The sequence below is a fragment of the Planococcus citri genome, chromosome 1 (assembly GCF_950023065.1).
Source record: "Planococcus citri chromosome 1, ihPlaCitr1.1, whole genome shotgun sequence".
Classification (NCBI taxonomy): Eukaryota; Metazoa; Arthropoda; class Insecta; order Hemiptera; family Pseudococcidae; genus Planococcus; species Planococcus citri.
Window position 1 is genome coordinate 13582941 of NC_088677.1, and position 72089 is coordinate 13655029.

The following is a 72089-nucleotide window of genomic DNA, read 5'->3' on the forward strand; positions in this document are numbered from 1 at the left end:
CACTAGTCTGCATAATTTCAAACTTCCTGATCCTGTCATACTCAATGTTTTTTAATAATTTTCATTGATTTTCGAGTTTTAAAAAATTGAAAAAATGACTTTATCAATCTATTTTTCCAGTTCAACAAATTGAAAAAATTGTTAATTGAAAAATTGAAAACAATTACTCACTCGAAATTTGAATACTTTATAAAATATATGTATTAAGAGTTCTTTGGTATTTTTGCAAAATATGTAAATATAAAATTAGCGTTCGAAGCGTTTAAATTTCTATATGCGTGGATAAATATTTAAAAGTGCGAATCAAAAAGACGCATTTATCTTTCATTTGTTGAAAATCGGTTTGAAAATTCAACAAATTGAGAAGAAGTTAGGAAATTAAATTAGAAAAAATATGAATTTACATAAGAAATCAATTTTTTTTTTCAAAATCAACAAATTGAAAAAAAATATATTCTAGGTACATTATTATTTTTGTGTAGAAGACCTGACCTAAGTATCGTTCAGTCCCGTCTTCTACATAGCTCTTATGAAAATGAAATTTGATCGAAAAAGTGATAATCACAACACTTTCTTATCGAGTACCTACCTACCGATTTTTGTACTTACCTTACTTACTAAATATACTTTTATAAAAATATAATTAATATCGACTGCAACATCTTTTATTTCTGACCAATTGGGCTGCTTCATATTTTAGTTTTTCAAGTGACTCTTTCTTTACTGCTCCTTTTTCTTTGGCTACGTTGTTATAGCTAAACGCTTTCAGATAATCTTTCGCCACAGTCTTCTTGTATTTATATCAAGTCACAAATGAACTTCTCTTGTGTCATTTTTTGATTTGCTTCGCAAACTCATAGCACAAAACATCTCACAGGTTGTAGTAATCCCAGTGTTTTGGAAAACTCTACGATAAAAAAAATGACACCAGACACGACTTCAAATATCATTCAAGAAACACTTATTGTAGCAGGTTTGAGAACACAGGTTTAAACATTTTTTTAAAAAATCAAAAGACAAATAATTGAAAAAAAAATACTTACTTACTTCGGTGATAACGAAAAGAATGCATCCAAGTTCACGTATATTATTGTATTTTTGTTTTTCTCTTGTGTACATCAGGTAGTGAAAGTAGTGAAAAGGTAGTGATTTTGAAAGTCGGTATAGTGAAAGTACTGAAAATGTAGTGATTTTCAGCAATTTTGCTTAAAAGGTACTTGGTACTTGGTGAAAAATTAAAAAAGTGGAAAATCTGATTTTCCACATGAAAAATATAAAATAAATGTACCTAGCGATGGTTTTTGTAATCTTTGAATTGATTTCTAATTGATGAAAACTATACTCTAATGTAATTGAAAAATTGATCATTGGGACTGGGGAGGGGTAAAAATATTTTGAAAGTTGTGCATCAATTTTTTTTTTGAAAGGTGAAAAAGTAGTGATTTTCGGTCAACAAATGCCTGTAGAGTAAGTACCTAGACTTATCATATCACATCATATCATAAATTTTTTTCATAGTCGAGAAATTCAGCCAAATCACCTTTGAAAATTTGTTTCCAAGTTACTTACCATGTAGGTAAATCAAATTGAAAAAAATTCAACTAAACTGAAAAAAAAATGTACTTGGCTATTCTAATAGATAATGAAGATCGATGATCAGATACTGGCACTATAACCAAACAAGAAGAAGAAAAATGATGTCTTAGTCTTAGTCTTACCGAATGACCAGATGGCAGAAAAATTTAACAGTCATTCGAATATTCTTTCACGAGGATTAAACGATTGAATTTCCAATTCCACGAATCTGATGTAGTCCAGTCAAATTAGCTGATCGACGAAATGGCGACGAAAAACTTCGCTATACTCCCCTATTCTGGAGCAATTGTTCGGTATTTCTTTATCTATGAGCTCTATTGAGTAATTTCTTAAGCAGAAATTCTACATTGAAGCTTTGGGAATATTTTTAATCTTTAGAAAATTTTAATCTGAGCCTTCCTTCTTCCTCTAATTTGAAAAAATACTTACGAAAAAGAACCCCTCAGATTCAGTATATTCAAAAAATGTATACCTCCTTGAGGTGATTGACAATGGCACGAGAACATTTTAATTTTAGTTCGTCGAAAGTGTTAAATTCTACACGAGTATGTATAATGGATTTTTAAATGAGTTTTTTCAAAAACCAGGAATTCTTAAAATCTTTCAACAGATTGACAAGTAGTCTTAAATTGACTTTTATCTACCCATGTAGTAGTCGAAAATAGAAAAGCAGCCCAATTTTAACTTTCTAGTTCTGTCATTTAGATACCTATGTCAAATTTTAATGAATTTCATTGATTTTCAAGTTTCCAAAATAGGTATATTTTTTTCAATTAACAAATTGAAAAAATTGAAAAAAATTGAGAATTGAAAAATTGAAAACATTACTTACGTACTCAAAATTTTAATACTTGACAAAGTATATTAATACACACGTGAAATCTTCTGCCAAATAAGTAGGTACTGTGGCAGTTTTGAGAACACAGATTTAAAAATTTAAAAAAAAATCAAAAGACAAATTGAAAAAAAAATACTTACTTTCTAAGTATGTGATATGTACCTACCTATCTCTATTGAAGCTTTTTCTGTGTGTTTCTATTGTGTATTGTATAGGTAGTGAAAGTCGTAAAAAGGTAGTGATTTTGAAAGTCGGTAGTGAAAGTACTGAAAAAGTAGTGATTTTCAGCTATTTTGCTTGAAAGGTGCTTAGTGAAAAATGAACCACATGAAAAATATGAAATAAATGTAGCGATGGTTTTGTAATCTTTAAATTGATTTCAAGTTACCCCCAATGTAAAATTTAAGAAGTCCAATCCAAAAAATGAAAAATCGATCAGTTAGAGGAGTAAAAATACGGTATTTTGGAAAGTACATAGATATTAATTTTCATATTTCAGAGGTGAAAAAGTGGTGATTTTCGTCAGCAAATTCCTGTACCCAGACATAGGATTTATCATATCATTTTCATATCACCCATTTTTCTCACTTTTAAAAAATTCAACTTGAAAGTTTTCTTTAAAAAATTCAACTAATTAAAAGTTGAAAAAAAATAGGAAAATTGAGATGTGCTTTATTGAAAATCACCTTTAAAACTTCTATTTTCAAATTACTTACTGTAGGTAGTGAATTGAATTGAAAAAAATTTAACGAAATTGAAAAAAAAAAAATGTATTTGGCAATTTTAATGGATAGATCGATGATCAATTGATCAGATACTGACTCATGGTTAGAAGAGAAACACACGAATCTACAACCAAACAAAAAGAAGAAAATTAATGTCCTTACCGAATGACCGGAAAAATTGAAAATCAGATTCATGCATACGAATTGAAAACAATTTTTTTTTGGATTCGGAGTGAGATGGACTCTCTGAAAACAAAAAATTAACTCGAGAGTTATGGGTTTTTTGCGGTGGGGGAAGGAAGGGGAGAAGTGGATTCAGTTGTATCAGTCATAAATTTGATTAGATCAAACTTTTAGTCAATAGGATACTATAGAAGAAAATTTGATTGGATTTTATCAGAGCTAAATGCATCTGATCTCAGACGTTTTTAATTAGATCTGATATGATTAGATCAGTTGAGATCCGGACATCCTCCTAAACTGATTCGATTTGATCAGATGAAATTTTTCAGCCAAATTAGATCTGTGTTTAGACCTGGTAAAATACAATAGGAGAAAATCTGATTGGGTCTGATCGGATCTGAATACATCTGATCAGACTTTTTTGATTAAATGTAATCAGATCACAGCTGATGAGATCCGAACATCTTCCTAAAACAATTCGATCTGATCAGATTAAATGTTTTAGTCAAATCACATCTGTTCAGACGGGGTTAAATTCAATCAGGAGAAAATTTGAGTGGATCTGATCAGATCTGTATACAACTTTTCTGATTGAATGTATAATCAGATCAGATCAAATGAGATTCGAACATTCTCCTAAACCAATTCGATCTGATCAGATGAAATGTTTTAGTCAAATTAGATCTGTTCAGACCTGGTCAAATCCAATAGGAGAAAGTCTGATTGGATCTGATCGGATCTGTATGCAACCTTTTTGATTGAATGTAAGTAATCAGTTTAGATCAGATGAGATCCGGACATCCTCCTAAACTAATTCGATCTGATCAGATGAAATTTTTCAGTCATATTAGATCTGTTCAGACCTGCTAAAATCCAATAGGATAAAATCTGATTGGATCTGATCAGATCTGAATATATGTAATCAGACTTTTTTTTATTGAATGTAATCAAGTCAGATCAGATATGATGATACAACCTCCTGATTCAATTTTACCTGATCAGATTAATCTTTTCTCATAGGCGGACCCCATGAAGAGATAGAGCATCGTTTAAGTAAGTTAGAGCACCCAGTCTGGACGTTATCGTTCGAGCACTTGCCTCCGAAGGTCACTGACCTGTCTGTCTAGCTTCCCAAGGTCGTCTAACCGTCGTCTGTCTGTCTGTCTGTCTGTCTGCATATCTGGTTTCCCAAACCTCTGATCAAATCTGAATACATCAGATCAGACTTTTTTGATTAGATTTGATCTGATTAGACCTGATCTAATTAAATCAGATAATCTAATTCAATATTACTCTCCTTGGGAGGTTTTTTACACACCTAGTTCTTGAAATAAGGCAAAGAGGAAGGCTGGGTTTTGATGTTTTTTTTTTTTGTTTTTTTTTTTTTAAATAAGAGTTGAAAATTCTTGCAAGGTTTCAACGACTTTTCTTACTTCCAATCCTGGTCGTTTGAGAACTTCTTCAGAAGAGATGATTTACAACATAGAGTAGGTACGTGTTTCGTTTGATGGTTATGAATCTGTCATTTACAGACTTATTATTTTATTGAGTCAGAAAAAAAAAACACTGAACAAGATTATAAATAACTTACTTGATGAGGGTGGAATAAGATTTTGTAAGATTGAATACGATTTTGTAATACCTCCTCGTTTTTTTAGGGTGTTTTGTTGGACTAAAGCTACGGTGACGGCGGTTCGTGTATTTTTTGTTCGGTGAGCGAGAAGATCGACGAAATTGTGACGAAAAACTTCGCTTTACTCCCCTATTCTGGAGCAATTGTTCGGTATTTCTTTATCTAATGAGCTCTATTGAGTAATTTCTTAAGCAAAAGTTCTACATTGAAGCTTTGGGAATATTTTTAGTGTTTGGAAAATTTTAATCTGAGCCTTCTATCTCCTCTACTTTCAAAGAATACTTACGCAAATAACCATCAGATTCAGTGTATTCAAAAAATGTATACCTCCTTGAGTTGATTGATAATGGCACGAGAACATTTTAATCTTAGTTCGACGAGTGTTAGTTCTATAATACCTATGTATATACCTAATGGAATTTTTCATGAGTTTTTCAAAAACCAGAAATTCCTAAAATCTTTCAACAGATTGAGAAGTAGTCTTAAACTGACTTTTATCTACTTACCCATAGAAGTCGAAAACAGAAAAGCAGCCCAATTTTAACTTTCTAATTCTGTCATTTAGGTACCTATGCCAAATTTTAATGAATTTCATTGATTTTCAAGTCTCCAAAATAGGTATATTTTTTTCAATTAACAAATTGAAAAAAATTGAAAAAAATTGAAAAAAATTGAGAATTGAAAAATTGAAAACATTACTTACCTACTCAAAATATGTACTTGACAAAATATGTATTCATGCACACGGTGGAATCTTCTGCAAAATAAGTGTATAAAGTTTTATACCTATGGGTGGGTATGGGTAAGTATTTAAAAAGTGCGAATCAAAAATACGCATTTTTCTTTTATTTGTTGAAAATCGGTTTGAAAATTCAACGAATTGAAAAGAAATTAGAAAATTTATTAGAAAAAAATGTGAATTCAATCAATTATTTTTTTGAATCAACAAATTGAAAAAAAATATTCTGTATTATTTTAGTGAAGAATATAAGTAAGTATCATCCAATCTTATCTTTTGGATATTATAACAATCTAACTTGAGAAAAGTGTTGATCATAACATTTTCTTATCATGTAGGTACCGATTTTTGTACTTATCTACCTACTATAGGTACTTTTAGTAATCCCAGTGTTTTGAAAAACTCTAGGATAAAAAAAAAGACACTAAACACGACTTGAAATATCATTCAAGAAACACTTACCGTCGCAGGTTTAAGAACACACACCTATTGTTTAAAATTTTTTTAGAAAAATCGAAAAACAAATTGAAAAAAAATACTTACTTTAATGATAACGAAAAGAATGTACTTAACTAACTTTTCGAATTTTTTTGGATGCGGCATGATGGACTCTCTGAAAACGGAAAATAAACTTGAGAGTAATGATGGTTTTTTTATGGGGGGAGGGGGTTATTCTGAAAAGCGGACCCAATTGCATCAGTCACATCTGATAAGATCACACTTTTAGTCAAATTAGATAAATCCAGATATGGTTAGATCCTATAGAAGAAAATCTGATTAGACTTGATCAGATCAGACTTTTTTGATTAGATCTGATCAAATTAGATCAGATGAGATCCGGACATCCTCCTGAACCGATTCGATCTGATCAGATGAAATTTTTTAGTCAAATTAGATCTGTTCAGAGCTGGCCAAGTTCAATACGAGAAATTCTAATTGGGTCTGATCAGATCTGTATACCTACATCTGATCAGACTTTTTTGATTAAATGCAATCAGATCACAGCAGATGAGATCCGAACATTTTCCGAGAATAATTAGATCTGATCAGATGAAATGTTTTAGTAAAATTAGATCTGTTCAGACTTGGTGAAGTTCCATAGGAGAAAATTTGATTGGATCTGATCAGATCTGTATGCAAACTTTTTGATTAAATGTAAGTAATCAGATCAGATCACATGAGATCCGGGCATCCTCTCAAACCAATTTAATCAGATCAGATGAAATTTTTTAGCCTTATTGGATCTGTTCAGCTCTAGTCAAATCCAATAGGAGAACATCTGATTGGATTTGATCACATCAGAATACCTCTGATCAGGCCTTTTTGATTGAATATTATCAGATCAGATCAGGTGAGATCGGGACATCCTCCTATACCAATTCGATCTGATCAAATGAAATTTTTCAGTCGTATTAGATCTATTCACACCTGGTCAAATACAATAGGAGAAAATCTGATTGGATCTGATCAGATCTGAATACATCTGATCAGACTTCTTTGATTGAATGTAATCAGATCAGATCAGATCAGATAAATGATGATACTATTTCCTGATTGAATTTTACCTGATCAGATTAAACTTTTCTCACATTAGATTTGTAGATCATTTAATAGAATCTGATCATATCTGAATACATCTGATCCGACTTTTTTGATTGGATTTGATCTGATTAGACATGATCTGATCAAATCAGATCAGATCTGGACATCTTTCTGAACCAATTTGATCTGATCAGATCTAATCAGATCACAGTATTGATCGAATCAGATCTCTTCAGACCTGATTTAATGCAACATTACTCTCCTTGGAAGGCTTTTTACGCAGGCACCTAAAAAAAATGACACCAAACACGACTTGAAATATCATTCAAGAAACTCTTATTGTGGCAGGTTTGAGAACACAGATTTAAAAAATTTTGAAAAAATCAGAAGACAAATTGAAAAAAAAAAACACTTACTTACTTCCGTGATAACGAAAATTATGTAATATCTCAGCTGTTTGAGTTTCTATTTTGTGCAGGCAGTGAAAGTAGTGAAAAGGTGGTGATTTTGAAAGTCTGAGTAAAAGTACTTAAAAAGTACCTAGTGATTTTCAGCAATTTTGTTTAAAAGGTGGTGCAAAATGAAATGAAGTGGAAAATCTGATTTCCCGCATGAAAAATATTAAAAAAATAAATGTAGCGATGGTTTTGTAATCATTGAATTGATTTCAAATTGATGAAAACGTATACTCCAATGTAAAAAATTATTACAAAGTCCAAGCCCAAAAAGAATTGAAAAATTGATCATGAGGAGGGGTAAAAATATTTTGGAAGGTATGCATTAATTTTTTTGAAAGGTGAAAAAGTAGTGATTTTCGGTGAACGAATTTCTGTACCTAGGCCTACTTAGACATACGATTTATCACATTTTCATTTCAACCATTTTTTTCACTTTTAAAAAATTCAACTTGAAAGTTTTCTTTAAAAAATTCAACAAATTAAAAGTTGAAAAAAATTGGAAAATCAAGATGTGCTTTATTGAAAATCACGTTTAAAACTTTTTTTCAAATTAGTTAAGTTACTGTAGTAAATTGAATTGAGAAAAATTCAACGAAATTGAAAAAAAAATGTATTCGGCAATTTTAATAGATAATGCAGATCAATGATCAGATACTGGCACTATTGTTAGAAAAGAAACACACGAATCTTCAACCAAACAAAATGAAGAAAAATAATGTCTTACCGAATGACCGGATGACAGAAAAATTAAAAAATCACTAGCATGAAATGATTTGATTTCCAATCTCCACGAATCTGATGAGACGTTTGTATGTAAAGTTAGAGGGAAAAGGAGGAGTCAAATCAACATTTCTATACTTAATACTTACCTTCATTTTTTTTTGGATTCGGAGTATGATGCAATCTCTGAAAACGGAAAATAAACTCGAGAGTTGTGACGACATTTTATTTGGGAGGAGGGGGGGGGGGGGTATTCTGAAAAGCGAATCTAATTGTATCAGTCATATTTGATCAGATCGATCTTTTAGTCAGATTAGATAGAAAATCTGATTGGACTTGATCAGATCTGAATACATCTGATCAGACCTTTTTGATTAGATCTGTTCAGATTAGATCAGATGAGATCCGGACATCCTCCTAAACCGATTCGATCTGATCAGATGAAATTTTTTAGCCAAATTAGATCTGTTCAAAGTTGGTCAAGTCCAATAGGAGGAAATCTAATTGGGTCTGATCAGATCTGCATACACTTTATTGATTAGGTCTGATCAGATTAGATCAGATGAGGTGAGATCCGAACGTTTTCCTAAACCAATTTGATCTGATCAGATGATGATGAAATGTTTCAATCAAATTAGATCTGCTCAGACTTTGGTCAAATTCAATCGGAGAAAATTTGAGTGGATCTGATCAGATCTGTATACAACCTTTTTGATGGAATGTAATCAGATCAGATCGGATGAGTTCCGAACATCCTCCTAAACCAATTCGATCTGATCAGATGAAATGTTTTAGTCAAATTAGATCTGTTCAGACCTGGTGAAATTCAATAGGAGAAAATTTGAGTGGATCTGATCAGATCTGTATGCAACCTTTTTGATTAAATGTGAGTAATCAGATCAGATCCATACATCCTCCCAAACCAGTTTGATCTGATCAGATGAAATTTCTTAGTCTTATTGGGTCAAATCAAAAAGGAGACAATCTGATTGGATTTGATCAGATCTGAATACTTCTGATCTACCTTTTTGACTAAATGTTATCAGATCAGATCAGATGAGATCCGGACATCTTCCTGAAACAATTAGATCTGATCAGATGAAATTTTTCAGTCAAGTCATATTAGATCTGTTCAGAGATGGTCAAATACAATAGGAGCCAATCTGATTGGATCTGATCAGTTCTGAGTAGGTACATCTGATCAGACTTCTTTGATTGAATGTAATCAGATCAGATGAGATAAATGATGATACTATTTCCTGATTGAATTTTACCTGATCAGATTAAACTTTTCTCACATTAGATTTGTAGATCATTTAATAGAATCTGATCAAATCTGAATACATTTGATCAGACTTTTTTTTATTAGATTTGATTAGATTAGATCTGATTAGATCGAATCAGATCGATCTCTTCATGACTTTATCCAATTCAACATTACTCCCCTTGAAAGGATTTTTACACACCTATTTTTGAAATAAGCAAGAGGGAAAGGCTTGTGATTGATGTTATCTCAATACGAGTTGAAAATGCTTGCAAGGTTTCAATGCACAGTTTCTGTTTGAAAAATATGCGTAGATTTCAAGATGAAAGTGACTTTTCTTACTTAAAATCCTGGTTTTTTGAGAACTTCTTCAGAAAAGATGCTTTAGTTACAACATAGAGTAGGTACGTGTTTCGTTTGATGAATATGAAATCTGTAATTTACAGGCTTATTATTTTATTGTTTAAAAAAAAAACACGTTACAAGATTAAAAAATAACTTACTTGATGAGGATGGAATAAGATTTTGTAATTACGAAATCTTCACTCTCTTTGATCACATTTCTCTCGAAATAATGATACAAACAAAAAAAATCGATGCCTACACTAAATTATCACATCGACGTGAAATAAATAGGTATATAACCTATTAAGGTCAAAAATTATCATACTTTTCGTTATGAAATTTTCAGCAACGAACGTTACGACAGCTATGACAGAATTTCCTATAATACATATAAAGCCTTTGGTGAATTTTGACAGCAGCACGCAATATCTTATATAACTTCATGATACGAATAGGCTACAGCAGCGTGACTATAGGTAAAAATTAATGATAACTCGGCCGGGTATAGCTATTTTTCTGTCAATTTTTTTTTGTTTCGTCGAATGCCCTATTTATGTATTTTTAATCGAACTTCTCGCTACGTGTGGTGTGTTGGTGAATTTTTCCCAAGTTGAAATAAACGTCGCGTCGTCGTCGTGCTTTCGATAGGTACACGAAAGCTATATATAGGGCGAAGGGCGAACTAATACATCAATCGACGATTTTTTTTTATTTCGTTCATTAAAAAGATCCTAGGGTTTGAGTTTTTAGGGGAGGAAATTGGACGCAATCAAATTAATCCAGCGAGTTACAAAGACGAGAGTGGCAATCGAATGATTTTCGTCGTCTGTGCCCATTAACTTTAAATGTAGGTACATGATTCGTTAGATAGGTACTAAAATACGAGATACACGTTCATCGATTGACATTCGTGTAATCGAGCACGTTTGCATTCTCATCTTTCAACTCACCAAATTGTGCTTTTTAGAGAGTTAAAACGTGGTTAAAAACCTCGCAGTTTTATTCCAGATACGCTCATTTTGAGCACATGGTTTATTTCCGGTGTAAATACTCGTACAATCCACTGACAGCATTTATAAAGTTGTGGTGCTGTTCCAGCTCGCTGCCATCCATCTGTCGCTAAAAGCTTTGCGAAAATACTGCCAAAAAATTAATTTATCGAAGCTTTCAAATTTGAAATTAATCCTCGTATCGCTCGTTTCCGTCCGTCGGCAGTTGTGTTTACCACCTACAGCCAGGCTGTGCGGTATCCTTAGTTGATCATATTTCTTTAGATATGGCCGGCATTTAAAACCGATTAAAAACTTTAATCCGACGGTGTTAAATTAGAGGAAAAATTCGTTAAAAGCTGATCCATTTTTTTTTCAGAGTGTGTGACGTGTCAATGTGATGGGTTATATTGGGTATGGTCTACTTATACTTACTTGCGAAAAGTTAGTCCTTGATTAAGAATAAAATTGATGTTCGCAATCGTCTAAAACGTTTTTAAATCGAAAAATATTAGTATGGGTATCTAAATTAAAGCGGAAAAAAATATTGAAGGCTTTCGACTAAATTCTGTGGAGATCTTCATATTATTGAGTTGAAATTCACTCAAAAAAAAATTAGGTTCTGGAGATGCCCCTGGACAAGAAGTGAGGGTCGTCAAAGAGTAGGAATTTTCACAAAAAAAAAAACGTGATTTTTTCGCTCTAGCCTCTAACCAACCTATTTTGGGGCAATTGCCCCAGTTTCAAAAGATAGTATTTTGGAATTCTCGTCGATATGGGCCAATTCCGTCTAAATTCAAAAACTAGGGTCCTACTCAAAGGTTGAAAATTAGCGAATCGTTTGTTTAGAGGTAAACTCGTGTTTTGAAAATTTTTTCTCATCTCTAATATTTCGTATTTATTGTGTTAACATATCAAAATGTAGGTATATAATTTCTAAAACTGGGGATATATTTTAGAATAAGTGGTTCCAATTTTTTAGTCATTATTGCCAATTTTCAAAATTCTAAAATTACCTTACCAAAAAATCATTATAATTTTAATTTTTTGAAATTGGAAATGAAGACCAATAAATTGGCACAGCATTGTCTTAAAATATTTCCACAGTTTTAGAAATTATATTTAATGATGTTTTGACATTTTGATAATGCAATTTTTTCAGAACACAGATTTACTCAAAGAGATAAGCAATTTGCAAATTATCAGCCTCACAGTAGGACCCCAAAAGAATGACGTAGGTCGACGCAAAATCTCAAATACCATCTCTTAAAAATATACCATTTTTTCCAAAACAAGTTGGGTATGGGCTAGAGTGAAAAAAAACACGAATTTTCGAAAGTTCCTCTTTTTTTAGGAATCATATCTCTCTTTCTAGGGGCAACTCCGAAACAAAAAAATTGTCTGAGGGACTTTCAACTCAAATGAAGGTCTTATTTGAATTTTATTAAAAACCTCCAAATATTTTTTTTCAGGTTATAGTTGAAATTTTAATTAGAAATTTTATTGATTACCCATCTTACGTATACTCAGTTCTACCTTATGTATTTTCATGTTTTTCAAAACCAACAAACAGTACGGTCTCAGAAGGAATTTGAGGAAAATATTGCCACATATTTTTTTATGTGACCCCAAAATACACACTTGATAAATGTTTAAGTAAATGAAAACAAGCTATGATTTTTTCTTCGATTGAAATTTGAGTTTTACAGGTTGCATTTTGAGTCTTTTCCTTGAATATTCTGACGCCCTCCAAGTCTCAGAAATCAGAACCAACAGCTGCCTTCTGCAATTTTATACTCAATATGCGGAAGAAATTTGGGGGAAAAATGTGGCAATTTTTCGCAAAATCGTGAAAGTTACACATCCGAAAACATTTTTAAATAATAACTTACTCGTTTCTTGATGCATCGTTTGTGGATATAGGGATAAGTGTAGATTTTCGTAGCACGGTGATGAGTATGGGTCTGCAAAATTCTTGTCTTCTCGTGAAAAATGACTTTTTCTGAAGGGCCAGATTCTTTTTTCAGATTTATACTTGTGTAAAATTCGTTGTGAAAATTCTGAATTACTTACTCATTCTTTCCCAGTTTTGAAGCTTCCATGGGAATAATTCAGGAAATCGTAGTGATTGTTGCCCCTCTACCCTGAGTACATGGTCTTCCAAAATTGAACAAAAATTAAATGAAGGAGACGTCGTTGAAAATGATTCAGTCTTCAGAATACCTCTCAATAGAGGAGCCCTCCTCAGCACCGGTCCTCTTCTCAAAATACGGCTATGGGCTCTAGAACGGCTTGAAAATACCTCTCCAATGGACTCATATCAGCACGTTACAATATTATTACGGTATAGAGTAAATTCTATGGCTTTTTAATTTCAATGAACGAATTTTTATGGAAATTTCAATTTTGAAAAATCTTCTGTTGGCTTCAGGACTGCTGAAAATGGTTCGAACCCGTTTTCAACCTACATTTTTGTTTTTTTTTTTAAATTTTATGGTCAGAAGGATTTGTTTCACCAAGTTTTTATTTTTGCTCAACTTGAAAAATTCCACGATGACTTTTTTTTACTAAGTATCGTTATTACGATTTTTTTTTCTTATAATTTTTTAAAAATGTTTTCAAAAGGTGCTTTTGACCTATGTTTTTACTCAACTTGTTGAATTATTTTTCGAAAAAAAAAATCCAACTTATATTCATTTGTTTTGCAGGATATGAAGAATTTGAGCTTTTTTAAAACTTTCATTTCACAAAATGATTTTTCATTGTAAGCTAAACTTTTTTGTGCTTTAGCCCTATATGTAAGGATTCTCGGACCGTCGAAGAATATTTCAAAAAATGTATACTTGAGTCGATTGATGATGTAACGAGAACATTTAGGTAATTTTAGATGGTCGAGTATTAGGTACCTTAGGTTCTATAGAAATTCGCCAAGTCTTCTAAAAGTTTGACAAAATTGTTTTAAATTGACTTTTATCTATTCAAGAAGTCGATAACAGGACACCAGTCTTAATTTCAATTTTCTAGTCCTGTCATATATGTCAAACAGTAAGTCATTTTCACGGATTTTTCAAGTTTTCAAAAATTTTTAAATGATGATGTATTTTTTTCAGTTTATCAAATTGAAAAAATTGAGAATTGCAAAATTGAAAACAATTACCTACTCAAAATTTTAATACTTAACAAAATGTAATGTAAATTCCGTGATGTACAGATTTGTATTGACGAGATTTTTGTGTCATTTTTTCCAAAACCAGTTCAGGGTATGGGCTAAAGCAAAAAAAAACACGAATTTTCGAAAATGCCTCCTTTTTTAGGTGTCATGGCTCTCCTCTAGGGGCAACTCGATCCGGAACTAAAAAAATTTCTGATGGACATTCAACTCAAATTATAAGGTCTTATTTGAATCTGATTAAAATTCTTCCAATATTTTTACCTGTGCAATCTATTTTTTCCCTCGATTTAAATGAGTCTTTTCTTTAATAATATGATGCCATCCAAGTACATATCAGAAATCAGAACTAACAGCTGCCTCCTGAAATCTCACTCAATATGCGGAAGAAATTTGAGGAAAAAATGCTGCAATTTTTCGCGAAATTGTGTATAAGCTACGCATTCAAAAACATTTTGTTTTAAATAAAAACTTACTCGTCTCTTGATGTACCATTTGTAGATTTAAAGCAAGTACATGTTCACTCATATCGGTATTGCGGCTGCAATAGAACCCCTTGCAATGTTTGGGCCACCAGTGAAATTTGGGGCCCCACAATTTATCATCTCAGAACGTATTGCAAACGTTTTCTAAGGATTTGTTTTTTTTCTCGTTAGAAGTAAAAAAAATAGGACCCTACTGAAAAAAATGTTGGGCTCTCGTAAAATTTCTGCAATAACACTTTTTTTAATCTCTGGGCGCGACTGTATTACTGGATTAACTTTCGTTCAGGCGATGGGAATGGACCTGAAAAAATCTTGTCTCCCCAATTAAAAAAAAAGACTTACCTATTTCACGAAAGCCAGCTTTTTTTTCAGATTTATTCTTGTGTAAAATTCTTTGTGAAAATTCTGAATTACTTACTCATTCTTTCCCAGTTTTGAAGCTGGTAATTGAAGCAATTGTTGTCTCCTTTTCTGTGTACACGTTTTTCCAAAATTGGACAAAAATCGAAATGAAGGAGACGTCGTTGAAAATGATTCCGGCTCCAGAATACCTCTCAATAAAAGACCCCTCCTCAGCACCGGTCCTCTTCTCAAAATACGGCGAGGGGCTCTAGAACGGCTTGAGAAATTCTCCAATGTACTCAACATGTTACAATATTACGGTATAGAGTAAATTCTATAGCTTTTTCCAACTTCAATGAACGAATTTTTGTGGAAATTCTCATTTTAAAAATTTTTTTGTGGGCTTCAGAACTGCTAAAAATGGTTCGAAACGGTTTTCAATCGATGGGAGGGGGTCGAAATTAGGCTGAATCAGTGTTTACTAAGTACATTTCAGCTACTGAGGTCCATTTGATGGAATTTTGATTTGTTTCACATTGCTCCCTTGAAATCATGAAAAATGATGGTACAGACTGGCCTAAAAAGGCCAAAAACCGGGATACATTACTTAATAATTTAAGTACTTTTTCGATGTTGGAGAGGGATAAAATGTGACTCTGCTGAATTTTTGGTCTTCCTGTGAGTCAACTGGTGTGAGGAACAAATAGAGAATCAGAAAGCGGCAAGAAAAACAAGTTTATCTCACTTGAAATAAAGTAGGAATGACCTACAAACTGGAATTCACCAGGTATCATTTTTTTTTTTTTTTTTTTAATGAAGATTTTACTGAAAATGATTTTTTCTCCCTTACAATTTTGGGTACCTGAGTTTTTTAGGCATGTTTTGATCTATCTTCGGTTAGAGTGATTGGCTTGCGAATGATACTTATAGAGGAGTCATCATCTTTTAAAAAATGAATGCTTCGTCCCTTCAAGTTTTGAAAAATTTGTTTTGAACCCTTCCAAGAACGGAACTCTTGAGTAAAAACTTACCTAGAAGCTTATCCTCGACGCCGGGCGTTTTTCGTCTGATTTTTTTTTCATTTAAAAAATGTTTTCATAATAAGAGAATCAACACTTGGATCCAAACCACTTCATCATACAATAACATCAAATATTTATCCATTTTCGGCAATAATAACCCAACTCAAACTATCTCAAACTATACCTCCTTACTTAAATAATTAATTTCAAAACCAAGAATCTCATGATGATACTCGTATATTGATACGTGTACCTACTTCATTTCATTTTCCATTAATAATGAATGGTTATTATTTATCTCTCAACCACAACTAACCATTTCGACGTCTTGAACCCAACAGCTGCTTCCTCGTGTTTCATTCAATATTCTGAAGAAGTAAGTTGGCAAAAATAGTTCATTTTTTTGCGAAATTGTGAAAATACGTCTTGGAGAACATTTAAAAAAAAACTTGCTTTGTTTCTTTTTTTTATCATGAGAATTATATTTTCGTTGAGTCTTTCGGTAGTTTGAGATTTTTCTGAGTAAACTTCTTTTGTACGAGTACTAAAAGTCAATTAAAAAAAAAAAGAAGCAAACGTGACTTGAAAATTGGCATTTCAATGCTAAAGAGTCAATAGGCCCCCTGATGTTCACAAGACATTTGGGAATTAAATACATCTACATCGTGATGGATCGCGAATTAGCGGGATAAAAAAATGTTGGCGGATTCTCGCCAGATTGAGTGGAGACTGCAATTTTGAGTCGAAAGTCACTCTGAACATTTTTATCTCTGTCGGTGACACTGGAAAGGAAATAGGATCTTCGAAAGTACATAGGTAAGCATTTTTGAAAAAATCGTGTTTTTTTTCGTTTTAGCATTTACCCAACCTGATTTGGAAGAAATGGAAGTCCCCTTTTAAAGTTCAACTGAGCGGTTGAAAATTTAAAAATCGCTTATTTTTGGGTAGGTAAATTATGGTTTTGGAAATATTGTCATCCTCAATATTTCGTATTAATTGTGTTAGAACATCAAATTATATTATAATTTCAGAAACTTTTTTTTTTTTTTTTGTATTTCCAAAAACTGGGGAAATATTTTGTAACACGGGAGTTCCGATTTTTCCGTCATTGTGAAATTTTGGTTTTTGAATTTGAAAATGATGACTAAAAAATTAGCACAGCTGTATTCCAAAATATTTCCACGGTTTCAAAACTGATATCTTATGAGAAGCGAAAAAAACTTCGAAGTTTCCGAGAATGCCTCTTTTTCTAGGAGCCCTATCTCATTATACTCGAAACAAATTTGTAGATTAAGTAGGAATTTAGTTGAAATAAGTAGGTATGAAATTCAAACGAACATATGTATATAAATGAATCGAAATCAAAACCAAATTAGAGAATAGGGGGGGTTTAGGTAAGATCCAAGTTTCGCACCGCGGCTCGGAACATCGACGAATAGAACTCTGAATAAATTTCACGAATCAATGAATCAATTAACCTGTAAAAAGATAATTTTCAGCAATAGGCTGGTAAGTCTCTAACTACCTATCTAAATAATTCTAATCCCTATACCTACAACCGTAGACGTCTAAAAGTCTCCTACCTAACCAAAATAAAGCTCCTTATTAGCATCCTTAAAGTTCAAGATGAATAATTGGAAAGAAATATACAAAACTTACGTGTCTGAGACAATGAACATATTTAGTGGGTACTGACCTATCTAAATGGTTCAGAGTCAATCAAACACGAGACAATTTGCTCGGAGGATAATGTAGGTACTGCCCTCACAAAGACTAAGACAAAGAAACCTACGACTACAACATGATGCAACATTAAGAATACGTAATTTTACGAAATAGAAAGAATAGCGAATAGGTAAAAAATTGCCACTGCTATATATATGTGTAAAAGCAAAGCAAAGCATCGAAAAAACCTCGGTTTTGAGACTTCTTTGTATTCAAAAGTCTCAAGAGGAGGGATAAATTGAGTATACGCCATCAAAGGCAACTTCTACGAGACCTCGAGGCTTTTGTCTATTTGAATCTCACTCGCTGAAGATGTGTTTTATTTGCGTCGCGTAATTTTCTATTTTAACTATTTCTCAAGCTAGAATTTCACCAATTTTATTCAATTTTAATTATTGCAAACCTAGTCATTTTTATCTCGATTTTAAACTTTTTAATCTTTATTAAAATTCGTTTATTCGCGAGTGTGTTGAAAATTTATAATCGACTCATCGATAATTTTCAACTCTGTGTAAAATCACAGAGCCGAATCCTTTCGTTCATCATACGACGATTCAATTCGTTCGATGACGCGTGACGTCACGAGCCTAAACCTACTTCTCTTTGGATTAGGTAGGTTCAAGTTTTACGTTTAATTCATCCTCGGTTTTGAGACTTCTTTGTATTCAAAAGTCTCAAGAGGAGGGATAAATTGAGTATACGCCATCAAAGGCAACTTCTACGAGACCTCGAGGCTTTTGTCTATTTGAATCTCACTCGCTGAAGATGTGTTTTATTTGCGTCGCGTAATTTTCTATTTTAACTATTTCTCAAGCTAGAATTTCACCAATTTTATTCAATTTTAATTATTGCAAACCTAGTCATTTTTATCTCGATTTTAAACTTTTTAATCTTTATTAAAATTCGTTTATTCGCGAGTGTGTTGAAAATTTATAATCGACTCATCGATAATTTTCAACTCTGTGTAAAATCACAGAGCCAAATCCTTTCGTTCATCATACGACGATTCAATTCGTTCGATGACGCGTGACGTCACGAGCCTAAACCTACTTCTCTTTGGATTAGGTAGGTTCAAGTTTTACGTTTAATTCATCCTCGGTTTTGAGACTTCTTTGTATTCAAAAGTCTCAAGAGGAGGGATAAATTGAGTATACGCCATCAAAGGCAACTTCTACGAGACCTCGAGGCTTTTGTCTATTTGAATCTCACTCGCTGAAGATGTGTTTTATTTGCGTCGCGTAATTTTCTATTTTAACTATTTCTCAAGCTAGAATTTTACCAATTTTACTTCATCTTTTACTATTGCGAATCTCGTCATTTTTATCCCGTTTTAATGTTTCAAAACTGATATCTTATTATGAGAAGCGAAAAAAACTTCGAAGTTTCCGAGAATGCCTCTTTTTCTAGGAGCCCTATCTCTCTTCCAGAGGCACCGTTGGGCCAAAAAATTATTCAGAGTGACTTTAAACCCAAAATGTAAAGGTTTCCTCTGAATTTGGGAAACCTTTTTTTAAACATTACAAGGATCTTCATCTGATTCTTTGGATTCTGAATCGATGAAATTCGAATCTTATAGACTAACTTTGAGTTTTTTTCTAATGTTCTGATGTCATCCGAGTTTTAGAAGTCGGAATCTATTTTATTCAATATGCGGGAGAAATTTGAAAAAAATGTGGCAATTTTTCGCAAAGTCGTGAAAGCTATTCGTACTCATTCGAGAATATTTTTAAATGAAAACTTACCACAATCCCTAGAGGGCCTTCCCCAATAAGATGGGTTAAACGGCCTTTGATTCATAATGGATCGAAAGTATAGTCCAAAAAGTCACCCTTGATGTAAAAACTCTCCATAAGAATTTTTGACCTCCCACTCCCTCCCCTTTTGGAGAAACTGCCCCTTAAACATCAAAAATTCAAAGATTTGTTTCTCGGAGGGGAGGTTGATGGAAAATTTTGAAATTTTCACAGATTGTGTACATCATGTAGGGGTACACACAGTAATTTTTTGAAAATTTTCCCCCACCATTTTCTTAGTTTTTCAGGGGGTTGAAAACTTTGAAGGGGGCAGAAAAACATTTTGAGGGGGATACATGGCTGAATTTTTTTTCAAAACTTGCTGATACCCTAAGGTATAATATAAATAATTTTCTCAAGGTCCCAAAGAGGGGTGGAACATGGTCAAAAAAAATAAAGTTTGAAAAAAAACATGTATCTCTCGTACTACCGCGCGTTTTGTCAACATTATTCCACGGTGCCACCGTAAGAAAACATCACCTATCGCGCGCTCTCAAACTCGTTTTTTTTTAGAACCCTACTGAAATACCACATTGCATTCAAAACTTTTTTTGATGAATATTCTCTAGGGTGGTAATAGGTGAACAACACAGGTATACCTACAAGAATTTTCAACCCCCTCCCTTCATATTTACCCCTCAAAATGGCGTTTTTCAACTTATTTTATGCTATTTACTGGCAATGAAAATTGCGAAGCTAAGTATCATAGGATTATATTTTTTTCAAAATTTTCGTTTTGGTGCGTCGTGGGAAAAATTGAAAAAATGTGTCATAGAGGGGGTAAAATGATAATGTGGGAGAATTAAATATCAATGAATGGGGTGTCGTTTCCGCATGATTAGATACTGCTGAGACCGAATAAGACGTCAGATTTTCTGCTACACTGATCTAACCCCTGCAGAGCCTTCAGCCCCTTCCCTCAATTTTTACTACATATTTTTGAAATAAAGTTACTTCGATGATATTGTTGTCGTTTGCAAGTAATCTAAACGCAAATACAGACGTCAGATTTTAGCCCCCTTCGGAGAGGCTGAGTGTGACTAAAACGAAATCAGACGTCTGTATTTGCGTTTAGGTTTCTTGGAAACGACGTCAATGAATATTATGAAAGTAGCACCATTTCAGAAATAGTCGAAATTGAGGAGGGTGCTGAGGCCGGGTAAGTGTGAAACAAAATCAGATACAATATTTGCGCTCCGGAGGTTCGAACCATATGAAAACGACGCCTTCAAATCGCTCATTTTTTGGGCCAATTCGTGTTTTGATGATGTTTTCTTATCAAGTATTATTTCGCATTAATTGAGTTAAATCTAGTTTCTGAAACTGGTGAAGTACTTGGGAACGCAGTGGTGCCCATTTTTTTGGGATTATTGCCAATTTAAAAAATTTGAGAAAATAGATGAACTGTTTTTTTTTTTTTTTTTTTTTTTTTGAAGAGTCTGTCCAAGCCTGGTCTTGGCTCTATGATCTGAGGTTATCCATGTGTTAAAGACAATACAACAGCTGCTTCCTTCAATTTCATTCAATATTCGCGGAAGCAATTTGCAAAATTGCTGCAATTTTCGTGAAATAACGAAAGTTAAACATTAGAGTACATTTTTGAATAAAAACTTACCTGTTTCTTGATGCATCATTTATAATATCATGCCATGAAGAGTCGGCCGTTACTACTAATCATAAGCTGTTAATGACAGCATGGCTATATTGACCCCTTGAACTCACCAGCTGCTTCATCGCGTTTCATTCAATATTTTGAAGAAGGAAATTAGCAAAAATAGTTCAATTTCTTGCGAAATCGTGAAAATACGTTTTTGAGAACATTTCAAAAATGAAAACTTGCTTACTTGTTTCTCTTTTTTCAACATGAGAATTATTTCGTGTGTATTTAACTTCCGGCTGGGCTACTCATCCGTGCAAAAATTTAGATTGATAAGCTCTAAAGTGATCACTTTAATAAGCTCCTATAATTTTGCTTAGGTTGTTACTTGTTAGGTAGTGTTTATTGATGATTTTTTGACCGTTTCAAGATCAGTTCTAAAAAAGTTAAAGCTCTCCCTTAGAGGTAACTCACGAGTAAAAAAAATTGCCAAGGGACTTTCAACTCAAATTAAGGTTTTATTTTGAATCTTCTTGAAAACCTCCAATGTTTTTTTTCGCGATGTATGGAAAATTTTAATTCGAAATTACCTCATATATCTTCATGTTTTTCAAAACTAAAAAAACAGTATGGTTTCGTAAGGAATTTGAGGAAAATATTGATCTTTTTTTATATACCTAACCCTAAAATACACATTCAATGAACTGTTTGAATGAAAACTAGCTGAAAAATATTTTTTTTTCCTTTTTTTCTCAATTGAAAATTGAGTTTTAAATGCTGTCCTTGAATCTCTTGCTTACGTTCTGATGCCATCCAAGTCTCAAAAATCTGAACCAACAGCTGCCTCCTGCAATTTTATTCAATATGCGGAAGAAATTTGAAGAAACGTACATATTCGAAAACATTTTAAAATAAAAACTTACCTACTTACTCTTTTCTTGATGTACTTAGACTTACCGTTCATAATTGGTAGGTACACCGTTGGAATAATTCTATGTTTGTTTTTGTGTAAAATTCTTTGTAAAAATTTTGAATTAAGTACGTAATTTTTCCCAGTTTCGAAGATTCTATGTGAATGAGTGAAGTAATTGAGGCAATTGTTGCTCCCTTCCTCTGTGTACACAGTCTTCCAAATTTGAACAAAAATCAAATCAAGGAGACGTCGCCTCGTTGAAAATGATTCAGGCTCCAGAATACCTCTGAATAAAGGACTCCCCCTCAGCACCGGTCCTCTTCTAAAAATACAGCTAGTGGCTCCAGACCTTTCCAATGGACTCAGCATGTTACAATATGGCACTGCACGAATTGCGTCCCGAAAGTACGAAAAGGCACGAATTGCGTCCCAAGAAATATTTTGCTACGCACGAATTGCGTCCCAAAGCAACCCTTTCGAGATCATTAGAATTAGACACGAATTGCGCCCCAAGATTAGGGTGTTAAATAGGTTGGATGGTCGTTTTAAAAGAAATAGGACGAATGCGCACAAATTAACGTAGGTACGTATACGAATATGCGTTGTCCTAACTTCGTTGGGACCTTTTTGCTTTTCTTTTTTGGAGCTGAAATTTCTAAAAAAAAATCATTCAAATTATGAAAATTTTGATCCGAAAAATCAATCTCCTCCCATGAAAAATCATTGTTCTTTTACGTATAAAAGTACAAATTTTCAAAAGCTTTTGCCCTTGCTACGCTGGGCTAATTTGTTTATTTGTTTTCATTTTTATAAAACAAAAAATTTCTGCTTGAGGCTTCTAAAAATTGAAAAATGAGCATGAAAATTTTTTATAAGTCATAATAGGCTATGAATATAACCTAATGGCTAATACTCATGATATGTGTTGAGTACTTATATAAATTGGCAAAATTGTCTTCTCACATTTTATTTCACATTAAAAAACTCAAATGTTTTAATCGACAAAATCGGTATTTTTTTTGTCATATTAGTCGGCCGGCAAATTTATGGTCGAACACCCCCCCTCTCCCCCCCCCAAAGAAAATGCCTAGTTTCGTCCCTGGAAAAAATGTTTGTAAATTTTGACATTGGTGGGTTTTTAAACAAACCCCCCACGCTCAATTTTTTCAGCATTTTTTTGTTTTTATTTAAAACCCTGGGACCCTAGTGTTGTGTTTTCAATTCTTTTAGAGTTCAGGTATAGAGTAAATTTTATAGCTTTCCAACTTCAATGAACGAATTTTTAAAAATCTAGCTGCTGTTGGCTTCAGAACTGTTGAAAATGGTTCGAAACCGTTTTCTATCGATTCAGGAGGTCGAAATTAGGGTAAATCGGTGTACGTACACTAATTACATTTAAGCTACTGAGGCTGATTTGATGACATTTTGATTTTTTTCACATTGTAACCTCGAAATTATGAAAAATAATGATGCAGATTGGCCTACAGACCAAAAACCGGGATACATTACTTAATAATTTACTTTTTTGATCTTGGAGAGGGATAAAATTTCTTTCAACCGGTATCATTTTTTTAAAAAATGAAGATTTTCCTGAAAATGATTTTTCACCGTTACAATTTTGGCTAACTGAGTTTATTAGACATGTTCGATCTAACTTCAGTTCGAGTGGTTGGTTTGTAAATGAAACTTAGGAGTCATCATCTTTCAAAAAATGAATGTTTCGTCCCTTAACGTTTGGAAAAATTTGGTTTGAACCCTCCCAAGAACGGAACTTTCAAGTAAAAACTTACCTTAGAAACGTACCTTCGACGTCGGTCGTTCACACCACTACAATTGAAGTTATGGCATCGGCTCAGATTGTTTTTTTTTCATTTAAATAATTTTCATAAGAAGAGAACCTATACTTACTTGGATCCAGACCACTTCATCATGTTCTTCGCACACATGGCTCACAATAACTACGAAAATTTATCTATTTTAATCAATAATAACCCAACTCAATCTATCTCAAGTCATACCTACCTACTTACATAATGAATTTCAATATCAAGAATCTCATGATGGTATGTGTACTACATTTCATTTTCCATTAATAATGAATGGTTCTTATTTATCTCTTAATGACAACTAACCATTTTGACGTCTTGAATTCAACAGCTGCTTCCTCGTGTATCATTTAATATTCTGAAGAAGTACCTACGTAAGTTAGCAAAAATAGTTCATTTCTTGCGAAATTGTGAAAATACGTCTTGGAGAACATTTCAGAAATGAAAACTTATTTACTCGTTTCTCTTTTTTTAACATGAGAATTTATCATCATTCATTTGATTTATTGCGTTCCCGTTTGGTAGTTTGGGATTTTTCTGACAGTGAGTAATCTTCCACTCATACGTAAACTCTTGAAAATTGACTTTTCAATCCTGAAAAGAGTCAATGGTCCACATGATGTTCCCAAGACATTTGGGAATTAGATACATCAACATCAGCGAGATGGGTCGCGAATTAGCGAGAAAAAAATGTTGGTGGATTCTCGCCAGATTGAGTGGAGACTGCAATTTTTAGTGGAAAGTTACTCGGCAAATTTTTAGCTCTGGGGGTGACACTAGAAAGGAGATAGGATCTTTGAAAAGTGAGCGTTTTTGAAAAAAATCGTGTTTTTTTTCGCTTTAACATTTACCCAACCTGATTTGGAGAAAAAAGGAAGTCCCCTTTCAAGCGTTCTACTGAGCGGTTGAAAATTTAAAAATCGTTTATTTTCAAGCAAATTCGTTTTTTGAAAGTACAATTTTCGTATTATAACATGGGGGGTTCAAATTTTCCAGTCATTGCGAAATATTGGCTTCTCAATTTGGAAATGATGACTTAGCACAGCTGTATTCCAAAATATTTCCACAGTTTCAAAATTATTGATATCTTATTAAGAACGAAAAAAACATATCACGAAGTTTACGAGAATGCCTCGTCTTTCCTGGGAGCCCTATCTCTACTCCAGAGGTACCTGTGGGCCAAAAATTCATCTGAGTGACTTTTAACTCAATGGAAAGGTTTCCCCCGAATTTGGGAAAATTTGTTCCCAACATTACACGGATCTTCGTCGTATTCTTTAGATTCTGAATCGATGAAATTCGAATCTGAGTTTTTTCCTAATGTTCTCAGATGTCATCCAAGTTTTGGAAGTCGTAGAATCAATTTTATTCAATTCGCGGAAGAAATTTGAAAAAAAAATGTTGCAATTTTTCGCAAAGTCGTGAAAGCTACTCGTACACATTCGAGTAAATTTTTAAATAAGAACTTACCACCATCCCTAAATTTAGCCGAACATATCATGGTATCTCTGATTGATTGAGCCGATTGAAGCAAATGTTGGACTCCCGTGTACTGGAACAGAGCTTAGAGAAGTTGATAATCATTTCTGGACCAGAATACCTCCAAATGAAGGACCGCGCTCCTCAACTCTCCGGTTTTCTAATAATGATGCAAGTTCTTTTGTAGTGCAGACCGAGCCCACAGATGAAAAAAAAAAAACAACGGAATGAAATAAAAAATTTTGTCAACGATTTTTAATTATGTAGATACCTGTTATTTTAAATACTTAATCTGTTTTCAAGAATGAAACCGCCTCTGCTCTTTTGAACAATATTGGCTTTCTTGTTCAAAACCTCCGAGGTTTGAAAAAAAAATCAAAAAAATTAAAATGGTACAATAAAATTTTCTTTTAAGTTTTTTTTTATAATGAGAGAATGAGAGAGAGCGCGAGGAATATTTTTTCCTGAAAAGGGGTGTTACTTGGAGAAACTCTTGTACAGAAATGTTTAATGTTTGCATAATTCTCGTCTATATCATCTACTAATTTTTTTTCATTCTGTTTTTTTTGCGGTTTCAATTTTGAGAAGCTCCGCACAGAGGGGCCAATATAGCTTGAAAGCCTGGAGCGAACAAGTTCTTGATAATTCAGAAGCGTCTGATTGCAAAAATTGAAAATGTTTTCTTGATGAAATTATATTCAACAATGCACAAGATGGGAACACAAAGAAAAAAATGCAACTAAAACTATACCCAATAATTCTGGAAGTTGATGTTCAACTTCGTTTCTGCAGCGACTTGGATCATGACCACCAAAATCCAAGACCATACAAATCGCTCATTTTTTGGACCAATTCGTGTTTTGATGATGTTTTCTTATCAAGTATTATTTCGCATTAATTAAGTTGAAACTATCGAAAAATATAATTTCTGATACTGGTGAAATATTTTGGAACGCAGTGTTGCCAATTTTTTTTGTGATTATTGCCAATTTAAAAAATTCGAAAAAATAGATGAAAAAATAAGCTTGGCGAATTTTTTCGGTTTTTTGAAATTAGCGATAATGAACAAAAAATTGGCACCACTGCGTTCCTAAATATTCCACCGGATTTAGAAATGATATCTTATGATGGTTTGGCATTGTTAGGTGTTATTATGTGATGCAAAATTTGGAACAAAAACATTTTCAAAACACTAATTAGACCTAAAATTGACGATTTGCGAATATTCAATCGCTCAGTGGAACCCTAAAAGTGGTTTTGAATTTTGATGACAATAGCTTAGGTTGACAGTGTTGACATTCAATCTCATATGCTGATAATTACCTATATCTTTTGGAACCGAGTGCATTTTTCCAAACAGGTCGGGTAGGAGGGGCTAAAACGATGTTTTTTTCTTCAAATGCTCCGTCTTTGAGTTCTCAAATCTCCCCTCCAAGTGGCACCTCCGGAGCCAAAAATTTGTCTGAGTGACTTTTAACTCAATACGAAGATATTACGTATATCTACATTCTACGTATTATTATTTATTTTAATTTAAAATATTGATTATTATATGTAAAACTAAGAATCTTAAAGTCTAATGAACAATAGATAGGTACCAAAACCTTTGAACTTTTAAAGTAATAACCTACCTAACTTTGACACGTTTTTACCGTTGGTTCGTGCAGGGTCGGAATTATGAGTTTCTTGAAGAGTCTCGGATTTTAACTCAGAGTCGAACTCATTTTCAAACCATGTCTGAAAGAGTCAGCTGTTTTACAAAAAAAAAAATCGGAAGAGTTCAAAAAGCTCTTTTGAGAGCTCTTCTCAATTCCACTGATTTTTGAATTTCGAACTGAGCAATACTATAGAAAAAGATCGCACTTCAGCATTTTTAACCACCTGGTTGAAATAATATCCATCGAATTTGCTGAAAAATGAAAAAGTAAATCCCAAAGAACTATAGTACTTTTACTCACACCAGTTGAGGTGAAACAAGAGTCTCAAACACTTGGATCGAAAAATGGTTGGAATGAATTACAAATCTCATTTGAAATAAAAAGAGTCAAACAGAGTTGCAAACTCTTTTTGACGAGTTCATGATTATTTTGAAGGGAAAAAGAATTCAAAGAGAGGAACTTTTTTTGTAGATGAGTTTCACTATTCGGATGAAAGAGTCATTTGAAAAGAGTTCAACTTTTGAATCTTTTTGAAAAGAGTTGAGTCTAGAAAGATATAGTCAACTGTTTTTTTTTTTTTTAAGAGTCTGTCCAAGCCGGGTCTTGACTCTAAGATCTGAGGTTATCCATGTCTTAGAGACAATATAACAGCTGCGCGCTGCTGCTTCATCGCGTTTCATTCAATATTTTGCAGAAGGAAATTAGCAAAAATACCTAGTTCAATTTTTTGCGAAATCGTGAAAATACGTCTTTGAGAACATTTCAAAAATTAAAACTTGCTTACTCGTTTCTCTTTTTTCAACATGAGAATATTATTACGTGGATATACTACTTTCGATTGAGCTACTCATCTTGTGGTAATTCAGAAACGTATTGTACATGTATTTTACGACTATGTACGTATACCTACCTACCACTTCGAGATGATCATAAATCATCTACTAATGTCTCCAGTTTTAGACCTTGATTTTAGCTCTCGCGGCTATATGGTTTTACTGCCATCGGCAGTCTTGTAACAGACAAGTTAATAAACACATTCGACTATGCGTTCGTGTATTTTTCTATATTCGTTGGTTCGGCTATGAGTTTTCGCGCCGACTACAACACATCTGTGCAAAAATTTAGATTGATAAGCTCATATGTATTACTTTGCTTAGGTTGTTAGGTAGTGTTAATTGATGATCTTTTGACCGTTTCAAGATCATTTCTGAAAAAGTTGAATCTCTCCTTTAGAGACAACTCAGGAATAAAAAAAAATTCTAAGGGACTTTCAACTCAAATTAAGGTTTTATTTGAATTTTCTTAAAAACCTCCAATATTTTTTTCACGATGTAGGGAAAATTTTAATTCGAAATTACCTCATATACATATTTTCATGTTTTTCAAAACTAAAAAAAAACAGTACGGTCTCAGAAGGAATTTGAGGAAAATATTGATCTTTTTTTATATACCTAACCCTAAAATACACATTCAATGAACTGTTTAAATGAAAACTAGCTGTGAAATCTTTTTTTTTCTTTTATTTTTGGATTGAAAATTCAGTTTTAAATGTTGTCCTTGAATCTCTTCCTTATGTTCTGATGCCGCCATCCAGGTCTCAAAAATCAGAACCAACAACTGCCTCCTGCAATTCTATTCAATACGCGGAAGAAATTTGAAGAAACATACATAGGTATTTGAAAACATTTTAAAATAAAAACTTACTTACTCTTTTCTTGTGTAGGTATGTACTTTCCGTTCATTGACAATACTCCGTTCGAATTGTACGTTTGTTTTTGTGTAAAATTCTTTGTAAAAATTTTGAATTACGTAATTTTTCCCCACTTTCGAAGCTTCTCTGTGAATGAGTGAGGTAATTGAAGCAATTGTTGCCCCCCTCCCCTGAGTACACGGTTCTCCAAAATTGAACAAAAATCAAATCAAGGAGACGTCGTTGAAAATGATTCCGGCTCCAGAATACCTCTCAATAAAGGACTCCTCCACAGCACCGGCCCTCTTCTCAAAATACGGCTAGGGGCTCCAGAACGGCTTGAAAATGCCTAATCGATTCAGCATGTTATAATATTAGAGTATAGAGTAAATTCTATAGATTTCCAACTTCAATGAACGAATTTATGTGGAAATTTCAATTTTTAAAAATCTGCTCTGTTGGATTCAGAACTGCTGAAAATGATTCGAAACGGTTTTCAATCGATTCAGGGGGTCGAAATTAGGGTGCATCAGTGTATACCTACTAAGTACATTTCAGCTACATGAGGTCGATTTGATGAAATTATATAATTTTTTTTCACATTGTACCCTTGAAATCATGAAAAATGATGGTACAGACTGGCCTCCCGTGTAGAAAAAACCAGGTATATACCACAAGTTTACTACAAAGTAGGTGGTATATCACTGGTTTACTCTTGATATACTATTAAATTGTGGTATACCACTAGTAAATGTGAATAGTAAAATTTACTACTGGTATACAATTTTCTGAAAGTGTAGATGCAAAAGTTTACTCCTGGTTTACCACATAGTAAATTTAACAACATGGTACACCAATGGTAAATTAAGGATGTAAAATTTACCACTGGTTTACTATCTTTTGATAATGTTTTACTATCTAAAAAATAAAACCATGTGGTAATACCACTGGTAAATATGACGAAATAAATTTTACTACTGGTTATACTGTGCAAATCAATGTTTGCTTTTCTAAAGGATAAAGTTATTCATGTCCAAACTTTGTAGGTTATTTACAATTTTTTGAGCTTTTTTCATCAACTCTTTAATTTTTCAAGCACGATTAACGTTTTAGATATCAGTTTTGAATGATTTATGGTACCTATATTATTGGAAAAAATAATGAAAAGCACTCAAAAACAAAATCTGATGTCATATTCGTGTTCATGCGTCACCAAAAACATAATATTTGATGTGTCGCACAAAAAAACCCCTTATTTTAAACTTTTACCCCGTTTGGCCGGAGATGCTGGGGGCCGTGGTTGGGGCCCAATCAAAAATCTAACGTCATATTCGTGTTTAGCGTTACCGAAAACATACAATTCGATGTATCACATGCCCTAGATTTTCTTTTGAAAGTTTTGCCCAAAATTGGGGGTGGGGGTGCTCCCCTTCCATCAAGAGATCCCATCTTGAAACTTGAATATTTCGAAAAAGCTCCAAAAGGTGTATCTATGGTCATTTTTACAGAATTTTAAATGGTATAGCTTCCACTTACAGCGCCATTTTGAAATTTGAACTTTCAATTTGAAAGTTCAACTTTCTAATTTTGAAAATTTCAAAATGCTCAATAAAAAGTTGAAAATTCAATACCCTTTTGAACTGTGAAATCAGTTTTTTGATCAAAGTATCATAGTTTGTGAAGTGGAGTAACTCAATGCAATGTGAAATAATGGAAGCCCCCCCCCCCAACCGGCCTCTGAGGGGGCTGGAACCTAACTGACTACGGATTGCTTCTTACTGGGTAAGTAGATATTGTAAAAAAAATTTGAGCGAAATCGAAAGACATGACTTTCAAAATCGCACTTTTTTAGTCGAATTGGCATGGAATGACCCAGTAAACAAAGTGTACAATCTAGTATCATCTTTAAAATATCACCCCACAAAATATTTTTATAAAAAATACAATAAAAAAATGAAAATAAAAATATTACATTTTCAAAATTTGACTAAGTCCAAATTTTCTAAACATATAAACCCATTAAAACGCCACTATCATCACCGATCGCAGTAGCCTAGTTGTCAGCGCAGTACAGAATTGAGCGGAGATATGGAGGTCCCAGGTTCGAACCCCACCCAGGTCACAAATTTTTTTATTTTAAAAATTTTTTTTGGTGACATTTTGACATCAACTCTTGCTATTCTGTACATGGAATGTGCATTTCAAGCCTTATAAAACAATACAAAGGGCTAGACTTGCATTTCCAACCCAGTTGTAATTTTCATGGTATACCAGTGGTTTACGTGTTTCAATTGATGACTTGTATACAACATAGTATTCAACGTAGTATATCCACCCAGTTAACTATGTGGTATACATCTGGTTTTTTTTACGCGGGCTAAAAGCCAAAAACCGGGATACATCACTTAATAATTTGCTTTTTCAATCTTGGAAGGAATAAAATTTGGGTTATAGTGAAAATTTGTAAAACGGTTAATCTGTAACTTACGTGCTGAATTTATGGCCTTCGTATAAAAGTCAATTAGTGATGGAGGCGTATGAGGAATAAATTCGCGAGAAAATCCAAGTTTTTCTAACTTGAAATGGAATGGGGATGACTTAGAAATTGGAATTATGAAATTAGGCGGAAATACCTCTCAAAGTATAATTTTTTTTGTAAATGAAGATTTTACTGGAATTGATTTTAAGTACAATTTTGGCTACCTGAGTTTATTAGACATTGTTTAGATCTAACTTTAGTTTGAGTGGTTGGTTTGTAAATGATACTTAGGAGTCATCATCTTTCAAAAAATGAATGTTTCGTCCCTTTAAGTTTGGAAAAACTTGGTTTGAACCCACCCAAGAACGGAATTTTCAAGTAAAAACTTAGCTTAGAAACGTACCTTCGACGTCGGTCGTTCACTGTAATAGTTAAAGTTGTGACATAGGTTCAGATTGTTTTTCATTTAAATAATTTTCATAAGAAGAGAATGTATATTTACTTGCATCCAAACCACTTCATCATGTTCTTCACACACATGGCTCACAATAACAACGAAAATTTATCTATTTTAATCAATAATGACCCAACCCAAACAATCTCAAGTCATACCTACCTACTTACATAATAAATTTCAATATCAAGAATCTCATGACGATATTATGTGTACTTCATTTCATTTTCCATTAATAATGAATGGTTATTATTTATCTCTTAATGACAACTAACAATTTCGACGTCTTGAACACCCAACAGCTGCTTTCTCGTGTTTCATTCAATATTCTGAAGAAGTAAGTTAGCAAAAATAGTTCCTTTTTTTTGCGAAATTGTGAAAATACATCTTGGAGAACATTTCAGAAATGAAAACTTACTTACTCGTTTCCCTTTTTTTAACATGAGAATTTATCACTCATTAATTTGATTTGCGTCCCCGTTTGGTAGTTTGGGATTTTTCTGACAGTGAGTAATCTTCACCTCACAAGTAAAACTTCTAGGTACTATAAAAGTCAATTTAAAAAAAAGGAAACAAACGTGACTTGAAAATTGACTTATTTTCAATTCTGAAAAGAGTCAATGGTCCTCGTGATGTTCCCAAGACATTTGGGAATTAGATACATCTACATCAGCGAGATGGGTCGCGAATTAGCGAGAAAAAAATGTTGGTGGATTTTCGCCAGATTGAGTGAAGACTGCAATTTTGAGTGGAAAGTCACTCGGCAAATTTTTAGCTCTGGGATTGACACTGGAAAGGAGATGGGATGTTCAAGTGATTGGTTTGTGAATGATACTTAGGAGTCATCATCTTTCAAAAAATGAATGTTTCGTTCCCTCAAGTTCGGAAAAACTTGGTTTGAACCCTCCTAAGAACGGAACTTCTAAGTAAAAACTTACCTTGAAAATGTTTTTTTTTTTTGAAATTCATCAAAGAAAAAAAATTCAACTCAAGCTTTACCAATTCTGGAAGTTGATGTTCAACTTCATTTCCGCAGCAACTTGTACCAGAACCACCAAAATCCAAGACCATACACATCGCTCATTTTTTGGACCGATTCGTGTTTTGATGATATTTTCTTATCAAGTATTATTTCGCATTAATTAGGTGAAAACTATGGAAAAATATAATTTCTGAAACTGGTGAAATATTTGGGAACGCAGTGGTGCCAATTTTATTGTGATTATTTCCAATTTAAAAAATTTGAGAAAATAGATGAAAAAAGCTTGGAAAATGTTATGACCAAAAATTGGCACCACTGCGTTCCTAAATATTCCACCAGTTTTAGAAATGATATCTTATGATGGTTCTGCATTGTTAGGTATTATTATGTGATGCAAAATTTGGAAAGAAAACATTTTCAAAACACTAGCTAGACTCGATACCAAGAATCTCATGATGATGTGTTCTTGCCTAAATTGTCAAAAAAATCTCGTTTATGTCATAATTATGTATAAAGAAGTTCCTTTTTTGTCAAAATTATAAAAAACGCCCAACTTTTGTAAAAATTGCCAAAAAAAACTTCTGCTTTTTGCCAAAATGTCCAACACGTTCTCTTGGGTAAAATTTGACACTGAACATTTTTTGTTCTAAGTATACATTTTTTGCATATTTGGCATAATTTTGCAAAAAAACGCGGAAAACGTGTATTTTTCAGGGTTTTTTGCAAATATGAACCTTTTGCAGACAAAATTTCAATTTTATGGATTGGTAGGAAGAATGTACTTGTAAAAAGACACATTTTAGCGAAAACAGTTTTTTGGATAAACCATACAGCCCGGAGCTGTGGCGGTTCAAAGTTTTCTTTTGTCAATTTTACCCCCACCACTATGATAAAAATTTTTGAAAAAAATCATATTGAAAGGCCCAGGCTTCCCTTACATATTCCGCGTGGTACCAGAATTTTCTATTCACTACTCGCGGATACAGAATTTTTCTCCCAAAAAACGCGTTTTTTGGCCGTACTGTTCAAGGGGGCGGAAATTCCGCTCGAAAATTTTCATTGGAGGTGCCCAACAATAATCCATCATAATTTTCCAAATCTGGGAACAGGGCCATTTCGCCTATCTTACCGTGGAATACCCTTTACCATCAATGCACATTTTGCAATTAGGTAGGTAAGCTAGGTATGTATGTAGTAATAGTCCGGCATAATTATGACAATAGGAGTAATTGCACCCCCCCCCCCGCCGATCCTCCGGGACAATATTTTTCTTAAAGGGGACATCCTAAGGAACATTTTAATGCAAAGTTGCCAAAAAAAAAGTTGGCCTTACTTACAAAATGGCGGCCATTTTGATTGACAGGTCAGCCGAAATCGCAGATTTTGCGTTATAACATAGGACTTGCACAAACTTTTTCAATCTTTACAAAGGTAGATCGAAAGATCATGCAAAAATTTATCACCTGTCCAAATTTCAAGTGCTAAAGTGCGTTTTTCGATTTTTGGTGAATTTTTGAAAATCGAATTAGGCCAAAAATGAGGGAAAAAATCAAAATTTTACCAAATTGACCAAGAAAGCTGAAATTTGGGATATACCCTATTTTCGACACGCCAAATCGATTGGAAACGGTTTCAACCCGTTTTGAGCAGTTCTGGAGCCTCCAGCAGATTTTTGAAACTCGAAATTCCCACAAAATTCCATCAAATTGGAGTTGTAAAGCTAAAATTCATTCTAAAAACTAGTTTCAATACGCTACGAAGTACTGCAGGCGAATTTCAAGTTGTTTTGGAGCCTCCAGCGACTTTTTGAAAATTCCTGAAGCCTCCAGCAGATTTTTGAAACTTTAAATTTTCACAAAATTTCATCAAATAGAGATGGAAAGCTGACATTTACTCTACACTCCAATTTTAACACCCTCTGAAAACGACTTCTGGTGGATTTCAAGTCATTTTAGAGCCTTCAACAACTTTTTTGAAAATTACAGGAGCCTCCAGTAGATTTTTGAAACTTGAAATTTCCCCAAAATGTTATCAAACCAAGATTGAGAGTCGAAATTCGTTCTGCACACTAATTTCAAAACGCTACGAAGTTGACTGCTGGTGAATTTCAAGTCTTTTTGGAGCCTCCAGCAACTTTTTGAAAGGTTGTATGACGTTTTTTTGGAAAATTGAAATTTCCTAAAAGTTGCTGGAAGCTTCGAAACCATTTGAAACCACCATGTAGTCTGCGAAGTAAATTTCAGCTTGCCAACTCCATTTGATAAATTAATGTTGGGGAAATTTCAAGTTTCAAAAATCTACTGGAGGCTCCAGTAATTTTCAAAAAAGTCGCTGGAGGCCCTAAAATGACTTGAACCCACCTGAAGTCGTCTTCAGAGGGTGTTAAAATTGGAGTGTGGAGTAAATTTCAGCTTTCCATCTCCATTTGATGAAATTTTGTGAAAATTTAAAAGATTCAAAAATCTGATGGAGGTTTCAGGAATTTTCTAAATGTCGCTGGAGCCTCCAAAACGACTTGAAATTCACCTGCAGTACTTCGTAGCGTATTGAAACTAGTTTTTAGAATGAACTTTAGCTTTACAACTCCAATTTGATGGAATTTTGTGGGAATTTCGAGTTTCAAAAATCTGCTGGAGGCTCCAGAACTGCTCAAAACGGGTTGAAACCGTTTCCAATCGATTTGGCGTGTCGAAAATAGGGTATATCCCAAATTTCAGCTTTCTTGGTCAATTTGGTAAAATTTTGATTTTTTCCCTCATTTTTGGCCTAATTCGATTTTTCAAAAATTCACCAAAAATCGAAAAACGCACTTTAGCACTTGAAATTTGGACAGGTGATAAATTTTTGCATGATCTTTCGATCTACCTTTGTAAAGTTTGAAAAAGTTTGTGCAAGTCCTATGTTATAACGCAAAATCTGCGATTTCGGCTGACCTGTCAATCAAAATGGCCGCCATTTTGTAAGTAAGGCCAACTTTTTTTTTGGCAACTTTGCATTAAAATGTTCCTTAGGATGTCCCCTTTAAGAAAAATGTTGTCCCGGAGGATCGGCGGGGGGTGGGTGCAATTACTCCTATTGTCATATGCCGGACTATAAGTTTTAAGTTAGTACTCGTATATGCAGTACCGTACGTCTAGATTTGAAGACGCACTGAAATGATTTTATTCGGTGCATTTTTAATGTAGACCCTGTAGTGCTATCGATGTGGAGAAGGAGATAGTGTAACACGCGTAGTCGCATACATACGAGTATTTTAAAAATGAGACATCAAAAACTTCTCTCCATTATTATTTGTACCTCCAAAAGATAAGAAATTTTTACATCGAGCGAATGCGAATCTACGTAGGTACTTAGTTGTGGGATTTTTCCTGCAGCATTGTTAATCGCTTATCGCTTCGAACTTCGAAGCGATTAGCAAAGACAGTTAGTTTGCCGGATTTTTCGTGCTTAGTTCGTTTCTATCTGCATTATTCGCTTGTTGCTGTACGTTTTTGAAGAATAAAATTCAGAATTTTGAATTAGTTGATCGTGAATTTGTCAAATTGTGCGTCTGGTCGCGTCGTGTTATTGTGTTGTTTTTTTACAAATCGATGTTCCTGATCATAATTTTATGCCTGAAAGACGAGTTTGCCGGTATTTATCCATTGGTTTGATGTGTGGTTCTCATCTGGTTGTTCAGATGCTGCTTGTTGAATATGGTGAGTTTAATTGAATTTTTCTTTTCAATTTTAGCGACTTTTTTGTTCGATTGTTCATTCGCGTTTCGATTTTTCAACGATAATGGTTACTATTCTCCCATCGAATGGTGATTTTTTTCAATCTTGATATCTCGCTATGAAAAATGGTTGAGAAGTTTTCGAATAATATGTACTTGCTGAGTATGAATTTAGTTGATGAAATGTTCGATTGAATGGAATGAGGAATTGGGATTCTTCATGCTTCATGCATGGATTACATATCCTAGCTGGATTTGTTCGACGTACAAATACATCGATTCGATATTTCGATGATTTTTTTTTTAAAGGAATCTTTTTTATATATTATGAGTTTGAGTTGTTTCTTCAATGGATATCTCTGTTACGTAAGGTGCTGCCATCACGAACGTCGAACTTCACATTTTTTACGTAAAATAATATGTAAAACTATGAGGGAAAAAAATGAAAATACACCCAGCGGTGTTTCTCCAATAGGAAGGAAAACATCGACGAAAAACCGATGCCAAGATATCGTGTGAGTAAAAATGTCTTTTTTTCGTCTTGTTTTTTTCCACCCATAGGTACATTCTTCGTGTCTTTCAGCTCATCCTCTTCCTCAATTTCGAAGCTGGAAGGTGAATGAGAATAGAAATGTTCAGCTACGTGCGGTGTAACTTTACACACAAGATGACAGGAATACGACAACGATGCATGTATGACGGACGTAGCTATTTATTCGTAAACTCTCAGGGACTACATGAGTACGAGAATAGAGTACGTATTCTTATAAAAAAGTGATTCTGTTCGCGTACCACTAAATCATGTCTCACGGATTTTACACCTCGTTGTTGTCGTCATCGTATTCATCTCGCATACTTGGATTTTCCCAGTCATATGGACTATCGTGTACTGGAACAGACCTAGAGAAGTTGAAAATCATTTCTGCGCCAGAATTCCTCCTGATGCAAGTTCTTTTGTAGTGTACGCCGAGCCCACAAATGAAAAAAACAACAACAATAGAATGAAATGAAAAATGTTGTCAACGATTTTTAATTATGTAGATACCTGTTCTTTTGAATAATCTGTTTTCAAGAATGAAACCGCCTCTGCTCTTTTGAACAATAATATTGGTTTTCTTGTTCGAAACCTCCGAAGTTTGAAAAAAAAATCAAAAAATTAAAATGGTACAAGTCTTTTCATATTTTTTTTTAGAGAGAGTGTGAGAAAGAGAGCAAGGAATATTTTTTCCTGAAAAGGGGGGTTATTTAGAGAAATTCTAGTTCGTCTATCAACTGATTTTTTTTTATTCTATGTTTTTTTTTGCGGTTTCAATTTTGAGAAGTTCCGCACAGAGGGGCCAATATAGCTTGAAAGCCTGGAGCGAGCGAGTTCTTGATAATTCAGAAGCGTCTGATTGCAAAAGTTGAAAATGTTTTCTTTATGAAATTCAACAATGCACAATATGCGAACACAAAGAAAAAAAATTCAACTAAAGCTTTACCAATTCTGGAAGTTGATGTTTAACTTCGTTTCTGCAGCGACTTCCATACAAATCGCTCATTTTTTTGGGCCAATTCGTGTTTTGATGATGTTTTCTTATCAAGTATTATTTCGCAGCATTAATTGAGTTAAATCTAGTTTCTGAAACTGGTGAAGTACTTGGGAACGCAGTGGTGCCCATTTTTTTGGGATTATTGCCAATTTAAAAAATTCGAGAAAATAGATGAACTGTTTTTTTTTTTTTTTTTTTTTTTTTTGAAGAGTCTGTCCAAGCCTGGTCTTGGCTCCATGATCTGAGGTTATCCATGTATAAGAGACAATACAACAGCTGCTTCCTTCAATTTCATTCAATATTCGCGGAAGCAATTTGCAAAATTGCTGCAATTTTCGTGAAATAACGAAAGTTAAACATTAGAGTACATTTTTGAATAAAAACTTACCTGTTTCTTGACGCATCATTTATAATATCATGCCATGATGAGTCGGCCGTTACTACTAATCATAAGCTGTTAATGACAACATGGCTATATTGACCCCTTGAACCCACCAGCTACTTCATCGCGTTTCATTCAATATATTGAAGGAGGAAATTAGCAAAAATAGTTCAATTTTTTGCGAAATCGTGAAAATACGTTTTTGAGAACATTTCAAAAATAAAAACTTGCTTACTTGTTTCTCTTTTTTCAACATGAGAATTACTTGGTGTGTAAACAACTTCCGGCTGGGCTACTCATCTGCGCAAAAATTTAGATTGATAAGCTCCTATAACTTTGCTTAGGTTGTTAGGTAGTGTTTATTGATGATCTTTTGACCGTTTCAAGATCAGTTCTAAAAAAGTTGAATCTCTCCTTTAGAGACAACTCAGGAATAAAAAAAATGTCCAGGGACTTTCAACTCAAATTAAGGTTTTATTTGAATTTTCTTAAAAACCTCCAATATATTTTTTTCACGATGTAGAGAAAATTTTAATTCGAAATTACCTCATATGTTTTCATATTTTTCAAAACTAGAAAAACAGAACGGTCTCAGAAGGAATTTGAGGAAAATAATGATTTTTTTTATGTACCTAACTCTGAAATACACATTCAATAAACTGTTTAAATGAAAAGTAGCTGTGAAATCTTTTTTTTTCGATTGAAATTTGAAATTTGAAATTTACAAGTTGTCCTCGAGTCTTTTCCTTATGTTCTTATGTCCTTATGCCATCCAGGTCTCAAAAATCAGAACTAACAGCTGCCTCCTGCAATTTTGTTCAATATGCGGAAGAAATTCGAAGAAACATAGGTATTCGAAAACATTTTAAAATAAAAACTTACCTACTCGTTTCTTGATGTAATTACCTACTTACAGTTCGTGGGTTGATGGCGTTGATGGACCGCTGGAATTCGATTTTTGTTTTTGTGTAAAATTCTTTGTATAAATTTTGAATGACGTCATTCTTTTCCACTTCCGAAGCTTCCATGTGAATGAGTGAGGTAATTGTAGCCCCTTTGCCTGTGTACACAGTTTTCCAAAATTGAATAAAAAATCAAAATGAAGGAGATGCCGTTGAAAATGATTCCGGCTCCAGAATACCTCTGAATAAAGCACTCCTCCTCAGTACCGGCCCTCTTCTCAAAATACGGCTAGAAGCTCCAGAATTGCTCGAAAATAAGTATCTATTTCTAATCGATTCAGAATGTTACAATATTAGGGTATAGGTAGAGTAAATTCTATAGCTTTCGAACTTCAATTAACTTTTTTTGTGAAATTCCAATTTTAAAAAGTCTGGTGTTGGCTTCAGATCTGCTGAAAATGGTTCGAAACCGTATTCAATCGATTCTGGGGGTCGAAATTAGGATAATTCAGTGTATTACACTAAGTACATTTCAGCTACTGAGGTTCGATTTGATAAAATTATAATTTTTTTCACATTTTACCCTCGAAATTATGAAAAATGATGCTACAGACTGGTCTAAAGCCCAAAAACCGAGATACATTACTTAATAATTTACTTTTTCGATCTTGGAAGCCATAAAATCTAGTTATAAATTCGATCAGCTATTTGGTATTTGGAAAACGTTTATCTGTAACTTACGTGCCGAATTTGGCCTTCCTATGAAAGTCAGTTAGTGTGAGGGGGGAGGGTATGAGGAATCAGAAAGTGGGAAGAAAATCAAGTTTTCTCACTTGAAATGAAATAGGGATGACCTAGAAATTGGAATTCTGAAATTAGGCTGACGTACCTCTCCAAGATATCATTTCTTTTTTAAATAAAGATTTTACTGAAAATGATTTTTCACTCTTAACAATTTTGGATAACTGAGTTTATTACACATGTTTCGATCTAACTTTAGTTCTAGTGGTTGGTTTATGAATGATACTCAGGAGTCATCATCTTTCAAAAAATGAACGTTTCGTTCCTTCAAGTTTGGAAAAATTTGGTTTGAACCCTTCCAAGAACGGAACTTTTAAGTAAAAACTTACCTTAGAAACTTCTGCTTGGATACAAATTCAGATATCGGCTCAGAATTTTTTTCCTTTGAAATAATTTTCATAAGAAGAGAACCTATACTTATAGATCCAAACCACTTCATCATATTCTTCGCACGCATGGCTCACAATAACAACAAATGTTTATCCATTTTCATCAATAATAACCCAATAACTCTAACTATCTCAAGTTATACCTACCTACTCGTAAATAATGAATTTCAATACCAAGAATCTCATGATGATGTGTACTTCATTTCATTTTCCATTAATAATGAGTGGTTCTTTGTATGTATATGTATCTCTTAATCACAACTAACCATATCGACGTCTCGAATACGTCTTTGAGAACATTTCAAAGAAGAAAACTTGCTTACTTGTTTCTCTTATTTCAACATGAGAATTCTAGTCCCACTCGTTGACTTTTCAATACTGAAAAGAGTCAATTGGTCCTCATGATGCTCCCAAGACATTTGAGAATTATTAGTAGGTAAATGTTGGCGGATTCCTGCCAGATTCAGTAGAGACTGAAATTTTTGAGTAGAAAATCACTCTGCAAATTTATAGCTGGGGGGGGGGGGTGGACACTGGAAAGGATATAGAATCTTCGAAAAGTAAGCACTTTTGAAAAAAATCGCGTTTTTTCGCTTCAGCCTTTACTCAACCTGACTGGGGAAAAAATGGAAGTCCCCCTTTAAGGTTCTACTGTCGAGCGGTTGAAAATTTAAAAATCGCTTATTTTTTTTAGCAAATTCGTGTTTTGAAAATTGCCATCCTTAATACTTATTTTCGTATTATAACATGGAGGTTCCAATTTTCCAGTCATTGCGAAATATTGACTTCTGAATTTGGAAATGATGACTAAAAAATTAGCACAGCTACATTCCAAAATATTTCCACAGTTTCAAAATTATTGATATCTTATGAAAAGCGAAAAAAACAAAACACGAAGTTTACGAGAATGCCTCGCCATTCCTGGGAGCCCTATCTCTACTCCAGAGGTACCTCTGGGCCAAAAATTGATCTGAGTGACTTTTATAACTCAATGGAAAGGTTTCCTCCTGAATTTGGGAAAATTTGTTCCCAACATTACACGAATCTTCATCGTATTCTTTAGATTCTGAATCGATTAAATTCGAATCTTATTCACTAATTTTGAGTTTTTTCCTGATGGTCATCCAAGTTTTGGAAGTCATAGAATCAATTTTATTCAATATGCGGAAGAAATTTGAAAAAATGTGACAATTTTTCGTAAAAGCGTGAAAGCTACTCGTATATACTTATTCGAGAATATTTTTAAATAACAACTCACCACCTACCCTAAATTCAGCCGGCCATACTGGACCATGCAAAAATGAACGTTTTTTTTTCACTTTTGGACCCATTTTTTTGAAAAATTTTCGTCGAGCAGTAATTCTACCGTCATTCTTATAAAATCTTCACACATCACGAAAAGGTTTTAGAAAATGGCCTCTGATTTCAATTTTTCATGCCTAAAAATCTGGTCTTACTCCTACTTCAGAAAATTAAATCTCTCACAAATTAATCAAGAAAAAAATCAAAAACGAAAAAAAAACATCTCCAATTCTTCAATCACCTTGAAATGTAATTTAAGCAAAGATGCAGATTAGCGGGGTAGGGTTTTTATTCCATGTTTTTTTTTGGCGGTTTCAGTTTTGAGAAGCTCTGCACAAAGGGGTCAACATAGCTTGAAATTCTGCAGCGAGCGAGTTCTTGATAATTCAGAAGCGTCTGATTGTAAAAATTGAAAATGTTTTCTTTAAAAAATTCAACAATGCACAAGATGGGAACACAAAGAAAAAAAATTCAACTAAAGCTTTACCCATTCTGGAATTTGATGTTCAACTTCGTCTCGCCAGTTACTTGGACCATGACGACCAAATCCAAGACCATACAGATTGCTCATTTTTTGGACCAATTCGTGTTTTGATGATGTTTTCTTATCAAGTATTATTTCGCATTAATTAAGTTGAAACTATCGATAAATATAATTTCTGAAACTGGTGAAATATTTGGGAACGCAGTTGTGCCAATTTTTTTGTGATTATTGTCAATTTGAAAAATTCGAGAAAATAAATGAAAAAAGCTTGGCGAATTTTTTCGGTTGTTTGTGGCGATAATGAACAAAAAATTGGCACCACTGCGTTCCTAAATATTCCACCAGTTTTAAAAATGATATGATGGTTATGTATTGTTAGGTATTATTATGTGATGCAAAGTTTGGAAGGAAAACATGTTCAAAACTCTAATTAGACCTAAAATTGACAATTTGCGAGTATTCAATCGCTCAGTAGAACCCAAAAAGTTGTTTTAGATTTTGATGAAAGTAGCGCTTAGGTCGACACTCCAGGCAATTGAATCAATTGTCGCCCCTCTACCCTGAGTACATCGTCTTCCAAAATTGAACAAAAATCAACACGAAGGAGACGTCTTTGAAAATGATTTCGGCTCCAGAATACCTCCCAATAAAGGACCCCTTCTCAGCACTGGTCCTCTTCTCAAAATACGTCTAGGGGGTCTGGAACGACTTGAGAATACCTTTCCAATGGACTCAGCATGTTACAAGAGTACAGTATAGAGCAAATTCTATAGCTTTCCAACTTCAATGAACGAATTTTTGTGGAAATTCCAAGTTTAAAAAATCTACTGTTGGCTTCAGCACTGCTGAAAATGGTTCGAAGCCGTTATCAATCGGTTCAGGCGAAACTAGGGTGCATCAGTGTAAACTACATTTTCAGCAACTGAGGTTCGATTTGATGAAATCTCAATTTTTTTCACATGGTACACTTGAAATTATGAAAAAATATGATACAGACTGGTCTAAAGGCCAAAAACCGAGATACATTAGTTAATAATTTACTTTTTTAGATTTTAAAGAGAGATAACTTAGAATATATCAATCGTGAAAGTGTAGGTAAATTTCGGATAAGGTTAATCTGTAACGTACATGATGAGTTTGGTCTTCCTAGGTCAATTGATGTGGGGTATGGGAAACCATAAAGTTGCGAGAGATCAAGTTTTTCTCACTTGAAATGAAATAGAGATGACCTAGAAATTGGAATTCTGAAATTAGGCAGAAATACCTCACCAGGTATCATTTTTTTTTTTAATAATGAAGATTTTACTGGAAATGATTTTTTACCCTTACAATTTTGGCTAACAGAGTTTATTAAGCATGTTTCAATCTAACTTTAGTTCGAGTGGTTGGTTTGTGAATGATACTTAGGAGTCATCATCTTCCAAAAAATGAATGTTTCGTCCCTTTAGGTTTGGAAAAACTTGGTTTGAACCCTCCCAAGAACGGAACTTTCAAGTAAAAACTTACCTTAGAAACGTACCTTCAAGGGTGGTCGTTTACAATTTTGACATCGGCTCAGATTTTTTTTTTCATTTGAATAATTTTTATAAAAAGAGAATCTATACTTGGATCCAATCCACTTCATCATATTCTTCACACACATGGCTCACAATAACAACGAATATTTAGCTATTTTAATCAATAATAAAATAACCCAACCCAAACTATATCTCAAGTCATACCTACCTACTTAAATAATGAAATTCAATATCAAAAATCTTATGATTATAAATGTGTGATTGTGTACTTCATTTCATTTTCCATTATTAATGAATATGTCTTATATCTCTTAATGACAACTAACCATATCGACGTCTTGAACCCAACAGCTGCTTCCTCGTGTTTCATTCAATATTTTGAAGAAGTAAGTTAGCAAAAATAGTTCATTTTTTTGCGAAATCGTGAAAATATGTCTTTGAGAACATTTCAAAAATGAAAACTTGCTTACTTGTTTCTCTTTTTTTAACATGAGAATTAATATTATATGTACATATCGTTTTATCAGTGTGCTTTTTTTGAGTAATCTTCCACTCATAAGAGTAAAAGCTTCTTTTGTACTAAAAGTCAATTTTAAAAAATGAAGCAAACGTGACTTGAAAATTGACTTTTCAATGCTGAAAAAAGTCAATGGTCCTCATGATGTTCCCATAGATACTCGTATTTGGGAATTAGATACCTACATCTTACATCGTGATGGGTCAAAAAATTTGCGGGGAAAAATTGTTGGCGGATTCACGCCAGATTCAGTGAAGGCTGCAATTTTGAGTCGTAAGTCACTCTGCACATTTTTATAGCTCTGTGGTTGACACTGGAAAGGAGATGGGATCTTCGAAAAGTAAGCGTTTTTGAGAAAAATCGTGTTTTTTGTTTTTTTCGCTTTAGCCTTTACTTAACCTGATTTGAAGAAAAATGGAAGTCCCCTTTTAAGGTTCTACTGAGCGGTTGTAAATATTAAAAAATCGCTTATTTTTGGGTAAATTCACGTCAGTTACGTCAATTTTGGTTTTGAAAATATTGTCATCTTCAATATTTCGTATTAATTGTTGTGTTAGTAAGTCACTTATGTATTTATACTTTGTGACATTAGAACAATATTATATTTAAAAAAAAAAATTACCTAATTGAACCTAATTTTGGATTTTTTTTTGAATTACCAAAAATGGAGAGTGGAGAAATATTCTCAGAAGGAATTCGAGCAGATTAAAAACGTATATCTAGCATTTTAATTAACAATTGATTACCTATATTATGTTTAATATTTTTCAATTACCAAACTCGGTGAACTTTTAAAGTAATAACCTACCTAGCTTTGGAATATCTCTTTTTGATTCGTAAGATTGATTGCATTATTCTATTTGGCCCCCGAACCGCAAAAGGCGGTGGGGATTTTATTCAAAAATGTATTCACAGCTTACATAAGGATGTGAGAACTGGTTTAAAAAGAGTTAAACTTTTGAAACTTTTTGAAGAGAGTGGAGTCTGGAAAGATATTAGTACACTGTTTTTTTTTTTTTTTTTTTGAAGAGTCTGCCCAATCCTGGTCTTGCCTCTATGATCTGAGGTTATCTATCCGCGTGTTATGTTAGACACAATACAGATACAATACAATAGCTGTTTATTTATATTGGTAAAAGGACATTTGCGCACACTTTCCCTTTCGTTTGAAAAGGTATAGGACACTTGCGCACATCCTGTCAAACGTGGGACATTTGCGCACATTTAATGAATTTTCGTCAGTGGTTCCCAAATGAAGAAATATTTTATTTAAGCGAGCATTAAAATAGAAAAATGAGTTCATATTCGTACTTAGCGACCTCGAAAACATACCATTCGATATATCACTCGACTTTTCAAAATGTTGGCTCCCTTTTTGGGACACAGAGGAACATTGAAAGGTTGGACCCAAAAAATAAGTTCATTCATAGGTATTCGTTCTCACTTTCTCAGCAACCTTGAAAACATACCATTTCATAGTATCACACAATTTTTCACAATTTTTCAAAATTTTGGTCCCCTTTTTGGGACACAGAGTGGTTTTGAGGCGTTAGAACCAGAAAATGAGTTCATATTCTTATTCAATGACCTCGAAAACATACTTTTCGATATATATCGCACGCCTAAATTCGTTTATCAAATATATGATTCAGTTGTGTGTTACTTGAAAAATCAAGAACACCCCTCCCCCCCACCAATCGCGGGGGAGATTTGAAAAATGATGATCAATCGATGGTGGTTTGATTCTAAGTTGGGTAGTTATTTTCGTCAACATTTTGGAAACCCCTGACTTAAAATGAACATTGTGCGCAAATGTCCTGTTTTCCGAAAAGATCCATTAATCATTTATCGTCCAATTGTTATAAGACTGTGCGCAAATGTCCTACAATTTTCTCGTTCAAACAATAGGTGTGCGCAAATGTCCTATAGCCTTTATATTTCATTCAATATTCTCGCGAGAAAAATTTGCAAAATTGCTGCAATTTTCAAGGAAATGATGAAAGCTGAACATTCGAGAACATTTTTAAATAAAAACTTACCTAGATACCTGTTTCTTGATGCATCATTTATCATTCGTCTCCCAATTGGTCCAGTGTTAAGCTACTCATCTGTGCCGAAATTTAGTTTGATAAGCTCCTATAACTTTGCTTAGGTAGTTAGCTACGTACTTATTGATGATCTTTCGACCGTTTCAAGATCACTTCTAAAAAAGGCACACACTTACCCAAAAGTGACAAAATAGCCTACTCGTACATACCACTTTTTTTCAAAAATTACCCTATGTTGAGGGCATTTTGATTCAGCTCCATCTGTGGCCCAGGAGATTGGGATTTTTCTGAGTGATCTTCCACTGATGAGTAAACTTCTTTTTTCCTAAAAGTCAATGAAAAAAAAGGCTGCAGACGTGACTTAAAAATTGACCATTTCAATGCTGAAAAGAGTCGATAGCACTCATGATGTTCCATGACATTTCAATCTGTATTAAATTTTCTAACGGATAACCTAACATTGATATTTTTCCTTTAACCCCCTACCCTCCTTCCCTCATCAATCCTATCGTCAATTGGGGAAAAAAATAAAATTACTTGCTTAGGTACTGAGTGGTGAAACATTTTCATAGCATAATATAATAGTTTGTTCATCAATGGTTTCTTTTTTTGTTACAGGTGAGTACGAATTTTACGCTGTAAAAGTACCTATAATAAAATCAACACTCGTGCATGAGAATGAGTAAGTCATTTTATGATCTACCTATACCTTTGAACAAATTTCCGGTCAAACGATTGTATCATACTGCGTGCTAATGTACAGTACCATCCTTCAAGCATACGTAAATAGTTATTCAATAACAATAATATCTTCATTGAAATTTGTTGATAAAGTTCGATTTTTAAATTTTGAGAACGTTCAGCTCCTTGACATGATTTCCAATCAGATTTTTGCTTGAATTTTGAACTGTAATGGAATGGAATACTTACTGTAGGTACTTATAAAAAAAATACTTACTTTTTCAACATGATGATCGCAAATTCAACAGTACGTGGAATTTTTGTGATTTGGAAGTTTAATTTCTACAAGTTTGATTTCCAGGAACTTTTATTCTCAAAATATTTCACTCGAAAAATTGCAAAAAACTTATAAAAATTGCAAGTTTTCGTCAATATACTGAAGAGATTGATATGAGGAAATATGCCTTCATCACGTAAGGGATGATTAATAAAAGCATCGCCGTAGTGATGAGTATAAGAAACATCGCCGTAGCGAGGATTAAAATAACAACTCCCAAAGACTGCGCAAGTCTGGTAATGTGAGAACTTCTTCTAATACATTTTGATGACAATTCAATGTCATCAATAGCCGCGCATCGAACGATGCACCTACGACTATAAATTGAGCAACACAGCCACGAGCCGAACTAGTTGCAGTTGTTGTATTTTCGGGCAAGTTGCATTCCCAATTAAGCTGCATCTCCTACTCGGTGGTCGCAAGACTACCGAGTAGTTACATCTAACATGATTTGAATTTAATTAGATCTCGTATTCGGCGAACGCGCGAGCCGGTTCTTGGTCTCAAAGTGTATTTATGTAAGTTAGAAGCGGATGAGTTCCCTCTATAAGGACACTCGTCTCCTATTTTTTCCGATCTCGCCCACTTCTATAGTGGTTAATATTATTTCGCTTCGTGATTAAAATTATCGATCGTAATTCTTCACGTTCTCTATCGGGTATGTTTCCCATCCTGCCGGCCATCGGAACATACTTCTCGTCTGGAAAAGCACCCTCAGTAAAAACAACCAACCCCTGCCGACCATGTCTAGTATTAGGGACATACCGAAGAGGCAGGAAATATGGACAGTATGTGAACCTGGTGAGAAAGTCACCTGCATTAATAACACATTTTCTAGGAAATGTGTACAGTTTCAATGGGTAAGCAATTACCACCCTCATTATCTATTAACGAATATTAATTATTACATAATATGCCAACTCGAGTCTAAGGTAGTAAAATCATTTTATACTCGATTAACCGATAGAATATGTATCTTTAATCATGTTTCCGAGCAACAATAAATCATATTATCTTGTATGTATGCTTTTGATTGGTGATTGGAAATTATTTCTGTGAAAAGTGAGTAGTATGACTGAGACCTCTCCGATATATTGAGCTAACCTGGCGAGGCAAATATTCACTACCTTAGGGAATATTTCTAAACTTCAGTATGTAGGTAGAAATTCTGATAAAATCTATCTATCTCAATCATGTTTAATCTCACTATATCATATTGGAGCCTAACTTCCGCGTAATTCTCATGAAAATTGTAAAATTTTCAATCCGACTTACTAAAAAACCCACCCTTGAAAATTCAAATTTTTTAAAATCTTCAAACTTTTCGATTTTTATCAAATTTTGTCAAACTCGAATTCCAAATGGTTCTCCTAAAGAACACAATTCGAGTGAAAAAACCATAATTCCAAAATATTCAATGTCAAAAATTCTAGACTCTTTGACAGAATTTTTTTCTTAAAAAAAAAAAAAACATGATTTTCCAAGGTATGTTGCATGTCAAAATTGACTAATCACTTAGTCTGGCGCCTGACGTGGATGAACCTCTCTAGAAAAAATCATACATGCCACGTATCTTCGAAAACTCATAAAGTAAAAATTTAAATTTACCAAAAAATTAATTTTTGAACTTTCTTGAATCCAAAAAGCTCGAAAAAACGAGCATAATTCAAGCTAAAAATTACGTTTCGAATTAATCGAAATTATAACCTTCTAAAATTTTTGATTTTTTTTTGATTTTTTTTTCATTTTGATTTTTTTTTAAATTCCTATACCCCACTAAAAATTGCGCTTTTTGCCTCGAAGTCTCGTAGATAGATAGCTCATATTTCAGTAAGAAAAGTCTCAGTGAGTACAGCTTACTAACACTATACTAGAATAATGTAGTATATTTATAATGTACATAAAATGAATTTTTTCAAACACTCTTTCGTGTATAAATTGCGAATAGGGGCAGGAAAAAATTCTAAAATACTATTCGATTCATAATTCTTAGAAATACAAGTCCGAGTCAAAATAATTTAATTTTGTTAAAAAAATTAAACTTACGTAAAATTTTGGCTTCGTAAAAAATTAATCTCTGACTTACATGGTGGGTAGGGGATCGCAGCTATATTGTGCCAATCGAGAAAAAACTCCTCATGAGCAAGGTGTAAAACCTGACTAGCCTCAAGGGAGATAATTATCTCGAAAATCACGGTAGAATTGTGGTACCCTGGTTACTGTGTATTTTCAGAGCAAAATAAAATTTTGATAATACAAAAATTGCTAGTCTCTCACTTACGTGGTGAGTAGGGGATCGCAGCTATACTGTGCCAATTGAGAAAAAACTCCTTAATGAGCAAGGCAAAAGCCTGACTAGCCTCAAAGGAGATAATTATCTCAAGAATCACAGTAGAATTGTGCTACCTTATTCATCATGTACTTTTGGAAAATTCCAAAATATAAAATTCTGAAATATTTGACTCATGATCTGTACTCTCATGACCTTTCGTGAAAATCATTTTACTCACAGAGAATCATGGGACTCCCCGTGAGCGATTGGTAAGCTTGTCTCCTAAAGTGAGTAATTTATCATCATGAAAGTCCATGCTTAATACAGATCAGAGTTGGATAATTTAATCAATTTTCTTGTGGTATAGTTTGCAATAATATGGACTCTCATGAAAATCATTTAACTCACAGAGAATCATGGGACTCCCCGTGAGCGATTGGTAAGCTTGTCTCCTAAAGTGAGTTCTTTATCATCATGAGAATCTTTCGTTTTTCCTTCATTGGAAAAACTAGAAAATTGCCCACAAATACCGAATACATGAAATGCTTAAATTTTCACTAAATAATGTAAAAATTTGAAAAACGTCTATAAATTAGAACAAAAATAGAACAAATTTTTTCAAACACTCTCAAATGCAAAAATTTAGAATAGGAACTAGGAAAAAATTCTAATAATACCATTTTTGACTCGCGATTCTTAACAGTACAAGTCCGAATCGAAATAGTTTAAATACTTTTAAAATCAGTTCAATTGCTTCTTAACCTAGCTAACCTCTTTGTGGTGTATTTTCGGACATTTCTGTGAAAATTACGAAGATGAAAATCTGAAAATACAACACAAACAAGGCAGAAATTCTTCCGAGGTTAATTTTGTTCCAAATGGAACAGATTACCCATCTGATGAATTCGGACCTAAAATCAGGGCAAAATTGCCGTTTTTTGTCAAGTTCGAAGATGAAAATCGGACAATTTGACAGGAAAATGCAAAACTACCCTCAAAATGCAAAGCATAAAACTTTGATCTTTTTATGCTCATAATTAAAGTGTTCAAAATTCCGAAAACGAGTGTAGTTAGGTTGAGAAAAAATTCACTCAAACTCATTCCTCCCCTATGGAGCACAATGACAACTTGAGTGAGGCCACCCAGTTTCAAAATCATGAAAATGTCTCATTTTGATGAAAATTTTTTGGCCATTCTAATCTAGTTATTTTCTATGTACCTAGTAATATTTTAACAATTTGGTGCATGGGTAAAATAAGCAGTTCAGCTCATTTTATTCAAGTAGGTACCTAGGAACGAATTTATTTCTTGTTTTTACAGACGAAAATCTGTAGAAAGATGGAATAAATTCAGCCTGTAAATAGTTCATTGAATTTTCTCTTTGTAAAAATCTTTCTCAAGTTACCAGTGAGAAAATGATCAAATACCTATCAGGAATTGGGCCATTTGATCAAATTCCACACTGGTTACATTTCTCTATAAAAATGCATCTCTCTAACCACCCCATTTTGCATCTGTGTAAGTTCAAAATCTCAAAAATCTAGTCCAAAAAAGATCGTTGCAAGACTTGAAATCTCCGATGAAAATTTCTTAAAACCATAAGATAAAAAATACCAAGTTTTCAGTTAGAAAAGAGCGCGATCTGTTTCCATATAAAAATCACCCCCATAGAGAATCTTCTTTGTATCCAGCTCATATAGCTGCACACACGTGCCATAGTCAAACAGGATGCCTATAAAAACATCCGAGCCGAAAGATTCCCACGAAATCATAGCGCCAGTAGATATGTAAATTAATTAACATACAAACAACTTGAGTATTTTGGTTAAATGCGTTGACATTTATTGCTTAGCAATAAAAACGTCACTTTCTGGTTACTTTATTACACCTATCTGCCGCATATACAAAATCGTCTCGGATACCTGAGAACGCCCAATTAGTAAAATAGAACTGCTTCCGTTTAATCACATTATTACACCTATTTGCTGCAGTGTAATAAAAATGTCACCATTTAATTTCTATCTCGTGACAAAGTAATTGGGTACAAGGCACATAGATGCTCAGCAACAAATACGTAAAAGACTACTGTATTAAGCATAGGTACATAAGGGCTTAGACTTTTATTTCGTCGCATGTAAAAACTAACAATAATAATAGCTCCCAATTAATTGATTAAACATGTTAATGTTTTTTGCTTTTCTGTGGTGGCCACATAGGAAACTGGAGAATATTAACACGCAATATTTCAATACTTAGCTTGACATTTTGACAGTTTTTTACAATTTATTACCAATCAATAGTTTCCTAACACTTTTATTGCTTAATCTTCTCATACTTTCGAGTATGGGAAAACAAAAATGTAAATAGTCACAATAGTTAAACGCTCCGATTAATTATATATAATTCCTTAATTCAAGTCATCAATATGTCAGCTTTTGACAATTTTTGACAATTTATTTACCATTCAATAGTTTTTTGACGTTTTTATTACTTAATTTCCTTATACTTTCGAGTGTGGGAAAATGAAAATGTAAACATTCACAGTAGCTAAAAACTCCGATTAATTTTCTACAATTATTTAATTCAAGTCATTAATCTGTCAGTTTTATTTGTTTTATGCCTACTAAAAATTAACAATACTAATAGCTATGCACCTCTTAAAGGTAGCATATTAATGTTTTCTGTTTTTCTGTACTGATCACATAGGAAATTAGGGAACATCAATACCAATTATTCAACTATTTTACTTGACATTTTGGCAGTTTTTGACAATTTATTGCCTTCCAATAATTTTCTGACATTTTTATTGTTTAATTTTCTTGTACTTTTAAGTATAAGAAAACGAAAACATACGTATCCACAATAGTTAAAAGCTCCGATTAATTATCTATAATTCTTTAATTCAAGTCATTAATATGTCAGCTTTTGACAGTTTTTGACAATTTATTACCATTCAATAGTTTTCTGACGTAATTTTCTCATACTCTCGAGTGTGGGAAAACAAAAATGTAAATAATCACAGTAGCTAAATACTCCGATTAATTTTCTCAAAACTCATAAATTCAAGTCATTAATCTGTCAGCCTTATTGTTCTATGCTTATGCACATGCTAACAACCCTTAAAATACTCCAAGTAATTTCCCAAAGTCATTAATTCTGTCAGTTTTATTTCGTTATTTACAAATAAGAACCAAATAAAAACGCTTATACTAACAATAGACAAATAGTTCAATTCATTGTTGTGCATTTAATTGACATTTTTCCCATACTTTTTGACAGATTTATCTATCCTGCAGTAAAGCAAACCCACATATTCACAATACTTTTATACCAATAAATTGCAGGTACCAGGCACTAATTGATAGGATTTCCGGCGAAAAATGTCACATTTTGGCAGTTTTATTGATTGAAAATAGAAAGGATCCAATGTAAAACAATGTGCCATATGAGCAAAAGCCATAAATTTGAACTTAAAATAGACTTTTATAACCCAGAAGCGGAGAAATCTAGCGTGAGAAAGCACCTAGAGCTCAATTCTCATCAAAATTCGTGGGAAAATTATTACAATGGAGTTCCCACCAAATCTCTACAATTTCCACCTCTCTTTTTGCCGAATTGAGTAGCTAAGCTCACTATATAAGCTCTTACCATCTGAGCATTTTCATTAGTTTCGATAGTACTTTTGCGCGCATCAGACCTCCGCATCAGACCTCCGTCTTGCACTTCGAGATTCTATGAACACTCCTCCAGCTTTGAATACACGCAGTAGGGTGAGTAAAAAATCTTCTAAATTTTTCGAATTTCGTAAACGTAATCGGAAATCGGGTTTAAATAGTATCAGTGAAATGGAACAAGAAAATAGCCACGGTTCTGTTCACTCCTTCTTTAGTGATCATTCTCAGGCAAACAAAGAGCCTGTATATGAGGATATGGACCAGCAAACGCCAAGTGACGAAGGGATAGGTACTCAACAGTACTCTCGCCCCTTTGAACCAGAGCTTTTTAAGGATACCACTAACGAAAACGTATACGCAATTTTTCTAAAAACTTGGGACTGGAATGAAGAAATTCAGTCTGAAGTAAAAAAGAATTTTGAAAAACAAAAAGATAAAATTGAAAATGCAACAAAGGTAGCATGCGAGGCAAAGGGAATTGGAATTTATGTCAACTCTAAGCTTTCTGATCTTGCGACCCAAGCTCATAATAACTTGAAAGAAGCCGGAGCATGGGTCGATGAGTTGAAAGAAAAACTAAGATCTACTCGCATTGCTCTGATTGAGACAAATTCTATGACAAAAGAGAACACTTCGGAACTGCAGAAAATTTCTGAGACAATTAACAAAATTTGTCAAGAAACTAAAAAACGTGACGAGGGTTGTGCTCATTTTGTCGAAGAAATCAATAACATCAAAGAAAAACTCCGACGTACTTCATTGGGTGGTGGTTCAAAATTCAAATCTCTCGCGATTGATGCTGGATCCATAAAAAATGCAGGAATTATATTCACAGACGATCAACTGCATTTTCCGCATGAATTTTTGGATGAATTTGATGCGTATTTTTCAGAAACAAATGCAGCTGAAAGGCACAAGATTTTGGCATTTAAGGGAGTGATTGATACGAAAACTCGCAAATCATTTCTCGAGACTGTACGAAACGTACAAAATTACCGCGAATTAAAAAATAAATTTCTGGACTTTTACTGGGATCGCAGAGCTCAGAATGAAGCAATGAAAGCTTGCAGATATGACTTTGCGTATGCGGAGGACCTTAAAGATATGGCGAATAAAATGGCCAGATGGGCCAAATCACTCCGAAACCATCGTCATATAAGTGAGGACGAAATCATTGATATCCTCATAGGCAAAACCCCAGAAAGTCACCAACCCAGCCTAAGAGAAGAAGGACAGACAATGGACCAATTCTTAGAAAAATTGGCCAATTTATCAAAAATGCAACATGATCCAGAGAATGAAGTACCAATCATGTTTCGACGAAATTATAAACGTAAATTCAATGACCCTCCTGTACCCGCGCCTGCTAACAATCCGCGATACACGAACAAGGGCACACCATCAAATGAGCAATTACTGGCAATTTATAATCTAATCTCGCAGAAGGCGATTCCGAAAAATTTCAATGAAAACACCACGAACAATTACCAGCCTGCTCAAAATGAAAAATCACCTACGCGTTATCCCCCAAGTTCGTCGAATCTTCCTGCAACAACTTATCCCCCAAGGGATAAGCCAGAACAGAAAACTATACTTCAAAACCCGAATCAAGTGAAAAACCCGAATATGACTATGTCAAATCCAACATCCAAGCCATTTGGTATCGATAAAAATGGCAATTTGACAATAAACAGATTTAAACCGAAAATGCAATCTAACGCACCTGCAGCTGCCGTACAAGCAGTAGAATTTGATCAAGATTTGGATGAATATGTTGTAGACCAACCACCCCCAGACGATTTAACTGATCAGGTGGCAACATGCAACATGTTAAATACAATCTTTGCAGATGCGCCAGAAGAGTTAGATTTGCAAACAATTACGGCTGCCTTGCAATTAATGACGACCACGCCCTCTGACGAAGAGGAAAATTCTGCATCGGGAAACGAAAGCCACTAGGTAGCCAAGGGGCAACTCCTAGTGCCTTTAGAGCCCCCCCAGAATCAACTATAGAAAAATATACTTTCGTCGGCGATGGTTTAAGCCATTACATAAGGCGCGGCAAGACAACGTTATCAGACGATTTACCTGAATATTTACGTGACCAATTAGCACTTGAAGAATTACACCTTAGGCTGAAGAGAGCTAAGTTCCCTAAAAATTCACACTTTATAGTTTCTGCAGGACAATTGGAATTTAATTTTTCGCGTAAACCTTACCATGTCATTGAAACACAACTACACAGTATCATCGACTCACTACTCGACAAGGGTGCACAAAGCATAATTCTATTATTCCCTCTGATGAAACCACGTGTACCAGGAGAATTCGAAATAAAACTAGCACGTTATATTGACTTTAAGAACATATACGTACGTGTAGCCAACAATCCTAAAGTAAAATTCTTACGTACACCAGCTATGAGCTTTTTGGAAACAGAAATCATTCATAGCCAGGGCAAACAATACACCAGACCCAAAGTTGGTGCACGCAAAGAATTGTTGCCAATAGATCAGAAATTCCACTATGTCCCTTCACTAAAACGATATTTTCCTTCAATCACAGAGTACCATGATATCCGCAAAATACTTATTTCCGAAATAGCACGAATCGAATCATTCAAAGAAAGAATGGCGGCACTTCCTACTTATGCAGAAGTAGAATACCTGGGAAGTGACACCACCGAAACTACAACCACAATAGAAGCCCCAATCGGTCAAGTTTCAACGCTTAAAAATCCAAATTTACGCAATAGACTCAAACCAGAAAGAAAAATTAAAAACGCAATCCATAATCTCTTCAACGATCCTGCAATCCTATCAGATTCCCCTACAATTATGAGTTTGGGCGAGTTATTAGTCACAAAAATCAATGAACAACGATTTCATAAAATAGTCAACCAAAACTCAAAGAAAAAACAGAATATCAAGTTCATTGATGCGATAGACAACACTTCACTCAATAACGACGAGCCTGACCCAGCCACTTCTTCGCAACTGGTGACTCAAAAAACTAATGACCCGGCGTGTGTCGTACCAGTCATCATTGGTGCGAGAAAAGTTGCGTTACAGCTCGATACAGGGGCACTTCCTAATGTACTTTCTCGTTTAATGATCAAAACATTCCTGGAAGAGGCTCCAAATTGGATGAAGTTTATCAAACTCAAAAAACAAGTCCAACTTAGATTAGCTAACAATTCACTCATTCCATCTGCCAATTATATTGTTGAACTCAAAATGATACTTGGAAATGAAACGATAAAAGTGCCATTCTACATCATTGATGCACCTGGTCAGACATTTATTATGGGTAGAATTACAATGGACTATTTGAAAATGAAGTTGAATGTCCCTAAACGACTCATAAAATGTAGACCAGAATTTTGTGAAAAATTCACAATACCGTTCATGCACACTGATGAATTCCAAAGTGCATTGACGGTATTCTCGTTGGTGGCTAATGAACAAGAATATGAAACATTTTCCGAGGATATGTCAGATACCTACTATACCATCACTGAACAAGAAATTTTTGAAGAGCGTAGATTGGCTCAACGTACTTTTAAAGAGAATTTACGAGCTGATCTAAACATGGCTGTTGAAAATGGATCAATCACATTACAACAAGCGATCCGCGGGTTCGACAGACTACAGCATTTTGCCGATATTTTTGACCTCAACCCTGGTAGATACACTGGTGAACAGGTGAAATTCACGTTTCAAGAAGGAAATGAACACCTGAAACCATGGAGAGGAGAAAAATTTCGACCCAGTAAAAAATTATTGCCTGCCTTACGCAAAGCAATAAATAAAATGCTCGCTCTTGGCATAATTCAATATTCACACTCATGCTATATAAACACCTTAGCACCTGTAGTTAAGAAAAATGGAGATATTCGTTTATGTCTCGACGCCGATGAACTCAATAAATTCCTAGTCAATGTCTTAACTGAGCCAAATACGATCGCAAGTATGCTCTATGACAATGCTGGCGACAAGTTCTTCTGCACCCTTGATTTCACCGCAGGCTTTTGGCAGTTAATACTTGACCCAAAATCACGACAATTTACCGCATTCATAGTCGAAGGGCAAGTATACGAATTCATCAGCCTACCATATGGTTTGAAGATTTCATCAGGTGAATTTGTACTCATGATTAACCAAGTCATACCCAACGAAGACGGAATTACAAAATACGTCGACGACATAAAAATATCAGGAACAACTTTTGAGGAAACTATCAAAAGACTCGAAAAAGTTTTTCGATTAATTAGAGAGCACGGTTTGAAGCTAAATCCAACAAAGACTCAATTTTTCAGAAATTGCGCTGATCATCTTGGTTTTGTAATTTCCGATAAAGGAATTGGAAAACAAAGTGAAAAAATTAGAAAATTAGAGGAATTTGAAAAGAAACACACTAAACGAGGAAAATTCTCTCTATCCAAAAAGAACGATATCTTGGCTTTAGTTGGCAACACGGGCCTCTATAGGGACTTCATTCCTGAATATTCACAAATTGTAAATCCCATCTACCATCTTACGAAAGGTGACGTACCTGTTGAGTGGACAGAAAAACAACAAAGAGCCTTTGAGACCCTGAAAGCTGAATTCAAGAAGGATTTTAAACTACAACAAGCTCCAAAGGAAGGTAATCTGTTCTTAGACACTCAACTCTCTGATGACTCAATGAACGGAGTTCTATTTTATATGGTTGAGAATGACAAACGAATCATCATGTTCATCTCGATAGCATTTAAAGAGCATCAGAAAAACTTCACCTTGTTTGACCGAGAAATTATGTGTTTGGTAAAATGTGTTCAGAAACTCCAAATGTGGTTACATGGACGACGAGTCCATGTGAGATCGAACCTTTTACCAATTATCAATCGATTTAGAGAAATTGCTCAAACCCACCGAAAGGCGGCTCACTGGGTAACTGTGTTAAATTGCTACGACATTATCTATGATATGAACTTTTCTAACAAGACCCTTTACAAAATAAAGGCACCTGAGCTAGAAGTCCACAATGTTGAAATTCCAGATGACTCAGATCCAACAGAGCTGGAACCATTCGAACCTCAAACTGAGCCATCGGAACCTTATTCACAAGAATTTGAGACAGGAATTGCACCCTTGGAAGTCAAATTTCTTGCTGAAAACATTCCTGAACTTCATAAACGTCTCAGAAACATTTCATCATACCAACAGACAGATACAACGTGCAAAAAACTCATCGAAATTCTTGAGGAAAGTATCCCGGCAAACAATAAAAAGCAAAGAGATGCTCAGAAAAACAAACTTTCGAAATTTGAAATTTTCAAAAACGCCAAAGGGGAGAAAATTCTCATGAAAAAACTAGAAAATGGTTCAAAAGTACCATGCCTGCCTAATGAGCTTTTCTACGATACTGTTGACTACCTACATTGCGTATATGGCCATGTAGGATCTACCAAACTCGACGTAATATTTCGTAGAATATTTTATCACAACAATTCACTGGCGTATATTCGCGAAATAGGCAACGTATGCATTGTCTGTAAGGTCAATAAGAACTACGCAAACCATAAGACTATTGAATACGCTCAAATAGAAGCTTATGCCCTTGGAGATGTTCTATCTGTGGATTTGCTTGGACCCCTTCCTGCAATGAAAGATGAACCAAAATACCTCTTGGTCGCAAAAGATGTCTTTACAAACCGGACATGGTTAAGAACATTATATAACATCAAGAAAAAGTCAGTCTGTCAGCAAATGGCTACAATAATATTTGACATTGAAAGTCATAAAGTGAATATCAAGAAAATAATAACAGACAATGGCTCACAATTTATCTCTAGTTCTTGGTACAATTTACTCGAAGAACATCACATTCAAGCTGCTCACACCAGCGCATACAACCCACAATCTTCATCTGTGGAAAGGACGATGCGCTGGATTGGAGACAAATTACGAGTAAAAATCAATAAAAACCACAATCCATTACGTTCACATTGTGGATGGCAAGAATTAATCTCTGAAATTGAGGATGAATTGAACAATACACCAACATCATTTGGATTCAAACCCAATGAAGCCTGGGGCATCGCAGATGTTATTGGATTACAAATACCCCAGACAAGTGTAAAGTTCAACTTCAAGAAAGAACTCATCAAGATTCATGAAAAAATGATAAAACGCGAAATTCCATCTGTTTCGACTGAAAAATGTCTTGAGGAAACATTAAACCCCGACATAGACCTAATATTTGACACAGACGGTTACGTCCGTGTCACAGCGGACGGAGCCTGCTCAAAAAATGGTGACGCGAATGCAATTGCTGGAATAGGTATTTGTTTTGCGCCAGACTCAATTTTAAATATTTCTGAACGTATAACGAGCACACAATACCCAATTTCGAACAACCTTGCGGAATTAATTGCAATTCGTACAGCATTGCAAGTACTTAAAGAAAATGAGATCACAAAAGTAAAATTATTGAGTGACTCGAACTACGCTATAAAAGCGCTCAACAATACCTGCTCATTATGGCAAACCAATAATTGGAAAAATTCGCGTAATAAACCAGTCCATCATGAACACCTATTTAAAGAAATTCTCGAACTTCGTAAGGAGTTTGAAAAAGTCGAATTTATTCATGTTTTTGCAAGAAAACATGAATTTACAAACATCATCGCTGACTCGTTGGCTAAAAAGGCTGTCTATACTATTGAACAAGACACTCTAAAAATCCAAGAAATGACCCACCGTCAACTGGTTGAGACTTTTATTCGAGAGAAAAGAAGGTTGAAGAAAATTGAAGAAGAATATGCCTTCAATAAAAGTCACCCAGATCCTACATTCTTCAAAAAGGGAGACTGGGTCTTAATGGCCAATCATAAACAATCATCTTTTGCCAAACAGACTTCTGGCAAACTATATGAAAAGAAAACTGGACCCTACATCGTTGTCCAAAGAAATGGCCATAACTGCTATCTTTTGGAACCAACCGATGAGGATGAAATCAACAGAGTAGCAAATATTCGCCAATTGACTCTTTTTATTACAAAAGAGAACTTAGAAAAATTGAGAAGCGAAGTTTGCTTCAAATCTAGCATTGATTCGCGCTCGTTAGAGCAAAGAATCAAAGAATTTCTCACTGATTATCAAAACGAATCTGAAATCGACAGTGAAGATGATGAATTATACCTTGATTCAGATCACGAGGATGACACCGAAATTGTAATCAGTAGGAAAGATTTTCGAAAAGCATCTCAAGTGGTCCTACAAGAAGTAGCAAAATCAGCTCGTGAAAAACGTGCTGAGGCACGAAATAAACGACCTGAAAAGGCGCAAGCTACAACACACGCGTCTCAAAATTCAACCCTTTCTCAATCCCAACCTTCCACTTCAGGGGCACAGGACGGACCCCCTATTACGATAAAAAGAACGAGAGGCCGTCCACGTAAGAATAGGGCAACTGAATTTTCATCCCAAGAAACTATTTCAACCTTGGACGATAGCCAAGACAGTCAAGATAGCCAAGATTCTGACGATGAAATATTTTTGGATGCTCCTATGGCACCCCAAAATTCACCCGATAATGACCTTTCCAATGTTCAAAACCCATTGGATACTCCACCTGACTCTGCTATTCCAGAATCGCAACCTAGCGAAACTCTAAACGCTCCTAGGGCAGGGGCAAGTGCTCAAAGGCCTACATCTCTGCCAACTAGGACACGATCTGAGCGAGTTCTCGCTAAATTACGAACTAAACCCGCTACTCACTGGAAAAAACAGCTCGAGACAAAATTCCTAAATTATGTATCTGATAGCGATCAAGAGCCTATCGCTCGGTTCTTCGAAATGGTTCCTGATGAAAAATCAGATGATGAAGGAAACCCATCATGGAAAACTTAATGCCTTGCAAAAATTCAATACTCTATTGTTGCGAATTGGAAAATGTGCGAAAATTACCCTATCATATGTCCTGACACATTTTCTGATTGCAACAATAACCACATATTACTTCTATCACAACAGACATGCGACAAGCAAAGCATTAAGAATCAGAAAGTGTAGATATTTTCAAACCCCATAACCCCTTCTGTCACTCTACAGTGGTATGTATACTCGTATAGCTACAAAACTACGATCTAAATCGCTTGGAAGTACACTGAAAATACCTCATCATATGTCCTTGTGCATTTCCAAGCAATAATGCTCCGAGTAGTATAAACTCAAAAATACGCAACCCAAACTGTTTGGGAGTATACAGAAATTACCCTATGTCCTTGCGTACTCCCAAGTAATCAGTATACAAAATTATCTTATCACATGTCCTCTTATATTCCCCAACAAATACATATCCCTTTTAATGTAACGCTTAGAATCACATTTGATTAATAATTCATTTTTTCTTGTCTTCAGTGCATTTTATACACGTAAGCATTCTAAAATACAGACGAAGAACGATATGTCCAACTCGTAATTCGCACCCTTGGTAAAAATAGACACATAACAGGTAGACGAAACCGGAACCCCACTGTGCCATGTACGAATACAAACATCAACAACAAGTCTTCACATCCTAAGTTCGTTACTCCAGCGACACAGTAAGCAAGTGTGTCATTGACCCTGCTACATCTCGTCAACACAGAGCGTAGACACCCGCATATACCAGCTGGAGAAGAATGCGTAAACAAACCCGAATAAATACGTACACACATTGGTCCGATATTCGCCACCAGATGATTTGGGAAAGGAATACGCTTAACAAGTAACTTGCACACGATTCACGAGTATTCCCCATAGTCATTTTTTTTTCCCTACTCATGCAGTTATTTCCGTTTCATAAAAAGACAAATTCGAATACTCGTAAGTATACCGAGATCTAGGTCTTGGCATAATACCTATAATTTTTCCCAAATTTATACACACATAGTACCATCAATCTGTATACTACGCCATCGTTCAGTACACTGAAAGATGCATTTTCACACACCATTCAAAAATCATCCTTTATCCAATTAAAAATCCTATACTCGTAATCGTAGGCATAATATATGTTTAATTAACACATTACTATGCGCATTTACAGTTCAACAACAGCAACAGCCCATACGTAAGAATACATATAACGTGTTTAATTTTTCTGTTATAGACAATAGTCAAACGACGAGATTTAAATATTATGCTACTGTAGGATGCAAAGCCACAAACCCCCCTAAGAAACCCGAAATAATCATCGATACATTGTGGATAATTAAATGGTTCCCAGCGCAACACAGAGGACTCAGTAAATGATGCGAGTTATGTGACAGTTATGGGCAACTAGAAACACTGCTGCTTACTACCTCATTAAGATACTACGTAAGGTACAAAATTCGAGCAAGGCCAGCAGCAATAGAAACAAAATAATTGCCGGCAATGCAAGTAATAAGCCTGCATTACTCCGACGATTCATAGCAATCTCTATGAATTCGCTACTCTGAAAAACTGAACTGTATGCAAATTTTCTCGACTCGTCTGGCGATTCATTTTAGTATAGTCAGCATTTTTTGAAAATTTCATTCATAAGTCCAGACGAAGTGCTACCACTTCTAGAGAGACCATTCGGTAACCAGTCTAAGGCCATAAACACGTCAACGTACGAGGACATAACTGTCATTCAAATCACTTATTTTTTTTTTTCTCTCTATCGCCTATTTGAGCATTTTATTTTTGATAATTACCTCGCCTTCTTATCGATTCTCACGCACAAGTGCTCATTACGGTCACATACACCTAAAATTTATGGACCCAGAGGTGGGAATAATTTTTTCAATCTAATCTGTATCAACTAAACAGTTGGTAAAATCAAAATAAAAGCGCTACCTTTTTCGAATCGAACCTTATTATATGTAGTGCTGGGCTCCACGCAACATCTCTCAACTTAGCTGTGGTAAGTTTTCGACTTTGCTTTACCTATTCGTTTCCGAGTTTTGCTTTTCCAATACAACTTGATCTGGTTGACTTATATTTGAGTAAGTCAATTGGATCTTTTTTGCATCGATTTCGCGATTGATCATTTGTGTCTTTGTACCAAACTGCTGTGTTTGATTATTTTTCCAAATCCGTCTCAAAAATCTCGTTATTCAATTACAGACGTCGACAAAAGTCCCATTAGATCACTCTTCGATCGATTTTTCCCGATTTTTTGTTGGTCATCTTTCATTTCAATAGAATTTCCCTATTAATCGCAATTTTTTAGTGAAAAATGTCGATAACCATCTTCCAGATTTTCGAATGATTTCAATTTAATTCGTCTAGAATATTCCCCAAAATTTAGTCAATTTTTTGGAGATAACTTCCCTAACTTTTTTCGATTTTATCATCATTTCAATTTCCCCTCACGATTATGTCGTACTGCGAGATAATCTGTGACCAATGCAAGCTATCCTTGGCCTTGCCAGGACCATTTGCAAGAGCCATTCATGACGATATCTACATAACGGCGTGTCGTCACCTTTTTCATTTTGGGTGCCTATACCGATTGTATATACACTCCACCATGAGAACAGAACAAGGTGCACCATGTGTCCCATGTCCCCATCCGTCATGTAACCAATTGATCCTAGGATCCGATTCGTTCTTTGTTGACCAATCTCTACGAATATTCGAAGTGCTCAATATCGAGTCTAGAGTCCAGTCTCTAGTGAATCAACTAGCATTACAACGAGATTACGTTACACGTATTGAGATGGTATTGGTCAATGACAATATTACCCTAACAAGTCAGGTGGAAGATTATCGAAAGGAATACGCCAAATTGACGACGCAGTATAATAGGCTCCTAGATCATCAGATAGGAAACCTATTCGCAAATCTACGTCCGAGAATGAATTCATCTACCGAGTCCCAACCTTCCTCCTCTCAAATGGAACCCGTCTTGCCACAACCTTCGATTTCCAACTCAGGATCTCCTTCACCCTCGTGGCGACGAGTCCAACAATCATCACGATCCGCCTTTGCGAAACCACAAAATCTTTCTTGTGGCTCTGCACCAGTTCAAAGACCGGAGCCTGTAGAGACCCCGATCCCAACGATTATCAATCCTCAAAATCAAAATATCCAAAATAACCCAGTGACCCAGCCCATAATATCGCAACTCGATTGCATAAATATGAACGAGCCGATTCCATCAACCTCGTCTGACAGCTCTAGGGCTCCAGACTCCGAAGTTGGCAATATTTCAGACCACGTAGCTGCTACGAGGTTAAGATCAAAAATTCCCCCGCCAAAACCGAAAAAGGGCACATCTGCGGACAAAAACCTTTTTCGTAAAAATTATAAAGCACGGTTCGGCTCCGATTCAGCCGAGTTAAAACCCTTTTATCCCATTAATTCCTACCCGCACGGCTTTACTGCCGCGGGATATGAAATTTTGGAAGATACATACAACGTCGCATTTTTCGCATACAATATCTTAATCATGGGGGATGGACACGCCAACGGTATTGCAAAATACCTAGGTGTGTCTAAACCCTATGAAAACCTGATTGATAATAAAATGTACCGTAGAGACATGCTGGCGTCCGGACTGCTCTCATACCTCGGGACGTTTAAAGAACTTCCAAAGAGAATAATGATTTCAATTGGAAATTTTGATGTGGAACGAAACACGTCATATGAACACTTCTTTTATGCATTCCAAGCAATCTGTCTGTTGTTGAAAAAATTACAAGTTCAACAACTCATAATCCTCCCCCTCATACCACATGAGGATATCAACCAAACGACTTTCTCAGAAATCAACCGAGCCCTAAATTTTGATTGGGAACGGACCCTCGGAGGAAGGGTTTTCCACACCTCAGATATATTCGAAGAACTCCACAGAAACAGGGCTGGAATGGACCAAAAAGGTCCCTTCTACCCATCTAACTTATATGCCAATATAATCCCGACAATGCGAGACAAATTCATCCCTGAGGTATTACGAAAGCAAACAATAATCCTAAATCCTAGGCCCCCTACACCTGACGTAGATATTTCGTCAGAATACACTCCTCAATTACTACCACTTGATTTAAAAATCCCTAGGATTTGCTTGACCCCTGTAAGGATAGCTCCCCGTTCAACCACTAATCCTTCCACACCCTCAACCTCTTCTCACCCAAATACGACAAAGGCAGTAGCAGTACAAAGCACACAAACTTCCTCCGACGAAAACAGTAATCTCGGAAAGATGGGTAAACTGCGTCGCCTAGAACGTCGAAAAAATGACGATAACGACAGCTCAGTTCGACATGTACGCCGACGCACCGATCGAATCGTGCGTATGGTAGAAGCAGCCATAGAACAGGCAGAACGAGTCAGCTTGCCGTCGATTAATTTGTCACGCGAGCGCGCGACACTGCTTTATTCTGATTCTAGATACTCCAATAACGATCAACGGGTACCATCGCAAGATGAAGAGATAAGTGACACGGAAGCCGATGAATAAAAACGACTACCTTAGCCGAAACCAGTAGAGCTCTGGATCACTGGAAGTGCCTAATAAAAGTGAAATTGAATCTTCCCTGTACATAATTAATCATTTATTTTTTTTAATCTAACCCTAGAGTTAAGTATAAAAATAAAGCATGACTAACTTTTCAGACCCCCATCTATACACAAGATACAATAAGTAAGTATTTTTCGAAAAACACACTAATAGTTTGTTTCCCCACAGAATTATTATGACTCAACAAAAACGCAGTCCTGAGTAATGATCCATATTAAATGACGATGTCGAGAGATTTCATAACTCGAAAAGCTGAGATTCGTTGATAATAATACTGTTGGCGACTAAACGACCACATCTTCCCATCACAAAATATCCGTAATTCTTCAACAATTAATTTTTTACAAATCCACATTATTCAATAGTTCAGATTTTGTATTCTACACTCATATATGTTATATGCATCTCTATTCAATTTTTGCATCAATAGTTCTACTCTTATGCACGTATTGTTTTTTCATGCTATGTATAGATATTACTCACTTAAAATTAAACAAAATTCTAGAATTAAGCAAAATTTTTTTTTTTGATACTATTACGCAATCTTTTCAGACCATTTTTTACATTCAGTCTCCTTTTTCAATAATACTAGAACCATATTTTTCTGAACTTATTTTTATGCAATACATTATGCTCTTAAAATTAGATAAAAATTTTAGAATTACGCAAAATTTTAGAATTAAGCTAAATTCTTTGAAACTGTATGCATTCTCTAGAGAATAGGAAGGTAAGACTACAACACATTCGCAAACTTTTGAACTTTTTCAATTTTTCTTCCATTTTGATGGGGGTATGAATTCAAAAATGGGGAAACAAAAACTTAAAAGCTGCGATATGACCACTATAAAAAATAAAAGAAGCTGGCTTTTCGTAATTATCATATTCGCAAGAACGTTTATTAAATTTATACGCCACATTAACATAATGCTACTTGATGACCAAGAACCACTCTCGTTGGCAGAGTACATACTTCGCGTATCTATTCCATCTAAATTGATAAGGAAAATCTTCGCATCGAACCCATTAGGAAACATTTGGCTACAAAAAACAGAAGGGCCGTTTTAAAACTCAAAAATTTTAGAATTTTCTTACTATTCTCACAAAAAACATTACCATTTTCGATCCTGTTGATTGACACTGCGGTCTCTGATCATCAAGCAATTGGTGTCTTTGATTGCGGGGAAAAAAGTCAATGGCATTTTTATTCAAAATTCCCACCCTCCGACCCATCTTGTGAAAACCTGTCACCTCAAAATAGTCTGCAGATCAACGCAGCAAAGTACGGAGGGGCAGGGGTGGCGCATCCTCCCTTGTTTGGAAGGGAGGGGAGAGCGGGGTACGGCATATTTTTCCTCTTATTTTTTGTGATCCGTGCTTCCCCCCGTGACCTGCTGTAAAGGGGTCAACCCCCGGAAGGGCATATGATATGAGGAAATATGCCTTCATCACGTAAGGGATGATTAATAAAAGCATCGCCGTAGTGATGAGTATAAGAAACATCGCCGTAGCGAGGATTAAAATAACAACTCCCAAAGACTGCGCAAGTCTGGTAATGTGAGAACTTCTTCTAATACATTTTGATGACAATTCAATGTCATCAATAGCCGCGCATCGAACGATGCACCTACGACTATAAATTGAGCAACACAGCCACGAGCCGAACTAGTTGCAGTTGTTGTATTTTCGGGCAAGTTGCATTCCCAATTAAGCTGCATCTCCTACTCGGTGGTCGCAAGACTACCGAGTAGTTACATCTAACATGATTTGAATTTAATTAGATCTCGTATTCGGCGAACGCGCGAGCCGGTTCTTGGTCTCAAAGTGTATTTATGTAAGTTAGAAGCGGATGAGTTCCCTCTATAAGGACACTCGTCTCCTATTTTTTCCGATCTCGCCCACTTCTATAGTGGTTAATATTATTTCGCTTCGTGATTAAAATTATCGATCGTAATTCTTCACGTTCTCTATCGGGTATGTTTCCCATCCTGCCGGCCATCGGAACATACTTCTCGTCTGGAAAAGCACCCTCAGTAAAAACAACCAACCCCTGCCGACCATGTCTAGTATTAGGGACATACCGAAGAGGCAGGAAATATGGACAGTATGTGAACCTGGTGAGAAAGTCACCTGCATTAATAACACATTTTCTAGGAAATGTGTACAGTTTCAATGGGTAAGCAATTACCACCCTCATTATCTATTAACGAATATTAATTATTACATAATATGCCAACTCGAGTCTAAGGTAGTAAAATCATTTTATACTCGATTAACCGATAGAATATGTATCTTTAATCATGTTTCCGAGCAACAATAAATCATATTATCTTGTATGTATGCTTTTGATTGGTGATTGGAAATTATTTCTGTGAAAAGTGAGTAGTATGACTGAGACCTCTCCGATATATTGAGCTAACCTGGCGAGGCAAATATTCACTACCTTAGGGAATATTTCTAAACTTCAGTACGTAGGTAGAAATTCTGATAAAATCTATCTATCTCAATCATGTTTAATCTCACTATATCAAGATGATCAATAAATAAACAAATTAATGAAATATTTACTTGTAATTTTCTGAATTAAGCTACGAGTAAAAAAAAAACCGTACTTACGAGTATTTGAGTTTCAAAAGTGCTTACCATTTTATATTTCGCTACATGCTAGCTCGATCGTCATCAATGAACTCGTCTGATTTCGCTTGACAATTGACATGCGGACAACGTTTTAATTATTGTTCTGGTTTCTCATCAAATTTCTGAGATCAATCAAAAATTTCAAGCATGAAACTTATTCATAGGATCTTTTAGATATCAATACATAATATGATAGAAGCATATGAGAATGTCAAAGCATCTACCTCCTTCCATTCGGTGCTCTTCAATCTTGATGGTACATTGGTACAGTTGTATTCATCGTGTAGCCAAACTACCAACTGTAAGCATTAATGTGCTTTGCTACTTCTTTAAGGAACTCTTTCGCCCATCGGCATTGGACTTTGTTGCAGTTTGTTCGTGCTTTACCCTTTGAAAACAATTACCTACTTACATTGAACTTACTTACCAATTAGATTTTCTAGCCGCCCATTCAGATTAAGGCCACGCAAGCCAGCTCTGAAGTAGGAAAGTCTACTGATCGTTTAAAAATTTTTTTTATAAAATTGACCCAGAAAGCTGTGATTTGACATAGGTAATACATACCATATTTCAGATCGTGCAAATCAATGGAAACGCTTTCGAACTATTTTGAGCAGTTTTGAATTCTGTATCAGATTTTTTTAAATTGAAATTTCACTTAATGAAGTTATGAAAAGTTGATATTCACTTTGTAACCCTATTTTTACATGATAAGTCGAATGAAGGTGGTTTAGAGACTGGCGTATGTGTGCAGTCTAATTTTTTGACTCCCGGGTCCCATTGACGCGCATGCGTGAGAACTTGTGTTTTTTTTTCGAGCGTATTATATTATCAGTATTATCAGTGCGCCTTTTTCATAATTAATAATATTTGAAATCTGTATGAGTTTCATTTATTTCAATTTAGGAAAGTGAAATATGTTTAATTTATGCCATTATGGGTGGCTTTATTTGTTCCAAGTGCAAAACAAGTTTTACAAGAAAAAATAACCTTGTGCGGCATATTAAACGTAACAGTAGTTGTGTTTTTATATCATCACCAATTAAAAAAAATAAAATCGAAGGTGAATTTATATGTGATAAATGTGGTGTTAACTTTACCACTAAAAAACATGTAGCTCGGCATGTTGCCAATGGGGTATGCTCTGTTTCAAAGAGCAAAAAAAAAATTTCAAAGAATAAGCCTAACCCCAAGAAGAATAGCAATTCTAATAATTATAGAATCCTGAGATTCGAAAATATTGCCGGTGAGTAATTCAGTATTTCTCATCTGTCAAGGTATTGCTTTTCCATACGTATTTTTAAATCTTTTACTTATGTGCAGAATTTTTTTTATGGAAGGACAACGAAGAACAAAGAACGTTGTCAAAATATTCACAAGATACGAGTGCTTGGACAACTAAACAACGCAGTAAAAAAATTCGATACAGATGCCACAGAGGCGGATACATACGACTCAAAGATGAGTCCTTGCGGAAAAGACATGTGAAACGGAAAGGATCCTGTAAAATAAGTGAGTTTGAATTTTTTTTTCATGTTTGTATTACAGCACAACAATCAACATTCTCATTGTATTGTTATTATTACCAGATAACTATTGCTCAGCACATATATTGTACGAAGAAAACCTGGATGATGGGAAAATTACTGTACAGTACAACCCAATTCACTGTAACCACTCTGTGGAAATGAAGCATCTCCCTCTATCTTCTACAGATAAAGAGAATATTGCTGGTATGTATTTGCATTAAAAATCGCCAAATAGTACGTAATCTTAAGTACTACGTAATTCATTTTTCTGTTATTCAATTCAGAAAAACTCAAAGTTGGCGTACCGTTGGATCGTGTGTTGGATGATATTCGTGACACATTAGAAGATAATCAGGTTACAAGGACCCAGCTAATAACAAAGCATGAACTGCACAATATTATGCAGGAAAAAAAAATTTCTTACCAAGAACGGAAATCATACTATGATCCGGTGAGCGTTGAGTTGATAATTGAAGAGTACCGTACGAATTTAGGAAAAGATACTCCTTTCAAGTTTTATAAAGAACAAGGTGTGCAGCAAGAGCCCTTTGAGAAAGATGACGTGCTTTTAGTAATGATGGATAAAATGCAAATTGCTGTGAGTACATGGATGGTATGAGTAATTTTTGTAAAACAACGCTAATTACAGAAATTAAATTATATTATATTTGTTTTAGCTTATGAAGCAATTCGGCTGTAATAAGATATGCGTAGACAGTACTCATGCTACAAACAACTACGAATATTATTTGAATACAGTTCTGGTAGTCAACGATGTCGATATGGGTGTACCAGTGGCACACGCGATCTCAAATAAAGAAAATACAGTATTTATAAAAAAATTTTTCGAAGTAATCAAGGAAGAATGTGGTGTAATTCAAACAAATACGTTACGTTCATGTCAGACGACTTCCCAGCTTACATAAATGCATGGACACAGGTAACGGCAATAATGGCACACTTCTAGCATTTTTTTTCATAATTATATGGCTTTATTCAACATACACGTATGTTTATTATCAACAGGTGATGGGAAAACCGACACATACTCTATTATGCCATTGGCACGTAGATAAGAACTGGCGTAAAAATTTGAAGCTTGTGAACGGATCAAAAGAACTCAAAGACGAGATTTATAAAGTAGTTCGGACGTTGATGGATGAAAAAGACGCAGCATCTTTTCCAAATATTGTTATATCCGCAGTAGAGAAGTTGAAAAATGATCCGAATACTGCGGCGTTTGGAAAATATTTTGAGCGTGAGTACAGCGAACGATATGAAACATGGGCGTTTGCATTCCGCAAATACATTGGCATGAATACGAATATGAAGATCGAAGCCATGCACAATTTGCTGAAGAATGTGTATCTCAATGGTTTGAAAAACAAAAGGGTCGATAAACTTATCAACACGCTCCTAAAAATGAACCGTAACAAAGCTTTTGAACGATTGAGTCACTTAGTTATGGAGACTGACTCGCATACCCACAAAAAAGTGCGCGATCGGCATGTAACTGGCAAGACAATCCCTGCTGAAGATGTTTCAATTATCAGCTTTGGTGTAAGTGGTGTAGGACAAGTTAAGTCGCAGAGTAAGAGTAACCAGTCATCGATTTATGAAATTACAAAAATTTCCGACGAATGCAGCTGCAGACTGCGCTGCGAGGATTGTAATAATATTTGTGTCCATTTATTCGAATGTACATGTGATGATTATGTGTTCGGGTACAATATTTGTAAACATCTGCATGCATATGCTCTTAAGGTTCAATTTTTAGATGAATGTGGTCCGTTAGCGCCAGTTTATGAAGCTGCAGAAGTGCACAATATTCTCGAAATTCTCCAGTCACAATCTCCAACTGAAATCAAGAATGATTCTCTCAAGAAAAGGGATACCATCCAAGATCTTGCGAGAGAAATAATTCAAAATGTGCAGTGTTGCAGTGAGATTCCTTTTGATGAAGATGATAACAAAGCAATTTCGTCTTTAAAGCAGATCAACAAAATGCTTCAGTTGAAAGTGAAAGGTCTACAGAAAAAGAAAATGACCAAATCCCCTATGAACAAAAAAATTGATCATCAAAAGCGGTTTTACTCCACAAAAAAAAAACGTGCATCCGGGCACCATCCCAGTAAACCAAGCACTACGGAGAAAGCTGAATTGAAAAAGTTAGTGCTGGAATCGAAGTGTGACCTCATAAATTTTAAT

The 72089-nt window shown here is 34.6% G+C and overlaps 2 protein-coding genes and 1 long non-coding RNA gene across 3 annotated transcripts in view; all 3 read left to right on the forward strand.

Moving 5' to 3' along the window:
- Window positions 1-35936: 35936 nt before the first annotated feature.
- Window positions 35937-47311, forward strand: LOC135847780 (uncharacterized). Its single transcript, XR_010559233.1, has 2 exons — window positions 35937-36344; window positions 46854-47311. It is a non-coding gene; the product is annotated as an uncharacterized LOC135847780 (long non-coding RNA).
- A 21803-nt stretch (window positions 47312-69114) lies between these two features.
- On the forward strand, window positions 69115-72037 carry LOC135847784 (uncharacterized). The gene is made up of 6 exons (XM_065367497.1): window positions 69115-69598; window positions 69676-69864; window positions 69942-70085; window positions 70166-70479; window positions 70559-70821; window positions 70908-72037. The coding sequence occupies exons 1-5, from the start codon at window positions 69289-69291 to the stop codon at window positions 70805-70807; spliced, it is 1206 nt and encodes a 401-aa protein (XP_065223569.1). The 5' UTR covers window positions 69115-69288; the 3' UTR covers window positions 70808-70821; window positions 70908-72037.
- LOC135849721 (uncharacterized) overlaps window positions 70911-72089 on the forward strand; it is a 1212-nt gene continuing 33 nt past the window's right edge. The window contains exon 1 of the mRNA XM_065370264.1: window positions 70911-72089. This exon is cut by the window's right edge and continues 33 nt beyond it. Within this exon, the coding sequence (XP_065226336.1) occupies window positions 70911-72089 (1179 nt within the window).

Bases quoted from the DNA above. Each gene is read 5' to 3' on its own strand.
- LOC135847784 (XM_065367497.1), top strand. From the start codon at position 69,289: ATGGGTGGCTTTATTTGTTCCAAGTGCAAAACAAGTTTTACAAGAAAA. The intron at 69,599-69,675 runs GTGAGTAATTCA...ACTTATGTGCAG, and splicing joins GAGATTCGAAAATATTGCCG to AATTTTTTTTATGGAAGGAC. The intron at 70,480-70,558 runs GTGAGTACATGG...TATTTGTTTTAG, and splicing joins TGGATAAAATGCAAATTGCT to CTTATGAAGCAATTCGGCTG.